Source organism: Nicotiana tabacum, chromosome 17 (assembly GCF_000715075.1).
Source record: "Nicotiana tabacum cultivar K326 chromosome 17, ASM71507v2, whole genome shotgun sequence".
NCBI classification, from domain to species: Eukaryota; Viridiplantae; Streptophyta; class Magnoliopsida; order Solanales; family Solanaceae; genus Nicotiana; species Nicotiana tabacum.
This window is the reverse complement of record NC_134096.1, coordinates 86,401,179-86,473,267: the sequence shown is the minus strand read 5'-3', so window position 1 is coordinate 86,473,267 and position 72,089 is coordinate 86,401,179. Positions and strand designations below refer to the sequence as shown.

General features: G+C 36.6%; 1 protein-coding gene and 1 long non-coding RNA gene across 2 annotated transcripts; both read right to left on the bottom strand.

The window, feature by feature from the left end:
• Positions 1-37,112: 37,112 nt before the first annotated feature.
• On the bottom strand, positions 37,113-39,673 carry LOC142171578 (uncharacterized). Its single transcript, XR_012701300.1, has 2 exons — positions 39,375-39,673; positions 37,113-37,297 (listed from the first exon to the last, which is right to left on the bottom strand). It is a non-coding gene; the product is annotated as an uncharacterized LOC142171578 (long non-coding RNA).
• A 2,721-nt stretch (positions 39,674-42,394) lies between these two features.
• On the bottom strand, positions 42,395-45,505 carry LOC107817700 (uncharacterized). Its single transcript, XM_016643579.2, has 3 exons — positions 45,347-45,505; positions 45,082-45,207; positions 42,395-42,724 (listed from the first exon to the last, which is right to left on the bottom strand). The coding sequence occupies exons 1-3, from the start codon at positions 45,408-45,410 to the stop codon at positions 42,564-42,566; spliced, it is 351 nt and encodes a 116-aa protein (XP_016499065.1). The 5' UTR covers positions 45,411-45,505; the 3' UTR covers positions 42,395-42,563.
• Between the last annotated feature and the right edge of the window lie 26,584 nt (positions 45,506-72,089).

Here is a 72,089-nt window from a genome sequence, read left to right as displayed (position 1 = left end):
TCCGCATTTGCACCCCAGGTTTCGCACTTGCGGGCTCGTAGATGCGACCTCCAACTTGCACCTGAGCAATCTGCCTAGCCTAGCATTGCCCGCACCTGCGCACTCCCCACGCTCACCACGGCCTCGCACCTGCGACCCTTTCTTCCGCAGGTGAGGAAATAGCAGAAGAAACAGCTCTAGCTGCAAAATCTAACTTCGACGAATCCGTTAACCACCCGGAATCACCCCGAGGCCCTCGTGCCCTCAACCAAAAATACCAACAAGTAATATATCAACATACAAACTTAGTCAAACCTTCGAATCACTCAAAACAACATCCAAACATCAAATTACACTCGGATTCAAGTCCTAAACCACGTCCGAATGACCTCAAATATTTCACAAATGACACTACGGCCCTACTCCAACTTTCGGAATTCTATTCCGACCCCGATATCAAATTTTCCACTGCCGACTGAAATCTCCAAATTTCCAATTTCGCCTATTCAAGCCTAATTCTACCATGGACCTCCAAATCACATTCCGGATGCATTCCTAAGTTCAAAATCACCTAACAGAGCTAAGAAAACCATCAGAATTCAAATCCGAGATCGTTTACATATAGGTCAACATCCGATTGACTTTTCCAACTTAAGTTTCTACTTAAGAGACTAAGTGTCTAAATTCACTCTGAAACCACTCCGGTCCCGAACCAACTAACCCGATATAACATACTATAGCTGAATAACATAAAAAGAAGTAGAAATGAGGGAAATTGGGCTATAACTCTCGAAACGACCGGCCGGGTCGTTACACTGTCTCACTTGCATCATACATTATTTCAAATGGCTAGCTCCAATCGGGAGAAACAACAATTGGAGCATTAGTTAATTGTTCTTTGAGAAACTCAAATGCATTTCTGCAATTATCTGAAAATTCAAACTTCACATCTTTCATCAGTAGGTTAGTCAGTGGTTTTGAAATTTTTGAAAAGCCTTTTTTAAACCTTCAGTAAAAACCTGCATACCCTAAGAAACTTCTAATACCTTTAACAGTGGTACGAGGGGGGTAATCCTGTTATAAGATCAATTTTAGCCTTACGAACTTCTATTCCTTTAGCAGTAATTTTATGTCCTAAAACAATTCCCTCGGTCACCATAAAATGATATTTTTCCCAATTAAGAACCAGATTTGTCTCTCGTATCTTTTAAGCACCAAAGTTAGATGATAAAGACAATCTTCAAATGTTTTACCAAAGAGTGTGAACTTATCCATGAAAATTTTAAGAAATGTTTTAGTCATATCTGAAAATATTCCCGACATGCAACGCTGAAATATAGCAGGAGCGTTACATAGTCCACATGGCATCCTTCTGTATGCATACGTACCTTGGGGGCATGTGAATGTGGTTTTCTCCTGATCTTCTGGAGCAATTGGTATCTGATTATACCTAGAATATCCGTCAAGAAAACAATAAAAACCATGGCCTGCAACTCTTTCAAGCATTTGGTCAATAAAAGGCAAAGAAAAATGATCTTTACTTGTGGCATCATTAAGTCGTCTGTAATCAATACAAACTCTCCATTCTGTGATAGTTCTAGTAGGCATGAGTTCATTATTTTCAATTTTTAATACTGTCATACCTCCTTTCTTTGGTACTACTTGCAAAGGACTTACCCAAGGGCAGTTATATATCGGATAGATAATACCTGCTACTAAATGCTTTACCACTTCTTTCTTGACAACTTCCTTCATTGTTGGATTAAGTCTTCTTTGGGGTTTAACTATTTGTTTGTAATTTTCTTCCATGAGGATCCTATGCATACAAATAGCTGGATTGATTCCTTTGATGTCAACTATAGTCCACCCTAAAGCTCTTTTATGTTTCCTCAAGATTTTTATCAGTTTGTATTCCTGTTCCATAGTCAAAGAAGATGAAATGATTACTGAAAATAATTCAGGTTCAAGAAAAACATATTTCAAATGAGAAGGAAAATTTTTGAGTTCAATTTTTTATTGAACTTCTTCTTATGAGATTTTCTCATTTTCTGATTCTTTTTCCAGTGTTTCAGCTTCTTCTCTGATTGTGTGATTTTTATCACTTGTGGTCCTGACCTGACCAAGCATTTTTCCAATGAATCACTAATCAATTGATTATCCTTGAATTCATCTACAAGGTCATCTAGTAAGTCAATTTGAAAACAAGAGGATGATGACTCATTCCTAGGATATTTCATCATTTTCTGCATGTCAAATATTACTCTCTCCTCATCAACTCGATATATTAATTGTCCTTGATGAACATCAATGATCGCTCTTCTTGTTGCAAGAAATGGTCTACCTAAAATTAATTGTACCTCAGTGTTTTCTTCCATTTCAAGTACTATAAAATCTACCGGGAATACGAATTTATCTACTCTATCGAGGACATTTTCAATTATTCCTTTGGGCCTTTTAGTATTTTGATCAGCTAATTAAAGAGACACACCAGTATCTTTCAATTCACCAAGTTCTAATTTCCTAAAAATTGAAAAAGGCATTAGATTTATTGAAGCACCCGAATCACATAATGAATTTTCAAACTAAGCAAGCCTGTTAGATTCTTTCTATCCAATTCACACATAATCAAGAAAAGACATGATTTCATAAATTATATAGCAAGAAGTTCATAAATATGATGCTAAGTCATGTGATTAGCCCTTGCCCCATTAAGTCTCAAAATACATATTTCTTATAGTTCGAATAGAACAAGTGATCAAACACAAAATAACTTGTTTAACATTCCCAACACCCATATACAACCCACGTAGTGTCGACAGAGCCTCTAAAGATAAAAAAGAGTGTAAAGATAGTGCCGGCAACAAGGCCCCGGCTATACCTCAAACGTGACCACAATATAAACAAAATGTACAATACATGACCCCGAAATAAAATGGGGCTCACCGAGTCTGCTGAGAAGATGATGATGTACCACTAACTGCGATCGACATTGTGTGCTATGTAACTACCTGAATCCATTTAAAGATGCAGCGCCCCTGGAAAAAGGGACGTTAGTACCGTCAAATAGTACTAGTATGTAAAGCTAAAACACCATCTCAATGAATGGATAATAATACAAGGGGGAAACAGTCATGAGTTCAATAAGAGCTTCAAATCAATACTAAAACATCAAGTAAGGATCACATAAGTTCTCAAGTTAATTTCCATTTTATTAGGTTGGGTAATCTTTAGTGCCATATGCCACAATCCACAATACCACCGTGTTCTTATACGGAGTCCGATCCCGACCCGATCGGTTAGGTCATATCATTTGAGACATCACCCATATCCACAATTTCAATTATCATTTCCAGCACAGTTACCACCATGTGTGTGGCATGGCGTTCGATCACGGCCATATCGGCTAGGCCATCTCACTTGAGACATCAACCATAACCACAATTTCAATTATCTCACATCATAGTTCTTTCATATTCTTTCGATTCATTGGCACTAGTAATCACGGTTGCAAAATCATTCTTGGCACTTGGTCGTATTTCATAATTTCAGTCCCCTTTCCCACATTCAAATATCATTATCATAATCATTATCAACAACAATAAGGCTTCCCGTTCAAGAAGTAAGTTCACATAACACAACAATTTGGGAATCTTAGGCACATAGAGGCTTTTCATATAATTTGGCATAACAACCTTTATTTCGATCTTGACATGAAGTCATAACATTTCTAACATATATTCCACATTTTTAACATATCCTCAAATGGCAAGATTACATGATAAAAACATTTAGAATAATTATTGAACATATATCTTTCGACACAAGCACATTAGGAATAGACAATTCAATAATGATCAAGGACTTACCTTAATTACATGAACACCGTGGAATTCGATTCTAAGAAGAAGGGAGTTTAGCCATACATACCTCAATTGAGCTTCCTTAATCTCTAAAATATTCCGGAATTCTTAGCAACTTCGACCTAATTTCGAAATATAACAAGTTGGACCAAGATTATGAAGATGCTCATGGTTCTAGCTCATTTGAGCATTTTATCAAACACTAAGTGTGTATGAGGTTTCAAGGTCCTTTTATGGAGGATTCCATCATCCCACAACCCAATCTTTACGACGCTTAGTTCAACAATCTTCCTACACCCCCTGATATTACATGCATTTAAAATAAATAACTCTCATGAACTAAAATTATCTTGCTAATTACCCATTTTCAGAAAATTAACTAAGGGTTAGGGTGTAGAATCTTACCTCTAGGATGAAGATCTAGTGAGTTTTCCTTGTTAATCTCCAAAGATTTGAGCAAGAATCGAAGGACAATTTGTTGAAGATCACTCTCCAACTCTAGGGCAATCTCTAACTCTCAAAATATCAAATTTTTAGGCCAAAATGACTTAACCCCTCTTTATTCCCGGCCTTGGGGTTATTTAATGAGTTCTCACGTGCGCGGCCGTAGATTTGGCTGCGCACCTGAGGCTGAAACTGTCAAATATGCGCGGCCGCGCATCTGGCCGCCATATGACACATGTCCAATAAAATGGCCATAACGTTCTGTATACATATCCATATGACAAACGGTTTGATGCGTTAAAAATTAGTTTCAAAGGGATTTAATTTGATAGGTTATACACCATATAAATCTACAGAACTGGAGTGTTATGCTCGTTTGAATTTAGATCTTGTGCATACTCACTTGAAAGTTTATCCCATCATATAATTTTCAACTTGACTTAGCCTTAGGGCTCTTCTTAGACCATAAACCATTCTTAATGCACCTCATACATATATTATCATAATCAATTGATATCACTCAAATTATCAGTATTTTTCATACCCGAATTAATTTAATTAGCACCCGCCAATCTTCTTAATGGTCTTAAAACACTTTGAAATTATTTTTTCCCGGGGTGTTATATTCTCCCCCACTTAAGAATATTCGTCCTCGAATGTTTTACTAGTCATTATTAGGCTCAGTATTATCCTCATTTCACCTTAACCATTATCTTTAATCGTTCTTGACTTTATACAGATCTTAGATATTCTTCCAACATTTCAGTTTCCTTAACGCCCCAAAATTTGGCTAACTCCCAAATTTTTTAGAAATTTCGGCAGAGTATCCTATGCAATTGGGCCTAACCACCTGCCAGAGAATCACCAAAACCAGTCCTTACAACATATACAAGAACCAATGACGCAACATATCATTAAAACAATGCCAACCGTGGCCTCACGAGCATTATACTACCAAAAAGGAACATCTTTAACATATTTTGTACAAATGATAAGTAATTCATAGGGAATAATTTCATAGAATGATTACATAGCTATTCAAACAAATAAGGGTACTTTTTATTCATATCTTCCTCGGCCTCCCAAGTAGTCTCTTCAACCCATTGATTCCTCCACAGCACTTTCACGGAGGCAATTTTCTTATTTCTTAACTTTTGGACTTGCCGATCAATAATAGAAACTGGAATCTCTTCATAAGTCAATTCTTCATTAACCTCAATAGTCTCAACCAGAACAATGAATGTCGGGTCTCCAACTAATTTCTTCAACATAGACAAATGAAACACCGCGTGTACTAATGACATTTCAGGCGATAGCTCAAACTTGTACGCTACCTCACCGATCCTTTGAATAATTTTGTATGGTCCGACATACCTCGGACACAATTTCCCTTTCTTATAAAATCGCATTACACCCTTCATGGGGGAAACTTTCAAGAATACCCAATCATCTTCTTTGAAATCCAAATCCGTAAGACGAACATCCGAATAGGATTTCTGACGACTCTGAGCAGTCTTCAATCGCTCCTTCATGATTTTAACTTTTTCCATAGCCTGATACACGAGGTATGGCTCTATCAACTCTGCTTCCCCAATTTCGAACCACCCAATGGGATATCTAAATCTCCTACCATATAAATCCTCGAACAGTGCCATCTGAATGCTAGCATGATAGCTATTGTTGTATGCAAATTCTATGAGTGGTAAATGATCATCCCAACTACCTTTAAAGTCTAGAGCACAAGCGCACAACATATCCTCAAGCGTCTGAATAGTCCCATTTGCCTGCCCGTCAGTCTGCGGGTGAAAGGTTGTACTAAGATTCACCTGGGTACCCAAACCTTGCCGAAATTTCTTCCAAAATTTAGCAGTGAATTGTGCCCTCCCGATCAAAATGATGGAAACTGGAGAGCCATGCAACCTGACTATTTCTTTGATATATAAATGAGCATACTTCTCTGTTGGTTCGGTAGACTTAACCGGCAAAAAGTGTGCTGACTTCGTGAATCTATCTACAATCACCTAAATCGAGTCCAACTTACGAGGGGTACGAGGTAATCCTACCACAAAGTCCATATTAATCATTTCCCACTTCCACATTGGAATTTCTATGTCCTGTGCCAACCCACCAGGCCTTTGGTGTTCGGCCTTCACTTGCTGACAATTCAGACATCTTGACACAAAGTCCACCACATTCCTCTTCATATCATTCCACCAATAGACTTCCTTAAGATCGTGATACATTTTTATAGATATTGGGTGCACGGAATACCTAGATGTGTGAGCTTCAGTCATAATTCTTTCCTAGAGACCATCCACATTTGGAACACATAGTCGCCCTTGGTATCTTAGTGTACCATCATTCATGCCAAGAGAAAATTACATGGTCTTATGTTTATGATTCCCCTTGTTCAACTGCACCAACAATGGATCATCGTATTGCTTCTCTTTGACTTCTGCAACAAGCGTTGATTCAACCCTATTTTGCACAATTACCCCTCCTTCACTAGAGTCCGCAAGACGAACTCCCAAACTAGCCAATCGGCAAACTTCCTTGGCCAATGGCCTTTGATATGCATCCAAGTGAGCCAAACTACTCATAGATTTCCGGCTAAGAGCATTTTCCACAACAATGGCCTTTCCCGGATAATATAGAATATCAACATCGTAGTCCTTCAGTAACTCAAGCCATCTTCTATACCTCAGATTCAATTCCTTCTATTTGAAAATATATTGAAGGATTTTATGGTCCGTGAATATGTCCACATGGACCCCATATAAAGAATGACGCCAAATTTTCAATGAAAATACCACCGCCGCAAGTTCTAAATCATGTGTTGGATAGTTCTTTTCATGATTCTTTAGTTTCCTAGAAGCATAAGCTATCACCTTCCCATGTTGCATTAATACACACCCAAGCCCTATTCTTGAAGCATCACAATATACCACAAATTCATCTATACCCTCTGGTAGAGTCCACACCGGTGCCGTAGTCAATCTTGCTTTCAACTCCTGGAAACTCTTTACACAAGCATGTGACCATTGGAAAGTCAATATAACTGTGACAACATCTGAAGAAGCCTCTGAATTCTGGCGACCTCTCATAGAATAGAAACAACCGGATCCTCCCGAACTCTGTGCTCCACACCTAGCTGCACCACGCCCTGTTGGTAATGGGGTGCCTCGAGCTGGAGGGGGTGCTGAAGATGTATTAGCTGTAGAACTGGATGGATGTGTTGTGCCCCTACCCACACCTTGGCGTTATGCACGACATTCTCTCTGAATATGACCCCTCAATCCGCACCCGTAACATACTGGCAGGTCTATGTAGCAGATTCCCAAATGCATCCTCCCACACTTAGGGCATGGGGCCCTCCGCTGCTGCTGGAATCTCATTCCTGATCGGCCCTGCTGGTAGGGTCCCATGCTGCCCTGATTGGGCCTGAAATGACTCGCCTGCTGCTGACTAGCCCCTGCTGGTGGTGCACTGCTGAAGACTAAGCAAAAGACTGGGATGGTCCTATTGACCCTCCCCTGAAAGCTGATCTTCCCCCACCAAATGACTCCCTAAATTTGCCTACGGACTGGGCCTTGCTAGTACCCTCTCACAACCTTCTGTTATTTAACTTACGGTCCTCTGTAGCTTGATAAAATGTTACTATTTTTCCATAGTTCATATCTTAATTCAAGGCAGTTGTAGCAGCCTCATTGATAACCAAGGGGCTAAGGCCCTGCACAAACCGGCGCACTCTAGCCTTCATAGTAGGCAACATTAGAATGGCATATTTTGACAGGCGCGCGAACTTCATGTGATACTCCCACACACTCCTACTCCCTTGCTTAAGATTCTCAAACTCTGCGGCACTAGCTGCCCTAGTCTCGGCCGGCAAGAAATGGTCCATGAAAGTGTCAGCAAACTCGTTCCACCTTGCTGGAGGGCTCCCCTCCTCCCGAGAGTCCTCCCACAACTCAAACCAAGAATAGGACACCCCTTTCAGGAGGTAGGCGACCAACTCCACTCCATCCGTCTCAGTAGCGCGCATAACCCGGAGAGTCTTATGCATCTCGTCAATGAAGTCTTGTGGGTCCTCCTCTGGATTAGCACCCATGAACACCGGAGGATCCAACTGAAAAAAGCTTGTTCACCCTGTAACCACTAGAATCCCCTTGCTGGCTAGAAGAAGTGAGTGCAACATTTGATCTCTGGCTTGAGAAGCCACTATCTGTGTCAGCATCTGGATAGATCCCGTAAGATCAACATCAGAAACAGCATAATCAGAAGCTGGGATTGGAGGTGGAACTGGTATATCAGTTAGAGGGACCGTTGCACCCTCAGTAGGTGTAGGGATAAGTGTTATCTAAGCAGTTGTAGTAGAGTCAGGAAGTGTAGTAACTGGAGGAATGTTCTCACTCCTCGGGTGCTCACCTACATCATCAATTATAGGATCAACTGTCATGCGTGGGGTGACATTGGCTCTTTGGTCAGTTCTTGTCTTCTTCTTAGGTGCCATGTACTGAAAATTAGAGCAACGTAAGAGTTAAAGGAGGAACAATCTTACAATCATCTTTATCGCACGATCAAGAACATGAAATAAGGGTATTATTCCTATTTTCCCATTTAGCATCCTAATTATAGATGTGGTTGGCAATACACCGATAATAAGGACTCAACTAGACATGACTCCGAGACATCCTAGGACACTTTAAAACTATAGGATTTGATACCAAGTTTGTCACGCCCTAAAATCGAGGAGCGCGACCAGCGCTCAGCCGAGCAAGCCTATTAGATTCCATCTACCCAATTCACCCATAATCAAGGAAAGACATGATTGCATAAATTATACAGCAAGAAGTTCATACATACGATGCTAAATTATTTGATTAGCCATTGCGCCTTTAAGTCTCAAAATACATATTTCCTATAGTTCGAACGGAACAAGTGATCAAACACAACATAACTGGTTTTATATTCCCAACACCCATATACAACCTACATAGTATCTACAGAGCCTCTAAAGATTCATAAGAGAGTAAAGATGGTGCCGGCAACAAGGCCCGGCTATACCTCAAAAGTGACCACAATATAAACAAAAGGTACAATACATGACCCCGGAATGAAATGGGGCTCACCGAGTATGCTGAGAAGATGATGATGTACCACAAACTGTGATCAACACTGTCTGCTATGTAACCACCTGCATCCATTTAAAGATGCAGAGCCCCCGGAAAAAAGGACTTTAGTACCGTCGAATAGTACTAGTATGTAAAGCTAAAACACCATCTCAATAGAATGGACAATAATACAAGGAAAAAATATTCATGAGTTCAATAAGAACTTCAAAACAATACTAAAACATCAAGTAAGGATCACATAAGTTCTCAAGTTAATTTCCGTCTTATTAGGTTGGGTAATCTTTAGTGCCATATGCCACAATCCACAATACCACCGTGTTCTTACACGGAGTTCGATCCCGACCCGATCGGTTAGGTCATATCATTTGAGACATCACCCATATCAACAATTTCAATTATCATTTCCAGCACAGTTACCACCATGTGTGCGGCATGGCATCCGATCACGGCCCGATCGGCTAGGCCATCTCACTTGAGACATCAACCATAACCACAATTTCAATTATCTCACATCATAGTTCTTTCATATTCTTTCGATTCATTGACACTAATAATCACGATTACAAAATCAGTTTGGCACTTGGTCATATTTCATAATTTCAGTCCCTTTTTCCACATTCAAATATCATTATCATTATCATAATCATTATCAACAACAATAAGGCTTCCCATTCAAGACAGTAAGTTTACATAACACAAAAATTTGGGAATCTTAGGCACATAGAGGGTTTTCATACTATTGGGCATAACAACCTTTATTTTGATCTTGACATGAAGTCATAACATTTCAAACATATATTTCACATTTTGAACATATCCTCAATTGGCAAGATGACATGATAAAAATATTAAGAATAATTATTGAACATATATCCTTCGACACAACCACATTAGGAATAGCCAATTCAATAATGATCAAGGTCTTACTTCAATTACATGAACACCGTGGAATTCGATTCTAAGAAGAAGGGGGTTTAGCCATACATACCTCAATTGAGCTTCCTTAATCTCTAAAATATTCCAGAATTCTTAGGAACTTCGACCTAATTTAGAAATATAACAAGTTGGACCAAGATTAGGAAGATGCTCATGGTTCTAGCTCATTTGAGCCTTTTATCAAACACTAAGTGTGCATGAGGTTTCTATGTCCTTTTATGGAGGATTCCATCATTCCACAACTCAATCTTTACAATGCTTAGTTCAAAAATCTTCCTACACCCCTTGATATCACATGCATTTAATGTAAATAGCTCTCATGCCCAAATATTATCTTGCTAATTATCCATTTTCCAAAAAATTCATAATTAAGGGTTAGGGTATAGAATCTTACCTCTAGGATGAAGATCTAGTGAGTTTTCCTTGTTAATTTCCAAATATTTGAGCAAGAATCGAAGGACAATTTGTTGAAGATCACTCTCCCACTCTAGGAAACTCTCTAACTCTCAAAATATCAGATTTTTAGGCCAAAATGACTTAAACCCTCTCTATTCCCGGCCTTTTGGTTATTTAATGAGTTCCCACGTGCGCGGCCGCGGATTTGGTCGCGCACCTGAGGCAGAAACTCTCAAATATGCGTGGCCGCGAATCTGGCGGTGCATATGACACATGTCCAGTAAAATGGCCATAACTTTCTGTATACATATCCAAATCACAAACGGTTGATGCGTTGGAAACTATATTCAAAGGGCTTTAATTAGATAGGTTATAAACCATATAAATTAGATAGGTTATAAACCATATAAATCTGCATAACCTGAGAGTTATGCACGTTTGAAGTTATATCTTGTGTATACTCACTTGAAAGTTTATCCCATCATATAATTTTCAACTTGACTTAGTCTTAGGGATCTTCTTAGACCATAAACCATTCTTAATGAACCTCATATATATATTATCATCATCAATTGATATCACTCAAATTATCAGTCTTGTTCATACCCGAATTAATATAATTAGTACCCGTCATTCTTCTTAATGGTCTTAAAACACTTCGAATTTTGTTTTTCCGGGGTGTTACAATTGTAAAACTTCCTGGATCACCCAGTTTTTATGGAAGCTTATTTTGAAGTATAGCACTATATTTTTCTGTAAGCTTAACCACTGAAACTTTTTTCAATTTTCTTTTACTTGACAAAAGTTCTTTGAGAAATTTAGCATATGAAGGCATTTGTGTCAAAACTTCTGTGAAAGGTATGTTCATGTAAATTTTCATTAAAATATCCAGAAACTTTTAAAACTGTTTGTCAAGCTTTTCTCTTTTCATCTTTTGGGGAAAAGGGAGGGGTACAGAGTTAGGATTTTTCATGAATTTATTTTCTTGTACCTTTTTTTCTTTATATTTTTGTTCTTTAAGAAGTTCAAAATCTCTTTAATTCTTACCTTCATTTACCTGTTCCACTTCTTGTGGCTTTCCTTATTTATCTGCATATGGATTATCAAGAGTTTTACCTGACCGCAGAGAGATGTCTTTGAGGTGTTCCTTTGGATGTTTCTCGGTGTTGCTTGGTAGATCACCTTTTATTTGTCCAGACATGAGGGTTGCTAATTGGCTCATATGTTGCTTTTAATTGAAAAATCTTTGAGGATTTTTAGCACCATTTGGGTTACTCCATTGGAATTCCGGATGTTTTTGTGCCATGGGACTACTGAATGGATAACTGGTTCTATAACCAATAATATTTACTTGTTCTTCATTTTGCATTGAAGCCTGGTACTCATGATTGGGATGATTACCTCCACAAATATCACAATTCTCGTGTTGAGATGATGATTGAGTATTTACCTGAAAGGCCTCAACTTTTTGTGTCATAGTTGCAATTTGTTGCGCTAATGAATTTCAAGCTTCAACCTGATTGACACTTGCTGCTTTCTTAACAATCATTCTATCAGAGGGCCATTGAACAACATTTTCTAAAATTTTATTGAGCAATTTCATGGCTTCTACAGTAGTTTATTATGGATCTTCTTGATGCTGCAGCAATAACATTTCCAGCAGAGGGTTTAAGACCATGATAAAAAATATATAAGATGTGAGGATCTTGGATACCATAGTGTGGGCATTTTCTTAACATTGCTTTTAATCGTTCCCATGCTTGGTATACAGATTAAGAATGTGTATGCATAAAATTATTGATTTCTTGCTTCATTTAAAATATTTTTGCAGGTGAAAAATATTTATTAAGCAATTTCTCAGTCATTTGGTCCCATGTAGTGATTGAACCTCTTGGCAGACTTCGCAACCATATTTTGGCTTCATCTTTTAATGAAAAAGGAAAAAAGGCGCAACCTGATAGCATATGTTATGACTCCAATATACCTTCAAGTTTCAACTAATTCAAGAAAATCAATTAGATGAGTGTGAGGATCTTCACTCGCATCATCAGTAAACTGACATGATTGTTGAATGGTTTGAATCAAGTCTCTAAATATTTTGTCATGTCGTGGAGCTACCTCATCAAAATGTTCTTCTACTTGATGTGGCGGGAGTTGGTTGTTGTTAAGTTCTTCGTTCCCCATTTCTTCTTGTGAAGAAATTTTAGATCGTGATACCTGTTCTTATCGCAATAACCGCAAGGATTTTTCAGTTTCAGGATCGTATTCAACTAGTTCTCTTAAGGAGGAACGGGCCATACACTTCATGATATATTTTTGCACAAAAGTCAAAATAATTAGAAAAAAAAAAAGAATCTCAAATTAGTAGTAAAATAATTAATCTTGTAGTAGATTTTTGCCAATCCCCGGCAATGGCGCCAAAACTTTTGACGAGTGTCTGGCGTATATAAAATTTTGACTCGTACTCTGTCAAATTATAATATAGAAAGATGTCGAACCCACAGAGATTGGTTTATTTATTCTATAGATGTTTCTTGTTTAATTACTATTTGAGAAAACCAGAGAGAGTTGGGTGGTGAATTAACAAACTAAAAATGAATGAATAGAAAAATTGAAAATGTTTTGTTGTTCACAAATATAATAAAAGGTGTTGGGATCCTGACTTCACTTAATATTTTAATTATAAAAAAGATATACGTATTCTTCAATTTCTATTTCTCACAAATGTAATAATGCTTCTCACGATTTCATTTATATATTATTACTTAAGTTGAACAATTAATTGCACTTCTCTCGGTTATACAAATTAATCGACAAAATAGTAATATTACAGAGTCAGAAATATATACTTGAACAAAAGTATACTATTCTTTAGTAAGTCCCTTTCGGTTTCCCTACTTGTTATAACTGATTACTATAATATTCGCCTATTTCGGCTACAAATAAGTATAAAATTAATTTTAACATAAAAGAGCTAGATGTCACTAAGTAGAAGTTAACATCTATCAATACCAAAATTTACTATATTACTTCTTGCCCCTCTTTCGATTACAGAATTAGTAAGAAGTTAATATGTAGTACGAAATAAATAGATGTTACAAATTAAATGACACCTAACTATAAAGCACATAAGATTTAAATAAAAAGCTTCAGTGTGAAATTGAAGAATAATTTACTATTATATAAAAATATTAAGATTTGTCATTCTCCCAACACAAGAAGAGTTACTTCATACTGGAGTTAGTACTAGCAACGGAAATATTATTGCCCATTAAATAGGAAAATAGAAAAAAATATTCAAGGAGAATAATTTTCACTATTTAATTAAAAATGGGAACTAGAGTAATTTCCTACACTGAATAACTCAAGAAGAAATAAAATGACTTCTGAAGATAGAGAAATTATATTTTGCTCCTCCTCCCCCATCTGAGAAGCTCCTAATGATGCTATTTATAGATTCCACGGTTGTGTCTAAACTTAGCAAATCTCAAGTTGCAAGTTGGCAAGTTGCAGTTTTGCTTTGGTTTCAAGATCGGTGCACACGCCAATTATTTGTCCAAGTTGGCAAATGGTTTCAGCCCACTTGTTTGTTGAATTGTGCAGAATGCACATGTGCCTTCTTTGTGCTTGGAATTTTTCTTTTCTTTCTTTCTTTTTCTCCTTTTATTTAAAAATTAATTCTGGCAAAGAACAAATTTGATTGTTACGGAAGTTGTGTCTATGTTGCTCCAGGATTCTCCAAGTGATAGAGTTATTGATATTTTTATAATTTTGTTATTCCCTGCAAAGAAAGTGTACAATTAGTACTATTTTCTAAAGATAATTTATTAAATTTATATATGATATTTTCTTACTATCAGCAATTCAAAAGAGTAAGGTAGAGCATATACGAACAGTGTAAAGAATATATAACTCTGATATCTCTACTTTTCAATGCACATGTTGTATGTGATGCACCATGTTGTCAGTCTCATGTGCTCACACTCTCAAATACTCAACTACTCGTTATTGTATATGGCTCATACGGCCCAGGGAAGATTCATCCCGGAATATATAGATCACTGACCATCAGTCACTCAGTACCGAGGAAGGCCAATCCAACCCTATGGAGAAGATCCATCTCTAAGTATCAAATGCTTCGGATAAGATCCATGTCCAGGGAAGATCGATCCCTCAATAATATCAACTGCGCTCACTGGGGTGTGATTAGACTCCAGAGGGGCTTCTACAACCCAAGCGCCATCACAAATCAGTATAACTGTTGCGGTGTGCAGTCCGATCCCATAACTGTCACTCATAATCGGGCTCTCGGCCTCACTCAGTCATCAATATCTCCAGTCTCACCCACGGGCTCACAATGTCATGAAAACTAACCCGAAACAATGATATGATGTATCAATAAATAACAACTGAGACTGAGATATGATATAAAAATGCAAGAATATGACTGAGTGAAATGCAGAATATCAATGAAATCAGTGAGATGACAGCAAGAAACGACCACTAGAGTTCCCAACAGTATCGGCATAAAGCCTAAACACAATATCTAGCATGATTTACAGCTCAATTACTTCATCACATGATGAAAACATGAATATCAACAAGATAGAGTCACTATACGGTGCCATGGAATCAACCAAGTCACAATTATCACGGTGCACGCCCGCACGCCCATCACTTGGTAAGTGAGTCACCTCAATACCAATCACATAACACAAAATTCAGGGTTTCGAACCCTCAGAACGAAGTTTGAAAGCGTTACTTACTTCAAACCGACCAAATCTCTATTCGGAAATGCCTTTGCCTCTCAAAATCGGTCTCTAAACGTCCCGAATCTAGCCACAAGTAGTACAACACAATCAATAAAGGCTAAAGGGATCAATTCCACAAGAAAAGTACTAAATCATAGTCAAAATACGAAATCGGCTCAAACTCGGCCCCCAAGCCCACATCTCGAAATCCGATAAAACTCATAAAACCCGAAAGCCCATTCACTCACGAGTCTAACCATACCAAATTTATCAAAATCTGACATCAAATGGCCATTCAAATCCCCAAACCTCACTCTCGAAATCCCTAGCCTCAAACCCCCAAATTTCACCTCAACACCACACAATCTAGGTGGGAAAAACAATGGGTAAAGAAGATTTATGATAAAAACGAGTACAAGAAACTTACCTCGAAAATCCTCTCTAAAATCGCCTAAGTCCGAGTCCAGAATGTTGAAATAAGTCTAAAATCGCGAACACTTATTTTTAAATATTATGTCCACGCTTTTCGCACATGCGGCCCATTATCCTCACCTGCGGAACCGCTTCTGCAGAAGTCACTAATCCGGCTGCCTCAGCTTTTGTGATCAAAGGACCACTTCTGCACATATCGCAACTGCGGAAAATCCATCCCACCTGCGGACCAAACTCGCATCTGCATCCAAATGCCCTCTTTTGCGACCATCGCAGGTGCGGGAAAGTCATTGCACCTGCGACCTCTGCCCAACTCTTCCTAGATCGCTTATGCGATCCAATCCATGCTTCTGCGGACTCGCACCTGTGGTACCCACTCCGCAGGTTCAATTACATCAGTAGCAGCAGCACTTCAGTTGCTTCATCAACTCAACATCAAGTTCGTTAACCACACGAAATCAACCCGAGGCCCCCGGGACCTCAACCAAACATACCAACAAGTACTAAATCCTTATACGAACTTAGTCGAAGCCTCAAACCACCTCAAACAACATCAAAAACATGAATTACACACGGATTCAAGCCTAATGAACTTTAAAATTTTCAAATTCAACAAACGATGTCGAAACTTATCAAATTACGTCCGATTGACTTCAAATTTTGTACACAAGACATAAATGACACCACGAACCTAGTCCAACTTCCGGAAATCCAATTTGACCCCGATATCAAAAAGTCTACTCCCCGTCAAACTTTCCAAAATTCAAACTTTCAGCAATTCAAGCCTAATTCTACTACGGACCTCCATAATACAATACAGACAAGCTCCTTAGTCCAAAATTACCTAACAGAGCTGACAAAACATTCAACATTCAAATCTGAGGTTGTTTACTTATAAGTTAACATCCGGTCAACTATTCCAACTTAAACTTTCAAATAAGAGATTAAATGTCTCAATTTATTCTAAAATCACTTCGGACCCGAACCAACTAACACAATAAGTTATAATATAGCTGTAAAATACAAAAGAAGCAGCAAAATGGGGGAACGGGGCTACAACTCTCGAAACGACCGGTTGGGTCGTTACAAAGGATCATAGCTTTATTTGTTGTAAATTGTTTCTCTTGCATTCTTTGATGTTATTAAGTTATTTTTGGTTAGATTTGAGCCGTATGGAGGCAAATTTTAAGGGATAAGCTATTTTCAAGTGTTGAATTGGCCTAGTTGAGATAGGTATCTTGCCTAACTTTGTGTGGGAAAACTACCCCTTATGATTGGTATTGATTTATTCATATGTGCTGTGTGAAATCCGTGTACGCAAGGTGACGAGTGGGTACACGGGTTGTACATGGTATTTGGCCGGTTTAGGCTACTATTTTTCATGCTTTAATTGAAATGTCAAATCATGTTCTAAATTCTCTTAGTTAATCTATTCTTGTTTGGGTAATTAGTCTATCCGCACATGCCTTAATTGACTCTTTTAAAACTTTTTCTACACCCTACTTGATAAATTTCTCTCATGCCTTAGTTGAATTTGATGCCTCTTTTATTGGTACATGCTTTCTCTTAATTGTTTAAAGTTATTGTTCGTGTTATCCCCTTCATTCTTGATTATCATTACTTGAAATTATTGTTCATGTTATCTCTTTCCTTGTTAATTACAACTATTTGAAGTCATTGTTATGCGTTATCTCTTCCATTGTGAGTCATTCGTATTTAAGATCGCGGTTATACATTATCTCATTGTTCAGTTGTTGGTGTTGAGGTTGTAAAAGTCGTTATCATGTTGAGGCAAAATTGTTATTGTTGAAACATCTTCCTTGTTGGGAATTTTACATTCATTGTTGTTGATATTCTTGTACCCATTGTGGTGGAGCCATGAGCTATTATTGTGAAAATATTGATATTGTTGATTGTTGGCAATTGCAATATATGAGCACTTGTGGTGCGAGTTATTATTGTGATGTGATATCGACGTGCATGTGGTAGTATAAAGTTTGGGGTTAATGTGCATGCAGAGGTATAAGGTGGGACTTATGTGTGTTTTTCTTGTAGGGGAACTACGTAAAATCACGCAGTGTCATAAGGTGGGAAAAAGTGCGTGTAGCTCTTTTTGGGAAAACTATTTTCAAAACATATTTCAATTGTAAGGTTCACGGGGCAGTATAAGGAAACATTGTGATTGAAGTTGTGAATTGTGAATACAAGGCGGTACCTCGTTGTGATTTTTATTGTACATTCCATGTTGGAACAACTTGTTGATTTGAACGGTCATTGATCTTCCTTCAATCATTCATCTGCATTTTGATTTTGTTTGGTTATTCGTTGCTATCTTGGTGTTGGAACAGATTGTGGTTTCTTATGTGAGTCATGCATTCTACGTGATTTGTTGTGTTGCTTTAACATGCCAATGTGCGCCTCTTTTATAACTTGGTGAATTGATTGTCAATGTGAATTTAATTGTGTGGAGTCACTATATATTCTGTTGAGTTGTTGGTAACATAATGGTTTAAATAAAAGAATTATTAACATGCTTTATTCTATGTTCCTCTTAAGATAGAACTCATTATCTCACTCGGTGCCTTATTATTCTAAATGGTTATCGCACTTTAACTATAATTGGGTTCCTTAATTGTACTCATCACCCTATTAGATATTTACCTTACTTATAATTGTTATCATATTTTTCTTTAACAAATTATGTATTTAATTCGTTAATTTAACTTATATTTTATTTCTGAACTAAACCCATCTAATGCTCTATTTCATATAAATGGTATATTATTTTACTTTACTTGATTTCTAAAATAAACTCATTATTTTATTTGCACCTTGCTTTATTCAAGACTCTTATTATGTTTTATGTTGTTAAAATGTATCTCTCGTTCATCTAAATTGATATTTGTTACGGTTGCAAAGTACATGGTAGCACATGGGGTTTGCCGTGTGAAGGTGATTGTTATTGTGGGCTAGAGGTGAGTTGTGTAAGGTTTGAAAATTATGGTTCATGACTTGTGGTTTAAGAGGTATGGTGCTTCGGGGTAATTCTTGTTATAAGTCCATGCGTTGGGAGTGATTTGATTATTTGCGTTGTCATTTATTTTTGTTTTTTCCTTATTTGAGTACATATCATTTGTGTTCTGATTATATTATTTCGTTATTACTCGTTTACTATTTGTTGCCATTTATGTTTCTATTACTTCATTGTTGGTTGTAAATTAATAATTTTTCCATCGTTTGTCTTACATTGATGTTCTTTCCATTGTTAACTTATGTATATCTTGAACATGTATCAATGTATAGTAGGTGTCAACCTAGCCTCATCACTACACTATCGAGGTTAGGCTTGATACTTACTGGGTAATGTTGTGGTGTACTCATGCTATGCTTTTGCTCATATTTGTGCAGATCCAGTGTCACGTCCCAAACATGAAGAGGCGTGGCCGTCACCCGGTGCCATACTCAGCCCGAGCATACCACTCTGTAACTGTAAACTCTGAAGGGATAACCCTCAACTTCGGCCGATGAGGAGACATTTTGAATCATATAAAAATAACGTCTACAACTAGAAATACCAAACTAAATATCTGCATAGGGCTGGTAAAGCCTCTAGGGATAACTGAATTATATCATAGTCAGGACAGGTCCTAGACCTACCCATCAAATTTGTATATATAAAATGGACTCCAAGGTATAGACCTGGTATCTCCGAGGAAGTGGAGCTTACCAACCAAGTTGATGTTTGACTTTGTCTACTAGAAAGGTCTATCCAAATGTCTATCAGGACCCGCTGGCATGAAATGTAGTGTCCCCACCAAAAGGGATCTCTATACGAAATAATGTACCCAGTATGTTAACTGAAAGTACCTGGGAGTCAAATATAATTTGAAAATATGCTTACCTGATAATGCTGACTCATCTCTCTCAATATAGTAAGTAAAATAGTTGATCGGCCCTATAAGGCTCGGTATGTGTAACTTCCTTGACGTAGTAGGCTCACTCATAGGTGCTCGGCCACAGTAGGCTCGGTATATAACTTACCATCTGATAGGTTGCCCAATAGGGGCCTACCTATCGATTATAGCTCGATGGTAATGAAAATACTGTAATACTGTATATATATATATATATATAGACTCTCTGCTTTCTTGGCTGAAAGAAGACAAAACTAAACTGAATATGAAGTCCTGATAAGAGAGTAGGTTATAAGACTAGGATAATGTACATAAATTCAGGAACAAGAACTACTCCTTATGACTCGTTATCAAACACATATAGTTATGAGATCATATCAAAATGAAGGATAGATTTAGCCTTAACATACCTTAACCTTGTTGAGTCCTTAATAACTTCCAACAAACTCTTCAAATAACTCAACTCAGTCTACCATAGCATAAGGAGATTCAGAATCAGTGTTGAGTAAAGGCTATGTCCGTAATTTAAGCTAGTCGCTCGTTTATATAAATTTGGGCAGCATCTCCCCTGTAACAAGGGCTTCCTAAAATACCTTATACCAACAACAACAACCAGAGTAATACAATAAAAACATCAACAATAGGGTAAAAAATATTTCATTAACAAGTCATCAACATATCACGACGAGTGACAAGCTCGGATTGAATCCCTTTAGCACCCTTCAACCACATTATCATTCATTCTAGAACATAATAATATATTCAGTATAATAATAAATACCTTTTAAAGGATTTTCTACCTTGTACTCAATTTAAAAGTTACCCGAAATAGCCCAACACAAGATAATATCACTGTCGACAACTTTCAAGTGCTTTATAGCCATTTATTTTTCTAGTTACTAATTTCCTCTACAAGATTGACATGTAAACCAACATAATAATACTAACTATATCATAGTCAACTTACATTACATAATTTTCAGCCAGTCAAAGTTCATAAGAGCAACTTTCAAATCAATCCATCAAGAAAAACAACATCTCAAGCTATTCCAAGTATTATCTTGTAGTTTATCATCCAAACAACTTAACCAACATACAAGAAAGCTTAAGAACAATTAGTAGGATATTATACACACCTTATACAGTAGCAACAACATTAAATTTCAGCCAAACACAACCCAATATTATCCTTATTGACACCACAACACTATACGTGTTGTATTCTCTTCTTGAATCAATGTTTGGTGTTCAAGTTGGAGTGTAAATACATGTAGTTCTCCTTGAAAGTATAATATAAATGTAGGAGGTACTGATTATTACCTTAATAAACTAGAACCACACGAGATCTGAGGTTACTGCACTTTGAAGAACTCTCCAAAACAACCACAAGATGAAGAACTACGATCCATCAAGCATCACAGGGTTTCTAGCGTTGGATTCATGTTTTTATCTTAGGTTTTCACCCTAGAATCATGGAGAAACCATTATAGAGCATTTAGGAGGGTTTAGAATATATTTTTGACGCGAAAACATTAGTGAAAATGATTTACAATTGACTTAAATACAAGCTGGAGTTTACACCGACTTTGTGGGTCCCATGTGAGCTGCTATGCGCAGTCGCGCAAAAATGCGAATATCTGTCCACTCTAATATCGTATTGACAAACGGTTAAATGCATTAGAAACTATACTCATAGATATTCAATTTTGTAGGTAGATCATCCCCTAATTCAAAGTATATTGGGAGAAAAGATCAGCTACATTTGACCTAATGTTCAACAAATTTATGAATGTAACTTGTGATGACCTTTTCCAACTTTCGTTCCACAACTCGCTCGACTTCAAAACATAATACACGACTACCATATGAATAAAATAACTCATAACATAATCTCCTTATAATGTTAAGAACCCTAGTCTCACCCCAACTTGTCGACTTTCGACGAAACTTATTTTCTTCAATTCATTTAGCTTATAAACCTTCAAACCCTCTTGGTACTTGGTATTCATGATCATAAATATTTGTAACCTCCACGATAACATTACTAGCTAACTTTGTAATATTTTCAAAGATTATTTCATTTATGATCTTACATCAATTGACTTACGACGTACTCTTACGTACGAATACATGGGTTGTAACATTATTCCCCCCTTTGGAACATTCGTCCTCGAATGTTGACTAATGCGCTTATCAGTCTCATAACCTATAGCTCTTAAAAATACGTTACTGCTGTCCTTTCCATCTAGGAAACTGTTATGTGAATAAATCCAAATGCCAAGGCATTTCCCCCTTTAGGCCTCTTTCTCCCACCGCGACATGTGTTCGGAATCCTTCCAATCTCGCAACTGTTAGTATCTTCTATCATGCATCATGTACGACTTTGTCCTTATCTATGCACCTATGTGACTCCTCTCCCTTTTTTTTCTCCCACTTTTAGCTAATATCTAGGCCTCACCTTGTGAACATATACAAATCTATGACACGATGTACCTCCGAGCATCTATAGGTGTACTTAAGTTCTTCGCTCGATTTTTTGTCGAAGTTACGACTATTGCTATATCTTGTTTTATAGCCTCGGCTAGCTATGCTTATGGCTTTACTATATATAGGTAGCTTATATTATACCACAACACTTGCTTTGATTTATTATGGCCAAGGTTGGATACCCAACTCCAGATTACTCTCTCGCTGCTTACCCTATATATATAAATATAAGTCCTTTAATGCTTCCTTATTACTATTCATATTAAGAATGATAGCCTAATCCCATCTCACACTTTGGGACATTCATCCATCTATTGTTGATTCACCTTAATGTTGATATATAATCTACTACTGATCACTTGAAACCTCTTATGTAATATATTGTCATCGGGCTCAAGTCCCATCGGGGAACATCTGGAGTTATTTGCCTGGTCCACTTAGGGACAATATTATACTTCAATAACAGTATTTCATAGCATCCCATCGTGATTCACCTTATGAAATCCTGTACAATTCATGAAATACCTTTTCATTGAATCATTACACAATCAAAGGCCTAAACGCCATCCTCTTATATATCACAATTACACCCTTATTCTAACACTAGGGCAGCATTTCATATCTTCTAAATTATCCTAGTCTTAAACTCCTTTGAGTTCACTCATGCTATACTGAGCTTTTTATAATTTATGAAAACCATTATCTCTCTTGTTGTAATGGGTTTAATTACGAGGACTTACCTATTCTCTTCACCTTCTCACTTACCTTTTCTTATCCTTACTCCCGTCTACCTCAAGCCTTGTCTCTCTACCATACTTTAGCTTGTGACCTACACATATCTATTTATACTACTCGCAACCTTCCTTTAACTTGATAGCACCACAAATTTCCTTATGTTATTCTGGAACCTCAAGTTAGACATCATATTGTATCTAACTCTTCTTTACTCTCTTAACTAGACCTCTCTGTACCTAGAAACCATAGGCTGGAAGATATGCCACTAACAACACCACTATCATTTCTTGATACAGAATCACAACACTTCCAGCCCTCTATATGATATATGGATTATTCGTAACCTTCTGTACTTGGGCATCTCGCACCTTCTTCATATGTACCTTACTTACCATTAAATCTTGCATCATATCTTCTATCTCTTTCATAACCTCCCTTCCACATATGTGTAATTCACTTCCATACCTTAAAGCTCTAATATAATACTTGCACCTCATGTGCATACACAATCCAGCGGAAGCTTCATACTGATTTCTTATGAGGTTGGCACTCTTCTAACTAGATTTATCGTAGAGACATTATAGAAAATGGCCGTTGTACTATCGCTTTTGTACCTCTGATATTTGGAGTGATTCTACAATATTCTAAATCACGATTGATATACTCATCGGGGTCTAATAATCAGACTCTTAATTCACTTAGCTGATATAACTCTTTAGTTTACTCTTCTATATCATCCTTTAAGTAGGCTTACGCTATCTTCTGATCTGCGGCTTAGGGTATTAGTTATTATATTTATCCCCTCGTGGACGCTATGGATCATCCATGATATTGCCTTCTAGCAATTCAATCTTTTGTTTGTGATGTGGACTCAATTCTTTCTTTTAACTTATACTGGAGTCTCCTATAGTTGTATCATTGTCAATATATATGCTGTATGGATAACCCTCAGAAATCTTAAGTGTGTTCATAACGTAACTAACTCTGGGTCATAGATCGAATAATTCTTTTTGTGCCTTCTCAGCTTTCGTTAAAAGTAAGCAATTACTTTTTTTGGTCGTTCTGCCACTTGTTACATGAATACTTGGCTTATCCTAGTTCCCACATATATTGAAATTTTATGCAACTCATATGATCTCACATTTTACTTTGGATTTTACTTCCCTTTCCTTAGTCACGATAGGTGCCACTTTCTTATAGAGTGCGTACGATGCTGTAGTGAGACTGTTGTTATAAGACCATTATTTATTTAGGTCACTATGGTTAGTTTGTAGCCTTCTTCCTTATTTTTTCAGCTAGTCTTTCATTGTAGTATTTAGAGAAGACTCTCTAACTCTTGTAAAGTTGTGAGCTTATCACATGATATACCTGACAGAATTTTTGATGTTCTTACTCACCTATAAATATCCTTATTTACATACCTCTGTGCCCTTGTTCTCGTAGGTTTACTTCTGAACTCAAATATTTTTTTTGTCTATCCCGTGGCACTCTCTTTTATTTCTGTAACACTTTTACGGCAAATATAACTACCTCAACTCCTATTTGAATATTTCTCAAGGATTACGATGTCGTATCTGTGAGGCTGAATTCCCTATGCTAGGGTTCACTAGGTTTATCTTGCATGATCTGCTGATTTAGCTGTATCCTCTTGTTTAGCCATAACTAGACTCTTCCTGAATCAACTACTATTTACTCGATTTTCCATTCTCATATCTACATTCCGCATAATCTCTCTTGGGTTATTTCCTTTGTTTGAACTTACCTCTCGCACTGGCTCCTTATGTATAAAGTGTTCATTCATACTTATTTACTAATAACATCCTGGGAGGGAACCCTTACTGCATCTCCATGCCATCGTGCTTGTATAATGTTCTCGAGTCATAACATATATGTAGGATCTGAATAAATGCAATCTCACACCTTTCGCCTTTTTGCCGCATTCTTCCTTTACTTGTCCATAGTTACCTCTTCATCTTTGCCATTTTTTCACATCTTCACCGACTCTTACTCGCCTTGCGGTAGCCCTTCTATACCAGGGATAACTGAATTTTCTATGAGCGAGGGTGACACCTAGTGTAACTGACACACTTAGCCCCTTAAACATAACTCTGCTCACATTGTTTTCTTTAGGGAAGCATCTTCCTGAATGACTTTTAAAGGTCATTCTTCCGTTGTCCATTCCATCATTTCTGAAACACGATCTCCAAAATTCTCACAATGCTAACTATTATCAAATTCTTCGGTCCCTAAATCATGTTCGAATTTATTTTCTTGTTTATTAGTCCTTACTAATTTCTATTACTTCAGGGGTCCAACTTAGCCTTCTAGTAATCATGTTGGATTCACCAACTCATTTGTTGAAATAAGGATATGACTTTATGGCATATACTCTTTTATAGTCTCAAGGCATGTCACCTCTTGTCTTTTCCTTTACTTTAATATAGACTCTCTCATCCTGTCATATTATGATTTACCATTATCACCCTTTCATCACATCTTACTCGTAATGCTAATACGATTTACCGCTATCACTCTTTTATCACATCTTACTAGTAATGCTTCATTTACTCTCTTCTTATTCTCCTACTAATATATTTGTCTATTACCTTATTCTAAAACCTTCAATAACACATTCTTTCGCATTTATCTCCCCTTTCTCCATCTCACCGACTCTTCGGGTCGCCTAATATTCTCTTTTTACTAGGGGCGGGAGTCATACTACAGTAAATATTTATCCTTCCTAGGATGCCACTACATGTCTTCTGATATTTTTGAATATTCTAGTATTCATATCTGACTGTACTCTTCTATAGTGCACCATTTGGTATACACGATCTAATAGGGCCTCAAACAGGGCCAGATCGTCAAGAATTCTTTCTACTAATGCCCTTATATGCTGTTGTGTTAGCCCTCTGGCTAGCTGTAATCTTTCTAATTGCAAGCATCTTTATAATTAGCAAACATAAGTCTTGGCTCGAACTCTTATGACTCAACTCTATAGCACGATGTGTATTTGAAAGAAGGGTAATAGACTCTTAAATGCCTTGAAGCTTCCTAATTATATAATGTGGTGTACAAAACATCTATAAACAAGGTTCTACAAGACACAACTTGTAGACTCCCTAGGATAGAACTGCTTTAATATCAAGTTTGTCACTCCCCAAACCTAAAGAGGCGTGGCTAGCACCCGGTGTCATACTCGGCTCGAGCATACCATTCTGTAATCGTGAACTCTGGAGGGGTAACCCTCAACTTAGGCCGATGACGTAATATTCTGAATCATCTGAAAATAACGTCTATAACTAGCAATACCAAACTAAACACCTACATAGGGCTGATAAAGCCACAATACTGATATAAAGAATGTACTTGACTCGTCTACAAGCCTCTAGGGATAACTTAACTGTATCATGGTTGGGACAAGGCCTCGACCTACCCATCAAACCGGTATATATAAAATGGTCTCCAAGGTATATAACTAGTAACTCCGATGCAGTGGAGCTTACCAACCAAACTGATGTTTGACTTTGTATACTAGGAAGGTCTATCCATCTGTCTATCAGGACTTGCAGGCATGAAATGCAGCGTCCCCAGCAAAAGGGACGTCAATAAATAATGTACCAAGTATGTAAGGCAACATAATAACTGAAAGCTAAAACTGAAATGATAATATAATAACTGAAAGTACCTGGGAGTCAAATATAATTTGAAAATATGCTTACCTACTGATACGGACTCTCTTAATATAGTAAGTAAAATAGTTGACCGGCCCTATAAGGCTCAGTATGTGTAACTTCCTTGCCGTAGTAGGCTTGCTCATAGGCGCTCGACCATACTAGGCTTTCTGTCTCGTCCATTATGGGCTCGCTCATAGGCGCTCGGCCACAGTAGGCTCGGTATATAACTTACCATATGATCTAAGGTTGCCCAATAGGGGCCCGCCCATCGATTATAGCTCGATGGTGGTGAAAATTTTGTAATACTGTATATATATAGACTCTCAGCTCTCTTGGCTGAAAGAAGACAGAACTAAACTGAATATGAAGTCCCGATAAGAGAGTAGGTTATGAGACTAGGATAATGTATATAAATTCAGGAATAAGAACTTCTCTTCATGCCTCGTTATCAAACACATGTAATTATGAGATCATATCAAAATGAAGGAAAGATTTAGTCTAAACATACATTAAACTCGTTGAGTCCTTAATATCATCCAAGAAACTCTTCAAACAACTCAACTTAGTTTACCATAGCGTAAGGAGATTCAAAATCAATGTTGAGTAAAGGCTATGTCCGTAATTTAAGCAAGTCGCTCGTTTATGTAAATTTGGGCAGCATCTCCCCCGTAACAAGGGCCTCCTCCAATACCTTATAACAACAACAACAACCAGAGCAATACAATAAAAACAACATCAACAATAGGGTAAAATATATTTCATTAACAAATGATCAACATATCACGACGAGCGGCAAGCTCGGATTGAATCCATTTAGCACCATTCAACCCCATTATCATTCATTCTTGAGCGTAGTAATATATTCAGTATAACACTCAATACATTTTAAGGGATTTCCTACCTTGTACTCAATTTAAAAGGTACCCGAAATAGCCCAACACAAGATAATATCACTGTCGACAACTTCCAAGTGCTTTATAGCCATTTATTTTTCTAGTTTCTAATTTTCTCAACAAGATTGACATGTAAACCAACATAATTATACTAACAATATCATAGCCAACTTACATTATATAATTTTCATCCAGTTAAAGTTCATAAGAGCAACGTTAAAATCAATCCATCAAAAACAACATCTCAAGCTAATCCAAGTATTATCTTGTAGTTTATCATCCAAACAACTTAACCAACATACAAGAAAGCTTAAGCACAATTATTATACTCAACTTAGACAGTAGCAAAAACATGAAATTTCATCCAAATACATCCCAATATTATCCTCAATGACACCAATACACTATACGTGTTGTAGTCTCTTCTTGAATCAACGTTTGGTGTTCAAGTTGGAGTGTAAACACTTGTAGTTATCCTTGAAACTATAATATAAATGTAGTAGGGACTGATTATTACCTTAATCAACAAGAACCACATGAGAGCTGAGGTTACTGCACTTTGAAGAACTCTCCAAAACCGCCACAAGATGAAGAACTATGATCTAGCAAGCACCACGGGGTTTCTAGCATTGGATTCATATTTTTATCTTATGTTTTCACCCTAGAATCATGGAGGAACCATTAGAGAGCATTTATGAGGGTTTAGTAACTGTGTTGGATGAGAAAATGAGTGAAAATGATTTATAATTGACTTAAATACAAGTTGGAGTTTACACCGTCTTTGTGGGTCCCATGGGAGCTACTTTTGCGCAGTCTCGCAAAAGTATGAATATCTCTCAATTCCGATGTTGTATCAAGAAATTGTTCAATGAGTTAGAACCTAGACTTGTATATATTCAATTTGGTAGGTAGATCATCGCCTAATTCCATGTATATTTGGAGAAAAGCTCAGCTACATTTGACCTAAGTTTCAACAAATTTATGAATGTAACCTGTGATGACCTTTTCCAACTTTCGTTCCACAACTCGCTTGACTTCAAAACATAATACATGACTACCATACGACTAAACTAACTCATAACATAATCTCCTTATAATGTTAGGTACCCTAGTCACACCCCAAAAGTACATGTTATAACATTTCTGACTTGTTGACTTTCGACGAAACTTATTTTCTTCATTTCGTTTAGATTCTAAACCTTAAAACCCTCTATGGCCTGGCCCTCTCATTGACCATTCCCAGTATTACAAACCGTCGTAGCATAGCTGATACCGAGAGCGCAATATCATATACGAGTGGATGTAAAGAGATATAAGATATATGCTTCAAGATGAATCAATGCCGCACGACATGGTGCTACAGAACTATTAGGAACCACTCCTTTCATTCCTTGTCATGCGTCATTGATTCATCTTGAAGAATATATCTTATATCCCTTTACATCCACTCATATATGATGTTGCACTTTCGGTATCAGTTATGCTCCGACGGTTTGTAATATTGTGAATGGGCAATGAGGGGGCCATAGATGCTCGACTATTGTCTCGAGGTATTTTCCATACTAAGGATGTGAACTTATTCATGGATCTTTAGTTGTTCAAGTGTGGGATGCAAGTGGTTCGTGTATCTGATTGGTTTTGTAAGCTTATGAAGGTTGGTAATGTGGATCATCGGATGGTATTCCATATGACTCCGCACCAAGTGGGGGAGTCTACTATCGATAACCTGATTGCATGGGCAAGTATCATATCATTCTTGGGTCTGAGGTATATATGCAGTGTTGAGGGGGTTCCCAAAATTGTACATGACTAAGTTTTGAGATTTTCATAGGATAGTGGTGGAACTTGCATTATACCTGTATCATTTCTAAATCAACATTCCAGTAGCAGATAGGTTAAAGAAATATCTTTAGATTCACTGAAGGTCTCTTTAGAGTGGGTATCTCGGTTGCAGCATTATTGGGTGCCCTAGAAGAAATACAGTAGTTTATGGGCTTTCGGATGACATGGTTTGTGTTAGGGTCTTCTGGAACGAGCTTTGATTAGGATCATTGTGTACCGACAAGGGAAAGTGTTGACTTGAAGAAATGTCGATGAGGATTAGAGGAAATAGGTCGGCCCGGTGGTGTTGGGTCAGCTCGGTGGTGTTAGGTCAGCTTGGTGGTGTTGGGTCCGAATAGCAACAAAGGTAACTGATCTTTTGGTGTGGTAATGCTTCACCAGCATTCTGTGGAAATACACATGGGTTTGATGGATGGCATGACTTGGTTGAGTTGGGGAAGTTCAGTTCTGATGGCCTAGTGATGTACGGACATGCCTCGAAGATTTCTTTATAGTGTCGACCACAACTTGAGCTAGATGTCAGCTACCGGCATAAGGAACGTGTTGTGTGTTATGACTTTTTCCTGGATGGGGTCAAGAGTTCTAGACAACATGGATGATTTTAGATGTTTAGAAGAATGCCAGCATTATTTGATACCACCTATAAAGGGTGCGCACTCCAGAAGGCGCACTATATTTCGACTTGCAAATGCCTGACAGGTATTACGGTAATTGCCTGGTTGATTGAATGTTGATGTCCAAATTTTTCTTTGTGGCACGAAAGAATTATAAAAGTACTTTTCGTGAGCTGACCTTATGTGAGGACTGTGTCAGTTATTTGAGTAGTGTAGTTGTGATCAAATATGGAGATTGTAGTATTCTAGGGATTTGAAGACTAAGATAGTTCTCGAGGCAGCTTGTTCTATGGTTGTGAACGGTGAAGGTATGTTAAGAGGTTGGAAACTAATGGTATGTACTATAGATATTTTATTGTAGGCTTTTCGGAGGCTATGTGCCTACTTTGGAAGGATCGGAGTTTATTTGGAGTCTACTAGTAGGTCTAATAAAGATGTGTGCTCTAAATCAGGTCAGTTTTATCTACTCAGCTCAGTTATTGTGGAGGGGTACATTATCGATTAGGGTGGATCACATTTGTATTCTGATATGCCTCACGTGTTACTCTCTTATGATGTGATGGGTTGTGATATGTTGGTTACCTACACACAGATACGGTTATATTTGGGCTTTGTAGAAAAATTCGAGCGAGATTGCTCTTGGGGTGTTGAATGGTTGATTGTGCCTTGGTTATAGTCTTCTTATTTTTGGTATACAGTGATATCCATATCTCCATATTTATGGTCACACGCTTCATTTGTTTGATGTTGATATACTTATGGTCGTTGATTGTAAGTATCATTACTTGACGTATTCTAGGTAGACCAGTGTCAGATTGGATCATGCATCGCAGCGGCCTTATGCTAGGATATGATCCTTTGTTCTTATTTTGTGTGTTATTCCCCTTGTGTGTGGATTGATAGCATTGCGCTTCACGGTGGTATCTGTTGAGTTGGCGGGATGGTTTCTTCATTTCCATTCTCTTTCCATCATTGTGTATATTTGAGTTATTGTTCGTTGGTGCAGAGATTGCATGGTATGTGTCTCCTAAGTAGGATTTGTGTGACAGGTCAGTCGAGCAGCTTGTACTAGATGAGGTGAGGTTTTTCGGCCTCATGAGTGCCATCGGATTTGATTAAGGTATGTTCGCAAGAATTGTGTCACTAGTCAGCTTAGATTTTGTCTATGGTTCTTATCGGGAAAGAGAGCTCCACAACTTGTTAATTTGATGGGTGGTTATGAGTTTCTCTAAGTTTCTTTCATCAATGGCAATATACGATGGTTCAGAACAAGGTTTTAGTTGATATGAGGTTTGTTACTGGTGTCGGGTTAGTTGTCGAGCAGCTATTGCAGTCGGAAGTTATTGCTATGAGTATTTGAGTTATGTGCTATATCATTTTATGATTTCTTGAGATATGATTATGGATTGATACAGCTTATTCAGAGTTAACGGTGCATAGATGCAAGAATTGAGTCATACAACGAGTTCCGGATGTTTGGGATTTGGGTTTTAAGGTTTATGGACTAAGGTTGAAGTAAGGATCCCTTGTTAGGTGGTGTTTTCGGGCTTATATGGATTTGGGTGACATGTGATATCCCATGGTTATATGTATGGTGAGGTTATAATGCAATTTGATGGCTTTGGAACGACTCTTGTCACGTTCGAGGACGAATGTATGTTTAAGTGTTGGAGAATGTAACGACCCGACCGGTCGTTTTGAGCTTTAGCATTATATTTGGTGGTTTGAGAATTTGAGTAGCTTCATATTATATATTATCACTTGCGTGTATGTTTGGTTTCGGTTTTTGAGCGGTTCGAGATTGATTTGGAAGAATGATTCTCGTTTTAGAAGATTTAAGTTGGAAGAGTTTACCAAGGTTTGACTTTTGGGTAAACGAACTCGGAATCGGATTTTAATTATTCCAATAAGATTTTATGATAATTTTTGACATGTCCACAAAGTCTGGTTAAATTCCGATGAGTTTTAAATAAGTTTGGGTTGTATGGTGATTGATTTCGGTTTCAACGTCGATTTGAGCATAAAGGTTACCATATTGAGCAAACGGCCTTTGATTCGTATTTCTACAAAACCATTATATACATATCGTAATTTTGAAACCATAGAAACTAAAATCGTCAAGTTTTGATATCGTATAAGGAATTTATGGTCATTTTATTAAGAATTGGGTTGCTTGATTTTTCAGATTAACTATGAAATTACCACTGAATTGGTATTTAAAAATCTGCACTATTTTCAAATATTGAAACCAATGTATCTCCTTCATTATGAGGTCAAATGGAGTGATTCAAATACGTAACTTGAATAGACTATCATCTGGAATCCATTGGAGGAATCAAAAGAGAGTTTCAAGATCGTTTGTCACAAGAAAGAGGCAGAACAGCAGGGCGTTTTTGGCTATTAATGTTGTTGAAGTTTTTCTCATCTTGAAAGTTTGTAATTGGGAGAGTTCAAGGATGTTATTCAAGTTTCTTCTATGGAGTAAGCTCTAAATCATAACCTAAGAATTTTTCTTTGATTCATTCACTTGGCTTAAGCTTTAATCCATGATTTTAATTGAAACCCCATTTAATTCTTTAAATCAAGACCTAGGGTTATGTCCTAAATTTTAAAAATTGAAAATGAGTTATAGGCATTTATTTCTTGATTCTTTTTGGGGTTTTGTTCTCCTATATTAGGCGAACAACATACTCAAATACGGCAAGTTTTGGAGGAATAGTTAGGGAGATATGGGACCCAACTAGTGTGGGTTGGACGCTTGGGTTATGAACACCCAAGAGCGATGTTTTGGTGAATTGGTTAAGCTATCATACTCCGATTGAGTCAGTTTTTGTTCGTGTGAGATTGTATTGGTTCGGGCTTCGCTTGGGTAAGCTTTGATTCGGAGTCCAAGGCGGGCCCGATATATGCTTTTGTTGAATTTTTTGGAAAAATATAAAGATCATAGATTTATTTATTGTAATTGAATTCTCTTGCATTGTTTGATGCTATTAAGTCATTTTTGATTAGATTTAAGCTGTGTGGAGGTAAATTTTAAGGGAAAAGCTATTTTCGAGTATTGAATTATCCTAGTTAAAGTAAGTATCTTTCCTAACTTGGTGTGGAGGAATCTACACCTTAGGATTGGTATTTATTGATTCATTTGTGCTATCTGAAATCCGTATATGAAAGATGACGAATGGGTACACGGGTTGTCCGTGGTATTTGGATGGTTTAGACTACTTAGACTATTTTTCATGCTTTAGTTGAAATGCCAAATCATGTTCTAAATTCTATTAGTTAATCTATTCTTGTTCGTGTAATTAGTCTATTTGCACGTGCCTTAATTGACTTGTTTAAAACTTATTCTACATCATACTTGATAAACTACTCTCATGCCTAAGTTGAATTTGATGCCTCTTTTATTGTTATATGCTGTCTCTTCATTGTTAATTATCATCGTTTGAAGTTATTGTTCGTCTTATCCCCTTCATTCTTGATTATCATTACTTAAAGTTATTGTTCATGTTATCTCAATCCTTGTTGATTTCCACTATTTGAAGTCATTGTTATACGTTATCTCTTCTGTTGTGAGCCATTCTTATTTAATATTGTTGTTATACATTATCTCATTGTTGAGTTGTTGGTGTTGAGGTTATGCAGGCCGTTATCTTGTTGAGGTGAAATTGTTATTGTTGAATCATCTTCCTTGTTGGGAATTTTACATTCATTGTTGTTGTTGATATTCTTGTACCCCTTGTGGTGGAGCGATGGGCTATTATTTTGGAAATATTGATATTGTTGATTGTTGGCAAATTGTGATATATGGGCGCTTGTGGTGCGAGCTATTATTGTGATGTGATATTAACGCGCATGCGGAGGTATAAAGCTTGGGGTTAATGTGCATGAAGTAGTATAAGGTAGGACTTATATACATATTGCTTGTAGGGGAATTATGTAAAGCCAAGCGGCGTCATAAGGTGGGAAAAGTGTGTGTAGCTATTTTCGGAAAAAACTATTTTTAAAACCTATTTCAAATGTAAGGCTCACGCGGTGGTATAAGGAAAGATTTTAATTGAAGTTGTAAAATGTGAATACGAGGCGGTACCTCATTGTGATTTTCATTGTACATTCCATGTTGGAACAACTTGTTGATTTGAACGGTCATTGTTCTTCTTTCAATCATTCCTCCGCATTTTTATTGTGTTTGGTTTTTCGTTGCTATCTTGGTGTTAGGACGATTGTTGTTTCTTGTGTGAGGCATGCATTCTACGTGATTTGTTGTATTGCGTTTACATTCCAATATGTGCCTCCGTTATAACTTGGTGAATTGATTGTCAATATGAATTTAATTGCATGGAGTCATTATATCATATTCTGTTGGGTTGTTAGTAACATAATGATTTAAATAAAAGAATTCTTGACATGCTTTATTTTATGTGCCTCTTAAGATAGAACTCGTTATCTCACTCGGTGCCTTATTATTATTCTAAATGGTTATAGCACTTTCACTATAAATGGGTTCTCAAATTATACTCATCACCCTGTTAGATGTTTTCCTTACTTACAATTGTTATCATATTTTTCTTTAACAAATTCTATATTTAATTCGTTAATTTATCTTATATTTTTCTTTATTTAAAAATGATACCTTTACTCAATTTATTTGATTTCTAAACTAAACCCATCCGATACTCTATTTCGTATAAGTGGTATATTATTTTACTTTAATTGATTTCTAAAATAAATTTATTATTTAATTTGACAGCTTACTTTAATTTACGATTGTTATTATATTTTATGGTGTTAAAATGAAGCTCTCGTTCATCGAAATTGATATTTTGAACGGTTGCAAAGTACATGGTAGCACGTGGGGTTTGCCGTACGAAAGTGATTGTTATTGTGGGCACGAGGTTCTATATGTTTAAGATTTAGAAATTGTAGTTCATGACTTGTGATTTATGAGGTGTGGTGCCTTAGGGTAATTATTGTTATAAGTCCATGCATTGGAAGTGATTTGATTATTTGAGTTGTCATCATTTTCTTTCCTTATTTGAGTTCATTTACATATCATTGGTGTTCTAATTATGTTGATTCTTTATTACTCGTTTACTACTTGCTGCCATATATGTTTCTATTACTTCATTATTAGTTGTAATTCAATAATTTTTCCGCCATTGGTCTTGCATTGGTATTCTTTTTATTGTTAGCTTATATATATCTTGAACATGTTTCTATATCTAGTAGGTGTCCTGACATGGCCTCGCCACTACTCTACCGAGGTTAGGCTTTGATACTTACTAGGTACCATTATAATGTACTCATGCTATGCTTCTGTACATTTTTGTCCAGATCCAGGTATTCTGATTGTGTTGTTGAGAGTTGCGTCTGTGCAGCACGAGATTTCAAGGGGTATACCTGCTTGACGTTCGCAGGCCTCAGAGTCACTATCTTACTTCATTATGCTTCTGTTAAATTGTAATTCAAAGCAATATTATGTTTAGAAATTCTAGTGTGTTTTAGTAGTGCTTATGATTTCGTACTAACAGTTTTGGGAAATATATAATTACTTGACATTTGCGGCTATGTATGTCATTTAATGGTTTCTGATAAATGATTAAATAGTTCAATTATGTTATTCAATCAGCATGTGTTAGACTTACCTAGTTTTAGAGACTAGGTGTCATCGCGACATCATACGGTGGGAAACTGGGGTCGTGACAAATATGGGTTAACAGAAATCGACTCAATATCATCAGACAATACTAGAGAATTCAATTGCAATAGATAAAGTTAACATGTTTACATTTTTTTCTAAAAGACAACAAATGTCAACCCGGGGTTCGCCCGGTCAAACCCCGGGTCCAATGGTAGATTCCGTCCACCCATAACCTCACGATTTCATATATGTGATTAGTTTCAAAATGCGAGTCTAAATCGACTCTCAAAACTCAATTTCTTATTTTTCAAAAACTTAGCAAAGTTTCACCAATTTTTACTTTCATTCAAATGGTTTTGATGTTAAAATATAAGATATGTTGATGGAATATGATTAGAAATAGATTAGAATCACTTGCCCATGGTTTGTAGGTGAAAATTCCTTCTCCAAATCGCCTCCTACTGAGTCTAGAGTTGAAAAATGTGAGAATGAGTTAAAAAATCCTGTCTGCCAACTCTTTAACCAGCTGCAGATGTCATATTTGCGATACATGGTTTGCATTTGTGAACCCTCGCAATTGTGGACTGGGGATCGCATTTGCGAACCCTGACAGGCTCAACATGCATCGCAATTGCAATAAAGCCTTAGCAATTGCGAACTGGGAACATCGCAAAGGCAGGCAAATTGTTCGCAATTGTGAACATGACCAAATTCTGCTAGCTTCGCAAATGCGAAGGTGAGATCGCATTTGCGACAACTTCCCATCACCTATCGCCTTCGCAAATGCGAACCTGGTGTTTGCATTTGCGACACCAAAGCACCAGACATCAGTTTCTGCAAATTTTCAGTCCAAAATACTTTTGGAACGTGTTTGAAATTTATCGGAGCTATTGGGGCTCCAAACTAAACATACACACAAGTCTAACAATATCATACGAACTCGCTCGCGCGATCAAAACAGAAAAATAATATCTAAAACTATGAATCGAACACTAAAACGCATGATTTTCAAAGAAATTTTCAAGAACTTCTAGAATTAGAACTAAGCGTCTGAAACCTATCAAATCAGCTCCAAACAACACCAAATTGTGCAGACAAGTTCTAAATGCCATAACGTACCTATTCCAAATCCCAAAATCAAATTCTGAGCTCGATAGCTAAAAGTCAACCTACGGTCAAACTTTTCAACTTGAAATTGCCAAATTTCGGCAAGTCAACACAAATCAACCTAAGGACTTCCAAAATCAATTTCGGGCGTACGCCTAAGTCCGAAATCACGATACGAAACTATCGGAGCCATAAAAATACAGTTCCTGGGTCGTTTTCACAAAAGTCAAAGTTTGGTCAATAATTTTGAATTTAAACTTCTAAGTCAAAGGGTCCAATTTAACCTGAACCTCAATAAAAAAATATTTTAATAATCCATGGGGGCTGAAAACGGAACACTCAAAGGCACCAGGGTAACACTTGGGGCCACAAGTTGCACCAATACAGTCGCTGTCAGTCTTACAACACCTAGTGTATATGCAAAATCCAAGTTTTCTAGGACGACTAAAATAGAAGGGTCCTGCATACAAAAAACAAGTCTCATAATACTCATACATTTATCAAAGCTATCACTAATTTGAAAAAAAATGAAGATTAATGTCTAACTCACTTATATTTGTGTGAATTCTATTGTAGTTAATTATTGGAACTTTACGAAATATAGTTTGAAAAGCTGCTAAAGCTTTTTCTTTTTAGGAGATAGATTTACTTTATGAGCACCACACAAACACATATATTTTCAATTTTCTTGAAAAAACTTTGTATTAAGACAATAGCTGTTGTCAGACAAAAATGATCAATACTATGATTTAAAATTATAGATTCCTTTTACCTTGACTTATTCAAGATACACATCGTATAATACATTTAGAAAACTTCATTTAAAAATAGAACATGATACTAACTTAAGAAGCGAAAAGTTTAAATTCTTTGCACACACTAAACTTTGAGGGCTTAAAACTGAAAGTTTGTCCTAATATACTTCATATATACGGATACATTTGTGCCAATTATCAATTTCTATACGCCCTATCATTAAATGATATTTATGTTTTTTGACACCTTAAATAATTACCACAAATTGATGCTTGGACTAAAAACTGATCAATTAGAACTTAAAATAGAGTCACATACCATAATAACTTTATATGATCGATCAACATATGTATTAATCTTTTGAATGTAGAAAGTAGATCTTTCATGATCATGCTATTAGTATTAGGGGTGGGCATAAAATCCGAAAAATCGAATTCCGAACCGAATCGAATTAATTTGGTATTTCGGTTTCAATCTTTTCGATATTTCGGATTATTTCGGTACTGAAATTTCGGTATTTCGTTAATTCGGTATGGTATACGGTATCGAGTTTTTAATATTTCGGTATTTCGACATACCGAAATACTAAAATAGTTTATTCCAAGCCCAACTTTATTTTTGTTGCTGCATAGTTGGAAACGTTGTAGATCACAACTTTTACTGTTGTCAGGTGACTTGTTTATCACCCAATATGGGTTGGGTTAATCCATGGGGAGCCCTGATATTTTCAATCAGTTTTACCTTCTTTGGATATGCCATTAATGATTTTATAGCAAAGTGATGCCTAGTCTTATAGCAAAACTTGATTTTACCTTCTTTGTACAACCTTTTTCCCCGTTCTATTCTAAAAATATAGAAATAGAGAGTAAGTTGTGTACTGATGTCTTATTCAATACTAAGGTGTTAAATAATTATATTCTTGACTATCATGCAATAGGATATTTGGTATACATGGTGTACTGGTGTTAATGTAAATAATTTGTGACTGAATAAGCATAATTCGGATGTAACAACATAATATTCTTAAATATAGCATCTCTACTCTTTGAATTTTAAAATATTGAAATTTAATTAAACATTAAGAATATAAAATATGTAGAGAGAACATAGCTTTATTTACAAAATAGATGCATAGAAACTACTCTTGTTCTGAATTTCCTAAACTTTCAATAATATTCTATAAACATGTTTTATATATCATGACCTTTGCAAAAGATTCTTACTTTATTTCAGTTTTTGTATAAAAAGAATCGCAAATTAAAGTGTTTTTGTTATCAAGCTGATTGAACTGTAGTATTACGGATTACCAGCCTCATTTAACCTTGTGCATTTTAAAACAATCTCAACCCATTTAGCCTTGATAAGAACCTGCTGAGTTCAGGTTGTGCTACGTATTACGTCGTATTTCCCCACAGTCGGTGCCTTCGTCGAAATACTCTTGTCTAAAAACATGGATTCAATTAGTTAAGGAGTGGGGGAGACACTCAAGATTTGGTTTAACCGAAACCGTACCGAACCAAAATAAGAAATATCGAATCGTACCGAAATATTTTGGTACGGTATTTGGTATACATAATTGATAAATCGAATATCGAAATTCTTAAATACCGAACCGAAGTACCGAAGATCACCTAATTAGTATTATGGCAGCTATTATATTAATGTCTAATTGATTAAAGAACAATTTGCTTGTTGTGTCCTATAAACGAGAAATGTATACTTAAAAGAATGTAATTAATGTAATATAGTACGGGAAAAAATAAGTTGACCAACAGGCATACCATAACGAGTCGCAACCAGTTGAATAAATTCATCAACTTTTTCGGCGTCAAGGTCTTTTGATACCGGAAGTTGTAAAACATTCAACTCAGTTGACTTGACCTCCTCATTTGCCATAAGTTGTAAAACATACTAACCAGATGCATAAAGTAAGAAGGCTAGAACCAAACAAAACATCGTTGGAGAACTCTTTCCACCCATTATGATCAATGAAGAAAAACTACGATTATGAAAAAGAAGTTGCAACAATTGTATTGCCTTCGTGATAAATTTATAGGGAGAGTAACAAGCTTTTCTTTCCTTGTTGTAAAAGAGGGAGTAGTTAATTGAGTCGGCTAAAAATGACATTAGTATTATTAAATACAAATTATTGATTTTGATTGAGCAAGATAAAAGTGACATTTCAACTAACATATACAAATTATTGGTTTTTCAAAAATGACATTCTTGTACCAAATATAAATAATAGGCATCTTATCTCGTCAACAACTTTTTACATGTTGCTTTTTTAAATTTATTATATCATTATAATATATAATTTCTCCTTTAATATATATGTCATTGCTTTTAAAATTTGCAAGAAGATTTTATTAATACAAGACGATAGTTATTGAAAGTAAGAAAGAGCATTATACCTAAAAGATCCTCTTACTAATGCAAAGCAGTACTTAAAAATAAATATTTTTAATATACACTAAAAGTCTAGAAAGTAAGAACAAATGTTACAATGAAAAGGCCAACATACCTCTCACGAACCAAAATCTCATCTAATCGTGATGATACCTAGTGTGTTTTAGTAGTGCCTATGACTTCGTACTAACGGTTTTGGGAAATGTATAGTTACTGGACATTTGCGGCTATGTATATCATTTAATGATTTATGATAAATGATTAAATAGTTCAATTATGTTATTCAATCACCATGTGTTAGGCTTACCTAGTCTTAGAGACTAGGTGTCATCACGACATCATACGGGGGGAAACTGGGGTCGTGACAAATATGGATTAGCCGATATCGACTTAATATCATCAAACAATACTAGAGAATTCAATTGCAATAGATAAAGTTAAGATCTTTACACTTTTTTCAAAAAGACAACAAACGTCAAACCGGGGTTCGCCCGGTCAAACCCCGGGTCCAATGGTAGATTCCGTCCATCCATAACCTCACGATTTCATATATGTGATTAGTTTCAAAATGCGAGTCCAAATCGACTCTCAAAACTCAATTTCTTATTTTTCAAAAACTAAGCAAAGTTTCGCCAATTTCTACTTTGATTCAAATGGTTTTGATGTTAAAATCTAAGATATGTTGATGGAATATGATTAGAAATAGATTAGAATCACTTGCTCAAGGTTTGTAGGTGAAAATCCCTTCTCCAAATCGCCTCCTACTAAGTTTAGGGTTAAAAAATATGAGAATGAGTTCAAAAATCCCGTCTGCCAACTCTTTAACCAGCTGCAAATGTCACATTTGCGACACATGGTTTGCATTTGCGAACCCTCACAATTGTGGACTAGGGCTCGCATTTGCGAACACTGACAGGCTCAACATGCATTGCAATTGCAATAAAGCCTTCGCAATTGCGAACTGGGGAACATCGCAAAGGCGGGCAAATTGTTCGCAACTGCGAACATGACCAAATTCTGCTAGCTTCGCAAATGCGAAGGTGAGATCGCATTTGCAACAACTGCCCATCACCTATCGCCTTCGCAAATGCGAGCCTGGTGTTCGCATTTGCGACACCAGAGCAACATACATCAGTTTCTGCAAATATTCAGTCCAAAATATTTCTGGAACATGTCCGAAACTTATCTGAGCCATTGGGGCTCCAAACTAAACATACACACAAGTCTAACAATATCATACGAACTCGCTCGCGCGATCAAAACACAAAAATAGCATCTAAAACTATGAATCGAACACTAAAACGCATGATTTTCCAAGAAATTTTCAAGAACTTCTAGAATTAGAACTAAGCGTCTGAAACCTATCAAATCAGCTCCAAACAACACCAAATTTTGCAGACAAATTCTAAATGCCATAACGTACCTATTTTAAATCCCAAAATCAAATTACGAGCTCGATAGCTAAAAGTCAACCTACGGTCAAACTTTTCAACTTTAAATTGCCAAATTTCGGCAAGTCAACACAAATCAACATACGGACTGCCAAAATCAATTCCGGACATACGCCAGAGTCCGAAACCACGATACGAAACTATCAGAGTCATAAAAACACAGTTCCTGGGTCGTTTTCACAAAATTCAATGTTTGGTCAATAATTTCAAATTTAAACTTCTAAGTCAAGAATCAAGGGTCCAATTCAACTCGAAAGCTTTCCAGAACGAAACTAATCAGCCCCGCAAGTCATAAAAGCATAAATACACATGTGTGAAGCAATAAAAATGGGTAATGGGGCGCAATTACACAAAACGACAAATCGGGTCGTTTCACATCATTATACATGTGTTATCTTTATATTAGACTCTGACTGTCTTCTTCTGCGCTTGTCACTGCTTTCAGCCCAAGGTTAGCTCTGTTACTTATTGAGTACATGGTTGGTTGTACTCATACTACACTCTGCGATTCGTGTGCAGATCCAGGTACATCTGGACGTGGTGATTGCTAGATCTATGCTAGTACCTGTTTGGAGATTTCAAGGTAGCAGCTATGACGTCCGCGGATCTCGACTCTCTTTTCCTTATTTTCTTCAGTACTGTTCTATTAATCAGACAGTTGTACTAGGGAGCTTGTTTATGTTTTGATACTCAGTAGTGCTCTTGTACTCGTTGACACCGTATTTTGGGGTGGTTGTAGTAGTATTTATGTTATTTGTAGCAGATATTTATGACATTTCCATTGTTTAGTTTATTAAACAATGTTTATTCAAACGTCTAACTGCTATGCGGTTGTTTTGTCTAGCAAGTGTGTTAAGCGCCATCACGACAGATTGAGATTTTTGGTCGTGACGATTTTATATAAATCTCAAACACACCCAACGGAATATACAACAATCCAATAAAAAACAACTCAAAATTAGGAGAAATATTTAAAAATACATTACCACATCATAGGTTCTAGAAGTTGATATATCTACATAATCATAATGATTGTTTACGACCTCAACTTCAGTACAAATCTTATTTTAGTATTTTGTACGAACCTCAATAAAAATATTATTTTAATAATTATGGACCACAGCTGCCATGGGGGCTGAAAACGGAACACTCAAAGGCACCAGGGTAACACTTGGGGCCACAAGTTGCACCAATACAGTCGCTGTCAGTCTTACAACACCTAGTGTATATGCAAAATCCAAGTTTTCTAGGACGACTAAAATAGAAGGGTCCTGCATACAAAAAACAAGTCTCATAATACTCATACATTTATCAAAGCCATCACTAATTTGAAAAAAAATGAAGATTAATGTCTAACTCACTTATATTTGTGTGAATTCTATTGTAGTTAATTATTGGAACTTTACGAAATATAGTTTGAAAAGCTGCTAAAGCTTTTTCTTTTTAGGAGATAAATTTACTTTATGAGCACCACACAAACACATATATATTTTCAGTTTTCTTGAAAAAACTTTGTATTAAGACAATAGCTGTTGTCAGACAAAAATGATCAATACTATGATTTAAAATTATAGATTCCTTTTACCTTGACTTATTCAAGATACACATCGTATAATACATTTAGAAAACTTCATTTAAAAATAGAACACGATACTAACTTAAGAAGCGAAAAGTTTAAATTCTTTGCACACACTAAACTTTGAGGGCTTAAAACTGAAAGTTTGTCCTAATATACTTCATATATACGGATACATTTGTGCCAATTATCAATTTCTATACGCCCGTATCATTAAATGATATTTATGTTTTTTGACACCTTAAATAATTACCACAAATTGATGCTTGGACTAAAAACTGATCAATTAGAACTAAAAATAGAGTCACATACCATAATAACTTTATATGATCGATCAACATATGTATTAATCTTTTGAATGTAGAAAGCAGATTTTTCATGATCATGCTATTAGAATTAGGGGTGGGTATAAAATCCGAAAAACCGAATTCCGAACCGAATCGAATTAATTTGGTATTTCGGTTTCAGTCTTTTCGATATTTCGGTTTATTTCGGTACAGAAATTTCGGTATTTCGTTAATTTGGTATGGTATACGGTATCGGGTTTTTGATATTTCGGTATTTCGGTATAGTACCGAAATACCAAAATAGTTTAGTTTATTTTTGTTGCTGCATAGTTGGAAACGTTGTAGATCACAACTTTTACTGTTGTCAGGTGACTTGTTTATCACCCAATATGGGTTGGGTTAATCCATGGGGAGCCCTGATATTTTCAATCAGTTTTAGTTTATTAACGGTCCATTTAGATAAAATCCGAATGATTTCTTAAAACAGTTGCCTATCTTACTAAAATGAAATCTGCAATGGTATATCCAAAATGGTAATTTTTTCTCTGTGAAATGTCTCAAAGTGATGCCTAGTCTTATAGCAAAACTTGATTTTACCTTCTTTGTACAACCTTTCCCCCGTTCTATTCTAAAATTATAGAAATAGAGAGTAAATTGTGTACTGATCTCTTATTCAATACTAAGGTGTTAAATAATTATATTCTTGACTATCATGCAATAGGATATTTGGTATACATAGTGTACTGGTGTTAATGTAAATAATTTGTGACTGAATAAGAATAATTCGGATGTAACAACATAATATTCTTAAATATAGCATCTCTACTCTTTGAATTTTAAAATATTGAAATTAATTAAACATTAAGAATATAAAATATGTAGAGAGAACATAGCTTTATTTACAAAATAGATGCATAGAAACTACTCTTGTTCTGAAATTCCTAAACTTTCAATAATATTCTATAAACATGTTTTATATATCATGACCTTTGCAAAAGATTCTTACTTTATTTCAGTTTTTGTATAAAAAGAATCGCAAATTATAGTGTTTTCGTTATCAAGCTGATTGAACTGTACTATTACGGATTACTAGCCCCATTTAACCTTGAGCATGTTAAAACAATCTCAACCCATTTAGCCTTGATAAGAACTTGCTGAGTTCAGGTTGTGCTACGTATTACGTCGTATGTCCCCACAGTCGATGCCTTCGTGGAAATACTCTTGTCTAAAAACCTAATATGCAATTCTACCAAGATCACACTTTTTGTGCCTCAGGTGAAGCATTTTGACCTTTTGTTTGGGATGTCAAGTCATCCAAAGGTTTTTTTCTACATATACACCAATTTATGTACCATTTTTTTTAATTAAGAAACAAACAAAATTTTTGATTCTATATCAGATTGATCTTTGGTGGAATCTCAAACAACATGGATTAAATTAGTTAAGGAGTGGGGGAGACACTCTAGATTTGATTTAAACCGAAACCGTACCGAACTAAAATAAAAAATACTGAACCGTACCGAAATATTTTGGTACGGTATTTGGTATACATAATTGATAAACCGAATACCGAATCGAAATTCTTAAATACCGAACCGAAGTACCGAATGACCACCTAATTAGTATTATGTTAGCTATTATATTGATGTCTAATTGATTAAAGAACAATTTGCTTGTTGTGTCCTATAAATGAGAAATGTATACTTAAAAGAATGTAATTAATGTAATATAGTACGGGAAAAAATAAGTTGACCAACAGGCATACCATAACGAGTCGCAACCACTTGAACAAATTCATCAACTTTTTCGGCGTCAAGGTCTTTTGATACCGGAAGTTGTAAAACATTCAACTCAGTTGACTTGACCTCCTCATTTGCCATAAGTTGTAGAGCTGCCATATTTGTAATAAAGTTTGTGTTAATTATTTTGATATCTAAAAATAATCTCTTTTGATAGTCGAGGTTGAAGTAGGGGGGAGAAAGTAGTGAGAGTAAAATCCGAACATTTATATATAATAAAATTATACTAACCAGATGCATAAAGTAAGAAGGCTAGAACCAAACAAAACATCGTTGGAGAACTCTTTCCACCCATTATGATCAATGAAGAAAAACTACGATTATGAAAAAGAAGTTGCAACAATTGTATTGCCTTCGTGATAAATTTATAGGGAGAGTAACAAGCTTTTCCTTCCTTGTTGTAAAAGAGGGAGTAGTTAATTGAGTCGGCTAAAAATGACATTAGTATTATTAAATACAAATTATTGGTTTTGATTGACCAAGATAAAAGTGACATTTCAACTAACAAATACAAATTATTGGTTTTGAAAACTTTTCATGAAAAATGACATTCTTGTACCAAATATAAATAATAGGCATCTTATCTCGTCTACAACTTTTTACTTGTTGCTTTTTTAAATTTATTATATCATTATAATGTGTATAATTTCTCCATTAATATATATGTCATTGCTTTTAAAATTTGCAAGAAAATTTTATTAATACAAGACGATAGTTATTGAAAGTAAGAAAGAGCATTATACCTAAAAGATCCTCTTACTAATGCAAAGCAGTACTTAAAAATAAATATTTTTAATATACACTAAAAGTCTAGACAGTAAGAACAAATGTTACAATGAAAAGAACAACATATCTGTGACGAACCAAAATCTCATCTAATCGTGATGACACCTAATTGTGACATGCTAGGTAAGCCAAACAGCAAATAACACAACTCGAATGAAAGATTATCAATAAATAGTAAATAATATTGAGAAAATTCATAGAATTATCCCAAGGACCGGTAGTACAAGTCATGAGCGACTAAGAACAAGATTACGAGTGCAACTCTAATATGAACAGAGATTACATCATCTATTTAAAATTTACATAAACAGAATATAAAACCTAAACGACCATGAACAAGTGACAACTTGTATCTAGAACGTTGGTACCTCTTCAATGCTGACCTTCATCATCACAGCAGCTCAATTCTGCAATCTGCACGCAAGGTGCAAAAGAATAGTATGAGTATAACTAACTCCATGTACTTAGTAAATCTCTTGACTAACCTCAGTGAAGTAGTGACGAGACTTTAAGTCAAAAGGTACTAATTTTATGAAACCTGAAATGTTCATGAATGTACATGTGCACAAGAACAATAACGAAAGCTAAGCATGAAGTACAAGTAAGGCCATCGATATATATAGACAAGACATGCACAAGCATTGTAAACAAACTAACAGTTCAACGTATAGTGAAGATATGTATTTGATATCAAATAACCAGTCAACAGTTGCATATAGAAAAGATATGCATGGATAAACAAGTCAATTTACACGGATTAATATATAGAGAAGATATGTACCGTGAATTATTTCATCATGTAAAGCAACATATAGAGAAGATATGAATAAAAGACATGTATACATTACGGTGATAACATTTAGAAAAGATATGTGTCACAACCTAAAATCTCAACCAGTCGTGATGACGCCTAACACATTTGCTAGACAAGCCGGACATAACAATAAATAACCAAAATAACAGAATTTACAAAAATAACATTTGTCTAAAATCTCAATATAGCAAAATACCGCTAATACATGATATAACCCCTAGAAACTGGTAAATACAGAGTCATAAGCTCTAATATAGAAATACAAGTCTGAAATGACCAAGTACAATACTGTCTGAAATAAAGACAACAGTAATTAAGAAAAGAGACGCCAAGACTGCGGTCAAGAATGCAGTTCTACCTTGTCTCTCATCAATCAACTCTATTGCTAGCCTTGGCTACTAATGACTGGGTCTGGCACCTGGATTTGCACAATTAAGTGTAGAGTGTAGCATGAGTACAACCGACCCAATGTACTCAGCAAGTATCATAACTAACCTCGGCGAGGTAAATGAGGCAACAAATATAAGTAAAACTTGCTATAACCTATATAGTTTCATCAATTCAACAAGTACAAAAACAAATAGTGTGACCAACTCAAAAATGTAATGACTCGAGTGGTGATTTTGAGTAGTTGCGCTTCATTAGGTGGTTTGAAGGCTTGAGTACCTTCATATGGTTTATTATGACCTACGAGTATCGTCGGTTTTAGTTTTCAAGCGGTTCGGAATTGATTCGAGAGAATGATTCTTAGATAGAAAGTTTTAAGTCGGAAGAGTCGACCAAGTTTGACTTTTATGTATTTGACCTCGGATCGGAGTTTTGATGGTTCTGGTAGGTCCGTATAGAAATTTTGGACTTGGGAGTATGCCCAGATTTGTATTTGAATGTTTCTAGAAGGTTTTGGCTATAGTTGGCAAAAGTCGGCAATTTGAAGGTTTGGAAAGTTCATAGGTTTGATCGGGAGTTGACTTCGATGTTATCAAGTTCGGATTATTATTCTAGGAGATAAAATAGGTTCGTTATATCATTTGCAACTCGTGCGCGAAATTTGAGGTGATTCCAAGTTGTTTAGACGTGTTCGGGAAATAGTTCACTAAGCTTGATGTGAGGTGCGATTCATAGTTTTGATGTTGTTATGTTGGATCTAATACCTCAATCAATTCCGTATTATGTTTTGGAACTTATTGGTATGTTCGGATGGGTCCAAGTGGCTTGAGTGATTTTGGATAGGTTTGGGTTATGTTGCACTCATTGTTTTATGTTTCGACACCGTATCTTCAAGCATAAAGGGTACTATATTAACAAATGAGATCCAAATTCTGTTTTGATTAAAGCATTACACCTGTATCGTAATTACAGAGCCATAGAAAAAAGAATCGTTGAATTTAGACATTGTATGAGGGAGTTATTCTGATTTTAGTGTTAGAGAAGAAAGTTGGTGCTGGTGCTTCGCATATGCAAAGTTGGGCCCGTTCTGCGACCCCATAGGTGCGAACAATGGTCCGCAAAAGTAGGAATGACTGCTGGAAAACTGTAGGTGCGGCTTTTTTGGCGCAAAAGCGGAAATCCCTATGTATAAACAAATCATATTGCGTTCTTTTGGTAGTTTGAGCATATCTTGAGTTCTAGAGCTCCAATTGAGGTGATATTTGCGGCATTCTTCTCGTCTTCATGTGATTCAGTAAATATTCTTATTTTTTGTATTTTAACACATTTACAGTAGTTCATTTGTTAATTAATCCATGTTTTGATTGGAGAACTGGGGGTTTTATAAAAAAATATTTCTAAAGTGAATTCGAGTCACCCCAAGAGCAAGGTTGGGGAGTTCTTGGAGGGAGGGATTAGGTTTGCGTACACACTACCTCCTCAGACTCCATTAGTGGGATTATACTGGGTTGTTGTTGTTGTTGTTGTTGTTGTTGTTTGTTATTTCTAAAGTGAATAATTAAGTCTTGGACATCGATTCAGAGTCGGAATTGAATAAAATTAGTATGGTTGGACTCATATTCAAATGTATTGTCGGAATTTGTGAGTTTTGTTGGGTTATAAGGTGCGGGTCTGGGTTAACCTTTTGGTTGACTTTGAGTATTTGATAAAATATTCGACCTTTATCGCTTGGGTTTGTTTTCCATGGCAATTCTAGAGTATTGTTTGGCTTACTCGGTATTTGATTTGTCTTGTTCGAGGTAAGTAACATATCTAAAATTAGATTTGAGGGTAATTACCGCTGGGAATGATGTTATATGTGATGTGTTGGGGTGACAGGCATGCGTGCGTGCACGGGGATGTCATGATTTGAGTGAACTTTAGACTATTACCGGACTTGTGTTACTATAATGCTTTCTTATATAAGTGTTTTCTTTATTCACTTGATTATTTGAACTATGATTCATGTTAGAAATAATGTTTAGGATATGTGCTTATTTGGTTGAGACATAATGGGGCTATTCTTGATGTTTTGAGCTGTACGTTGTAACTGTGGTGATGTACTTAGTCATGACTCTTCATTTGCATGTCATGTCGCAGTTTCTATACATTAATTATTTGCTACATCATACATGTTGTTGTATTCCATATGTGATACTGTTTTGGCTGAATTCTATGAGATTGTGAGCCCTTGAGACTCGAGAGGTTGTTGACTGATGTGGGCTGTAGAGCCATAGAGCCGTATTGTGAGTGTTATATGGATTGGGTTGCACGCCTCAACATGCCTTATTATCTATTGAGTGATATATGGATCATGTTGCACGCATGTCACGATACAAAATCCTAACCTGTCATGATGGTACCTAACAAAATCCTAACCTGTCGGATCCTACCCAACCGCTAATATAAAGCCAATATGGCCTACCGAGGCTTGCAACCCGATCCCATAATAATAAATAAGCCAATAAGTCTTGTTGCGGCGTGCAGCCCGATCCCATAATATCACTCAAAATCCGGCTCTCAAGCCCCAACTCAGTCATCAATATCTCTAGTCTCACGGGCTCACAAATCTTATGCCACTTAGCCCAACCAATTATAACATGATATAACAGTAAATGAGAACAGAGACTGAGATATGATATGCAAATGAATAAATATGATTGAGTACATAATTGCAACCTAAGCAAATAACTCAACAGCAAAAATGCCGTCAATGGGTCCCAACAAAATAAGCACATTGTCTAAACATAATTTCTAACATGCATCACAACTCAATTACTCTAACACGTACAAATTACAATAATAAAAACAAGACTATATAACTACACAATATCACATAATCAACCAAGTTATAATTACCACGGTGCACGCCCACACCCTATCACCTAGCATGTGCTTCACCCCAACACTAACCATATAACACGTATTCTAGGGATTTATACCCTCGGTACCATATTTATAAGTGTTACTTACCTTAAAGTGCACAACTAAATGCTCCAATAAACCCTTGCCTTGCGAATCGACCTCCGAACGACTCGAATCTAGTCACAAACAACTTAATATAATCAATACAAGCTATAGGAATCGATCCCATACGATAAAAATAAGTTCTTTAACCAAGTTCAAAACGTCAACCCAAAAAGTTAACCCCGAGCCCACGCCTTGGAACCCAACAAAATTCAAAAAATCCGAATACCCATTTAATAACGAGTCCACCCATACAAAAGACATCCAATTCCGACCACAAATCAACCCTTAAATCCCCAAATCTTACTCTCCAATCCCTAGTCCAAAATCTTCCAAATTTCACCTTAAAAATACATAATCTAGGTGTAGAAATCAATGGATATTCAATATTATTGGACAAAAGTGATCAAAAGTTGCTTACCTCTTGATTTGTAGTGAAACGCCTCACAAATATCGCCCCTAGCCGAGCTTCACAAACCAAAATATGAAATAATACTTTAACCCTCCTTTAGAAATTTTAAATAGTCTGCCTAGTTGCTCTACTTCGCGAAAACGGAAATTGCTTCGCGTTCGCGAAGCACAAATATTCTCAGCTACCAAATCCTCTTACGCGAATGCGACAACCCAGTCGCGGACACGATGACTAAGACCAGATATCTTCACGATCGTGGTCCTGACCATGCGATCGCATTGAACAAATCACCTGCCTCCCTGGGCCTGACCTCCCTTCTTCGCGAACGCGAACTTCTACACGCGTTTGCGATGCACAACTCCCAGAACCTTTGCTGTAACGACCCAACTGATCGTTTTAATTTTTAGATCCCCATTCCCTTAAATAAAACTTCCCGTATGTGCTTTAATGATTTATGACTTGTGGGGATGGTTGGTTCGGGATTTGGAAGTGTTTGGGTTGAAATCAGAGCAGTTGATTCCTTAAGTTGGCTTTAAAAGGCCAAGTTTGACTTTGGTCAACATTTTGTGCAAACGTACCCAGATTAGTGTTTGACCGTTTCAGTAGGTCCGCATCGTAATTTAGGACTTGGGCATATGCCCGAAAGCAAATTCCGAGGTCCCTAGCCGGAGATATGGAATTTTGATGAAACAATTAAAAATATTTAAGTTCAAATAGTAACCGAATGTCAAATTATGTGCAAACGACCCCGAAATAAAATTTTGATGATTCCAACACCTCCGTATGGTGATTTTGGACTTAGGATCGTGATCGAAATTTTATTTGGAAGTCCGTAGTGAAATTAGGCTTGAAATGGCTAAAACAAGAATTTAAGTTTGGAAGTTTGACTAGGGAGTTGACTTGTGTGTAAAATTTGATAGCTCCGTTATGTCATTTATGACTTGTGTGTAAAATTTGAGGTCAATCGGAGTTGATTTGATAGGTTTCGACATCAAATATAGAAGTTAAAAATTTTAAGTTTCATGAAGCTTGAATGGGAGCATAATTCGTGGTTTTAGCGACGTTTTATGTGATTTGAGTTTTCAAATAAGTTCATATGATATTTTAGGAATTGTAGGTATATTTGGTTGAGGTCCCGAGGGCCTCGGGTGAGTTTCGGATGGTTAACGGATCAAAAGTTGGACCTAAAACAGCTGGTGTAATTTTTCCTTTCTGTTGGAAATTCTGGCCCAAAATCGAGGCCGAGGATTAAGGGCTGCCTGGGCAGAATTAACAAAGAGGACATTCGTCCCATTCGCCATTTTTAACAAATTGGAGCTTGAGCAAAGGCGAGTTTTGATAGATTTTCAAGGAAAAGACATTAGGCTAAGTGATTCTAACTTGGATTTTGTCTATAAACATAAATATATCATTGTTCTCATCATTTAATTAGTGTTTTGAGCTTGAAATTTGGGAAATTTTTAGAAATCTTATAGAAACGAATTTTTGAGATTTCGGTATCGATTCAGAGCCGGATTTGAGTGAAACTGGTATGGTTGCACTCGTAATTTAATGGGTTATCGAATTTCATAACTTTCACCGGATTCTGAGTCATGGGCCCCACAGACGAATTTTTAATTAATTTTAAATTTTTTATTAAAAATGTAGTATTTTCTTATAGAATTGATTCCTATAAATTTTAATGATTGTATCGAATTATTTTGGCTAGATTCTAGCCAGACAGACTTGGATAACGTGGAAAAGGCCTTCTAGTGGATTAAACTAGAGCAAGACGAGGTAAGTCTCTTGTCTAATCTTGTGAGGGGGAAATTACCTCATAGGTGATTAAAATTAAATAATTGTTGCTAATTGTGGGGACTACGTACGCACGAGGTGACGAGAGTCCGTGCGTAGTTACTATTAATGCTAAAGTCCGGGTAGTTTAGGACGCAAAGCATAAATTACTTGTGTAAATTGTATTCTTTGTTTAATTAATATTATTTGATATATATATATATATATATATATATATTGTGAATTGTTAGCTAAAAATATTAAAGGATGGAAATCTCATATACTTGATTTTCTGTTTAAATTAATTAATTGTTAAGAGAAATTGTTCTTCCTCGTGAATTTTATCTTATAATAAATATACTCTCATTCCGGAGGTACATAAAAAAATGTCCTCCTTTTGTTGTGGGGTGGACCAAATGCCTCGGCAGGATAGATGCATCTATGGATTGTGCCGCACGTCCCACGGCAGTGTACATGAAACCCTGGATCGGGCCGTACGACCTCGGCAAAAATCGTGCTTAATAATAATAATAATTACACGATACTTGGACAGTTCATTACAGCTTGTAAAGCTATTTGATAAATTGAAAATTTATTGAAATTGAATTGCACCTTGTAAAGCTATTTGATAAATTAAAATTTTATTGAAATTGAAGGATTTAATTAATAGATTAAAAATTATTTAAATTGAAGGAATTTAATTAATATATTGAGAATTTTTGGAATTTAAGGAATTTAATTACTTCTTCTTGTTCAATAAAATTGTTGTTTACTCTGTGAATCATGTTGATATAAATATTTCTATTTTCATGATTATTTAATAGTATTGACCCATAGTCAGTGTCATAGTTGGCCATCTCGTCCCTACCTCTTCGAGATTAGGCTTGATACTTACTGGGTACACGTTATTTTCGTACTCATATTGCACTTGCTGTACATTTTATTGTGCAGACATATATGTATAGCGGCCTTGTGGGCGCAGAGGTGTGGTTAATAATTGTAAGGACATAGGTGAGCTGCATTCTATATTACGATCCGCAGCTAACAGAATATCCTTCAGAGTTATTATATTTTCTTGTCTAATTTATATTCTGGACAGATGTTGTATGTTATTTCAATTCCCTAGTAAATGCTCATGCACTTATGACATCGGATTTTGGGAATGGTTGTGAATTGTTTAGAAATTTAGTTGCTAAAAATATATATCATTTACTCTATGAGTTTTATCTTTACTATTTCATTGAAGAAATTTTTATTTAAAAAAAAAAATACTAAAACGGGTAATTTAGTTAATTGATTATGGTTGGCTTGCCTGAGAGTGGTGTCCGGCGCCATCACAACCTTTTTGGATTTTGGGTCGTGACATTCGCGAATGCGTCCCAATTCTTGCGAACGCATAGAACAATTTTTACTAGTCTCCCAAATTCTCTTGGCGATCGCGAGCCCTCCCTCGCGAACGCGTATAAGGAAACAAAATACAACAATTACAACAGTCCAACAAGTCCAAAATGAGACGAACATAATCCAAATCACACCTGAGGCCCCCGGGCCACCATCCAAACATACCAACAGGTCCTAAAATACGACACAGACTTCGTCAAAGTCTCAAACAACATAAAACAATATTGAAAACATGAATTTCACTAAGCCTAATGAACTATTTAACTTTCAACTTCTAAAATCAATGCCAAAACATACCAAACCAACTCCGATTGACCTCAAATTTTGCACACAAGTCATAAATGACACAACAACCTATTCCAACTCCCGAAATCAAAATCCGAGCCCGGTATCAACAAAGTCAACTCTCGATCAAACTTCTCAACTTTTCACCATTCGCCTAATCAAGCCAAAACGACCTACATACCTCCAAATCAATATTCGGACATACACCTAAGTCTAAAACCACCATACAAAGCTATCAAAAACATCGAAACTCTATTCTGGAGTCGTTTACTCATAAGTTAATATCCAGTCAACTCTTTTAACTAAAGCTTCCAACCTTGAGACTATGTGTCCCAATTTATTCTAAAATATTCCTGGAACCAAACTAACCACCCCGGAAAGTCACATAACTATAAATGAATATACTCAGAATGACTGGTCGGGCCGTTATAATGCCGCAACATGCTTATTGGCTATTGAGTGATTTATGGATCGGGTTGCACGCTGCAACATGACTTATTGGCTACTGATTATTAGTTGGATCGAGTTTCACGCCACAACATGCCATATTGGGTTTTGATTAGCACTTGGACAGGATCCTCCCCTCCGAATTCTGACATAGCAGAAGTGAGCGCGGGCACAGTGATATATACATGTGCTTTGGTTAGGGGATTTTGACCCAGGCACCCATACAATACAGAGTGATTGTGTGTGTGTGATGGAGTGGAGGCAATTGAGACAGGCATCTTGAGTGTGATGAGAGTGGGGGTACTTGAAGATATCACTGTGAAATTATTTACATGACATGTATATTTGACATATAGGCATAGAGATGTAAATTTTCTCATGCTAGATGGTATATGAAATTTGATGACTTGACATGTATATTGACATGTTAGTATAGGGATGTACTTTTCTCATACTATTTGGTAAACGAAAAGTTTTATCTACTATTGTGAATTGGAAAATACAGTTCCTTTGATAAACACATATATAATTGATTTCAGTTCTAAGATTTGACCTTTGATTGTTATAGTTGAAAAGCATGTCTACTTTTCCGTAGTTGTGAACAAGCTGAGCATAATTCCTTTTATGCCATTCTCTTTTACTATCTTTATTATATTATCACGAGTTGTTATTGGCTATTGGTGTTGGACTCTGACCTTCTTCCAAGCTCGTCATTTCTTTTAATCTAAGGTTAAGTTTATTACTTATTTAGTACATGGGGTTAGTTTTATTCATACTATACTTCTGCATCTTGCGTGCAGATATTGGAGTCGATGCTGCTGTGTATGGGGGAAAGCTGGCATTGAAGATATACCTGCTTTATGGATATAGCTACCACTTGACCTTGGTAGTTTTAGATTTTAATTTCTGTTTATGTATATTCCAAACAGATGTTGTATTTATTTTCATACCAACTTTATAAATCTAAGTCTTAGTGGCTCATGACTTGTACTACTAATCTGTGGGAGTTTGTATAGATGTTCAGTTATTTTAATCATTTACTCTTATTATTCTCATTTGGATTGTATTGAATGTTATTTGTCTTATCTAGTAGGTCGGGTTAGGTACCATTACGGCTAGTTGGATTTTTGGTCGTGATAAGTTGGTATCAGAGCTCTAGGTTCATAGGTTCTACAAGTCATGAGCAAGCGTCTAGTAGAGTCTTGCGGATCGGTATGATGATGTCCATACCTATCTCGAGGGACTACAGGGTATCTAGGAAAAACTTCCCATTTTTAATTCCTTATCGTGCGATATATATTCAGCTTGAAGAGAATCTCTTTGAATTCTTTCCACTCACTTGTATGTTATGTGGGAGCTCGATATCAGTTGTGCATCGACGACTTGGGATTCCATGGATGAGGTGCGAGATGTATTTTTTTTTGTGATGGGCCAATCTGGAGGAATTGAGGATAGTTTTGGAGGCTCGGTAGTATCAATTGTTGTAAGCCTGTGATTTTGGACTTATATGTCCGGTAGTGTCCCTAGGAGTGAGATTTATGGCTCGGTGAGTGGTTGGATGGCTATATGAGGATTATGATGTGACTGCGGAATGTGTTCAAATGGCTTGTATGTGATGAGAAGAGTTTGCTTGGGATGTGAAAAGGACTATTGGGTGATTGAATTCTTTTTTGATATGTTGTGTACAGTCTCGAGTTATGAGCGTGTTGAGGGATCTCTCATGTTGTTCATTTGTGGGATGAAGTAGATTCTTATGTCTTATTGACGAATTCAAACTCGGGAAGATTTAGTGATTTCATAGTAGTTATGGCCATGGAATGGCATAGAGAAAGGCCAGTTTGAGACTAAGCTGGTGGGTTATCTCCTGGGGGAAGTTCTGATGTTGTGTGATTCTTATGATGATTCTATGGAGAGTTTTACCTTACCAGCGGGTTATATATGTTGCAACTGAGTTTGGATCACTTAAGAAGTAATGTGAGCTTATAATATAATTTGAGGCATATCTACGATTAGTGCTACATGGGCTTATAAACGATTTTGTTGAATAACGGTGCATGATTATGGCAGTTATGGAATAAGGGCATTGTAGGTTATCAGATGTTATGTCATATGGCTTCGAGCCAAGTGTGGGAGTCTGCTATTGACAATTTGATTGCATATTTATGTGTTATATTAGTTTTTTTTCTGAGGCATACTTGTGGATCGGTTATGACATGAAGAGTTTGATTTTGCGGATGACTCTAGCAAGAGAATTACTGGATGCATGATGTGCTATTTTTATGGGAATTTTCATGACCCAGAATCCTAACCTGTCGTGATGGAGTCTATCTCAATACTAGGCAAGACGAAAATATCAATAAACCGCAATTTCTGTTAATTTGAAAATATAATATTTTAATAAAATCCACAAATCTTACAATTACCGATACAACCACTCCCAAAACCTGGTGTCACTCAGTACATGAGCATCTAATATGAGTACCAGTCTGGAAAATACGGTCTATAATAGTCTGAGACCAAATACAGTAAACAAGGAGATAGAGAAGGAGAGACAATGTCTGCGGAATACGGTAGCTACCTCAAAATCTCCTGAAAATCAACTGCACGAAATGATCAACGCTGCTATGTTCAAGAATACCTGGAACTGCACACGAAGTGTAGGGTGTAGTATGAGTACAACCAACTCAGCAAGTAACAATAATAACTAAGGAACTAAAGATAATGATGCGCTACGCAGTCATAGTTCACTTTCATTAGTTCTAGCAAAGAATAGACATGCTTTCAAATCCGGCAGTTTAAGTCAAATCAATTTTTTACAATTCAATTTCAAGTAATCTGAATATAAATTCTTTCAGAGGTTTCACAACAATGACATATAGAAACCAAGTGCAATAACAAATGCAAAGCAAGTACAACCTCTCAGGCAACAGTCACTTAGCTCATCACAACAGCTCAACTACTCAGCTCTCATCCCTCAGCACTCACACTCAATGGGTACCCGCGCTCACTTGGGGTGTGTACAGACTCCGGAGGGGCTCCTACAGCCCAAGTGCCATAATCTGTACGGACAACTCACGTGATGCACGGACAACTCACGTGCTAATAATATCCTGCATGGACAACTCACGTTTCATAGTATCCTTACCTCACCGACAGGCCCTCGGCCTTACTCAGTCCTCAATCTTCCAAGTCTCTTGGGCTCTTAGGAATCACAAAGATCAGCCCAAAAAAAGATAACATAGTATATCAACAAATATCCAGAAAGACTGAGGTATAATACGCAAGAAAAATCATGACTGAGTACAAGACATCAATTATCAAATAATTCAACAAGTACGCAACCTCTACGGGTCTCAATAGTACTATAACATATCCTAAGCATGATTTCTAACATGATTTATAGTCAAAATTATTCATCACATAGAGATCATATAGCTAACAATAAATTATTCAACTTTACAGTTTCCCGGGATGGACCAAGTCACAATCCCCTCGGTGCACGTCCGTCACCTAGCATATGCGCCACTCCCAAAATAATCATATGATACCAAAATCCGGGGTTTCATACCCTCAGGACTAGATTTATAATTGTTACTTACCTCAAACCGTGTAATGCTTTATTCCGCTATGCCCTTTCCATGAGAATTGGTCTCTGAAAGCCTCGTATCTAGCCACAATTAATTCGATTAAGTCAATACCAATTATTGTAATTAATTCCATAAGGAGATACTAATTGTTCCAAGAAAATCCTAAATTAACTCAAAAATCGCCTGTGGGGCTCACGTATCGGAACCCGACAAAAGTTACAGAATATGAACGCTCGTCCAACCATACAGATTTTACCAAAATCCGACACAAACTCGACCCTCAAATCTTCAATTAAAGCCTTATGAAGATTTCTACCATTTTCAACCCAATCCTTACCCATTTGAACTTAACAATCTTTCCACAACCTTATTGGTATGTACATATAATACTCTTACACCCAAGAATCATACTATATATCACCCATTTTTACTCCAAACCCGAAATTGAAGAATTGAGGAAAGAAATTCTTACCTCTTTGAAGCCCTTGCAAGATCCTTGTGAAATCTTCAAACCTTGAACAAGAATTGATGGATAAATGATTAAGTCTTCACTTTCTCTCTCTAAAATGCTCTCACATCTCTCTAAAATATTAGATTTTGGCTAAAAAAAAATAGGCTTCAAGGGCTATAAATCGAAGTTTGGTCGGGTAAAAAATTAGAAAGAATAGAAGCTCTGACGCAGTTATGCGGTCGCATAACAGGTATGCGGTCCGCATACCGGCCGTATAATTTGCCCTCCAAAGCTAGGCATTACTGACCTGGTCTACGGTCATTATGCAGGCATACTTGTTCTGCGGTCTAATAATGCACCGCAAAATAGGTATGCGTTCGCATAGTGCACCGCAGATTTTCCTCAAATCTTGACCCTCTCCTGGTCCACTTTGCGACCATTATGCGGTCCGCGGAGTGATTCTGCGACCGCATAGTGGTCGCAGAAATTACCCTTTTCCGACAAAATTTTCCTTTACACATCGATGCATTGTTCAACCCAAAAAGTCCGAGTCGCGGCGAGCAAGCTCGCTGCGAGAAATTCCTATAATCTTTGTACTAATTGATCTACCTCGGCACCACCAAACCTTAATTTCATTAGCAAAATTTCTTTGGGTCACTACACATACGTCAACCTCTAGCCAACCTTTTCAACTAAATTTCGAAACCTTGGAACTAGGTGTTCCAAATCATTCAAAAGCCTCACCGGACCCGAACTAATTACCCCCGGCAAGTCACATAACAAATGTAAAGAATAATTTGAGCAGTAAAGGGGGAAATAAGGTTGTGATACACAAAACGACCGGTCGGGTCGTTACAGGAATATTGGAAATCTTGGAATGGTTTGGGTTTGCTATTCTTAGTGGAAGTAGTGTGCACGGAGTATGGATTTACTCGATTCCATAGAGATGTGGGTTACTTCCTGAGATGTTTGTGTGCTAATGGAACACAGATCGTTTGACTCGTTTTGGCAGTGCATTTGAGATTAAAAGTTGGTAGATGATTTTTGAGAAGGTTCTATTGGGTTCAAGATTCATATGTGGTATTTGAGGATTTTCCCGGATTGTTGTATATGGCTAAGATCTGTCTCTTGTGTTGGGTGATGTCGAGGCTTGTGGTATTTCTATATCATTATGAATTCTATGTATTAGTACTAGAGAGGTTAAGGAAACAACATCAGATTCACATAAGGTCTCTTCAGTGTGGATACCGATGCGATAGTGTTTGGCACCTAAGAGGGTATATAATGGCTTATGGGCTTTAGGACGTCGAGGTTTCATACTAGGATCTCTTGTATCGTACTTTGGATTAAGGATCATAGTGTACTGCTGAAGAGAAGTATTAACTTGAAGGCAATCCGGAAGGAACTCAGAGAAATAGGACATCTTGGTGGTAGATTGGATCAATATTCTAATAGATATGATCGGCTCTTTCGGTTCTTATGATGAGGTGAAACTTTACCGGGTTTTTGTGGAACTACTCTTGGGTATGGCGACCTGCATGACTTGGTTGAGTTAGAGGGATTCAGTTCTGGTTGCTTGGTGTTGTGCTAATGGGTTTTGACGAGTTCTCGATGATTTGGACCATAGCATGGGGTAGATGCTCTCTACAGGCATGAGGAGTGTGTTGTGATCTTCTCCTAGATGGGGTCACGTCGAAGGTTCCTAGCTGATGGAATACATATTCTGCTGGTGATTCAAAAATGATAATAGGATTCTCGTATTTTTATATGATGGCATGATAGACGTGGGTACAACGTGTGGGATTGAGATTTACATGTACAGGGTTGCAGTTCAATTTAGAAGGGAAGGTCTTGTGTTTTCCACAACACAAACAGTTTCAGATGCTTATAAAATGTTGGTACTATTTGGTATCACCTGAGATGGGTGTGCATTTCAGAAAGGCGCCATTGTGTTTTTACTTGCTGATGCTTGACTTGTATTATGGTAATCACATGGTTGATCGACTGTTGATGATCAGATTTTGCTATGTAGCAAAGAACAATTATAGAAGTATTCCTCTCATGAGATAATTATGCATGAGAGACGTGCCAGTCATTTGGGTGTTCAAGTCGGGATCAGATAGGGAGAGTCTCAGAGGTGGGCTATTCCTTGGTTGTGGAATGTGAAGATATGGATAGAGTTATACAACTGATGGTATGTGGTATGGATAGGTTTCAATAGATATTTGGGAAGATTATCTACTCATTTCGGCAGGATCAGGATCGATTTGAAGGCTACTTGAAAGCCTAATGGGAATGTGTATTCAACATTGGGTTGGATTTGTTTGCTCATCACAACTAACGTTGAAAGGTATGTCATATATTAGAGTTGATCTTATTCATATCTGATTTATTTCATAAGTTACTCTACTATGCTACGATGGGTTGTGAGACTGTTAGCTATTTACACATGATACGATTTTGTTTGGACCTTTTAGCGGAACTCAAGCGAGATGGCTTTTGGGTTGTTGAATGGTTGACTGCGCCTTGGTCATGGTCTTCATGTTTGTGGTATATTGTGATATCCTTTTCTTCATGGTTTATGTCATGTACTTCGCATTCTTGCTGTTGTATTACACGTGTTGGATGAGTATGAGATTTGGGCAATAGGTGATCCATGTGAACCGATGTTTGGATTGGGTCACGCATTGCAACAAAGTTATGTTGGGGTACGATCCTTGTATTTATTTCGTGTGTTTTGTTTCTCCAATATGAGATGGGTTCATAGCATTACGCTTTGTGGTGATGTCTGTTGCGATTGCGGGGCGATTCTCTCATTTGATTCTTCTTTCATCATTGGTTACATAGAGTTGTTGTCTATCTGGTGCATGGATTGCATGATATATAGCTCTTTATGCTATTGGTGCGGCATGTCGGTCAAGCAGCTTGTGCTGGATGAGATGAGATTAATGGGCCCGGTGGCATGTTGGTAAAGCATCTTATGCTAGACGAGATGAGATTATTAGACCCGGAATGAGTGCTATCAAATTTGATTAAGGTATGTTTGGAAGAATAATATCAGAAGTTAGTTTATAATTTGGCCAATGGTTCTTGGGGGGCGAGAGAGATCCACGATTTATTGATCTGATGGGTGGTTATGAGTTTCTGTGTGTTTCATTTCTCATCGGCAATGTACAAATGTCTAGAACAAGGTTTTATTTGATATGAGTTTGTTACTAGTACCGGGTTTGTTATTGAGCAACTATTATGGTTGAAAGTTCTTGCTTTGAGTATCTGAGTTATGTGGAGTATCATGTGATTATATCATGGGTTATGGTTATGGCTCAATACAGCTTGCTCAGACTTGCTTAGTGTATAGATATGAGAATCAAGTCTTGTAATGGATTACAGATATTGTAATTGGGACGCAAAAGAAACTTGGGCATTTGTTACTTGGATCGTATTTGTAATTTATTTACATACTCGAACAAATAGAAATTTGCAGGATGCAAATTCTGCAATTGTAGCGTCTATAAGCTTTCTTATAATTTGGATATGCTATTTGGGGGTCAATCTTTTAGGAATAGGGTTACATAGTTATGGTTCTTTTTCATTAACATTTAATTGAATTCAAGACAAGTTATTACAAATACAAGAGCGGGCGGCGCATTGTATGAACAATCGTGCGGACCGTGTGAATCATCAATACAATATTTGATTCACACTATTTTCTACCATATGTAGTTCAATTTCATTGTGTTTACTTAACTTAAGAGTTAAGAAAAGAAAAAAAGTCTTCTTTTTTTTCATTGTCCAAGAATGTTTTTCAAAAATAACATAGGTTTTTTTATTTCAGTCATCCAAGTTATCTATAAAAAATATTAGATAGAATAACTTCGACCTTGTCAACTGCTAATGAAAGAATGAAATCCGGGTATATACCAATACCTATTACGGGTAAAAATATGGAGATCGAAAGAAATAACTCTCGCGCTCCAGAATTAAAAAAAGAATCATTCGGGGCATTAAATAGCTTGTATCCATAGAACATGTGGCGTGACATAGATAATGAATAACTAGGAGTTAATATCCTTCCAATTGCCATTACAAAAGTAATTAGTATTTTTGGAATTAAAAGATATTTTTGGCCGGTAATTATTCCAAAAACAACTATCAATTCGGAAACAAAACCACTCATACCTCGTAATGCAAGGGAAGCCATCGAAAAGCTACTGAACATCGTGAACATTTTTGGCATTGGAATAGCTATTCCGCCCATTTCGGCAAGATAAACAAGGCAGATTCTATCATAAGTTGTTCCCGCCAAGAAAAAAAGTGCAGAACCAATAAATCCATGAGATATTATTTGTAAAAGGGGTCCATTAAGTCCCGTATCGGTTAGAGAACTAATTCCTATAATTATGAAACCCATATTAGAGATAGAGGAATAGGCTATTCTCTTTTTTAAAATTTCGTTAGCCAAGAGATGTTGAAGCTGCATAGATTATTTATATTGTACCTATTATCATCAACCAAGGAGAAAATATAGAATGGGCATGAGGTAATAATTCCATATTGATTCGAATTAATCCATACGCTCCCATTTTTAATAAAATTCCGGCTAGAAGCATACAAGTACTGTAATGAGCTTCTCAATGGGTATCTGGTAACCATGTGTGTAGGGGGATAATGGGCGGTTTGACAGCAAAAGCAATAAAAAATCCAATATAGAATATTATTTCTAAAACCACAGGATATGACTGATTAACTGATGTTTAAAAATTTAATATTGGTTCATTAGAACCATATAAAGCATCACCCAAAACTCCCATTAAGAGAAAAACAAAACCCCCCGCCGTGTACAAAATAAATTTTGTAGCTGAGTACAGGCGTTTCTTTCCTCCCCGCATGCATAGAAGTAGATAAACAAGAATTAATTCCAATTTCCACATGATGAAAAAAAGTAAAAGGCCCCGAGATAAAAATGATCCAATTTGACCACTGTACATTGCTAACATGAGAAAATGGAATAATCGAGAATCTTGAGTAACTGGCCAAGCCACTAAAGTAGCTAAAGTAGTGATAAATCCTGTTAATAAAATGGGTCCTATAGGTAGTCCATCTATTCCTAATCTCCAATGAAAATCAAAACAATTGATCCATTTATAATCCTCCACTAGTTGGATTAATAGATCATCCGATTGGAAATGATAACAAAATGCATAAGTCATTAGAAGGAGTTCTAAAATACATATACATATGGTATACTACCTAATTACCCTATTTCCTTTATGGGGAAGAAAGAAAATTAAGGAACCCGCAAAGATTGGAAAAACTACAATTATTGTTAACCAAGGAAAATAATTCGTAGTAAAGACAAGATACACTTGGACCATAAACACCCGTGCTCAAAATGTTTTGATTTTAGAGCACAGGTTTGTCGGTAAAAAACATTAAATGGATTCAAGTAGAGTTTTCTCAAATGTATCAATAAGCTAGATCCATATTGCGAGTTGTTTCATGCCATAAATAAACTTGGACACTCAAGAAATCTGTTGGACAAGCGGATTCACATCTCTTACAACCAACACAGTCCTTTATTCGTGGAACAGAAGTAATTTGTTTAGCCTTACAACAGTTTCAGGGTATCATTTCTAATACATCGTATAATATTAAATGATTCACAGAGCTATAAGATATACATGTTGAGTCTTTTACTCCATGTTTCTCTTGTGATTATTTCTTACTGATTTTCATTCCTTACATACTCGGTACATTATTTGTAATGATGTCCCTTTTTCCTGGGGACACTGCATTTCATGCCCGCAGGTCCCGATAGACAGGTCGAGAGTCTTCCAAGTAGGCTATCAGCTCAGCCGAAGATGTTGGTGCACTCCATTTGCTCCGAAGTTGCTATTGGTTAGTATGATTAGGACATGTGTTGATTGGAATGGCGGGGATTTGTCCAGACCTTTATGACATTTATGTGTCCTTATAGGATTGTAGACATATGTCACGTACGTAAATGATTGTATGGCCTTGTCGGCTTATGTTCAGGGTACGAGTGGTTATTTTGGTCTTATAGATCCATATGTCTTATGTATAAGTTTATTCCCTCATGCTTTACTCCGGTTCATTTACCTATGATAGAATGATACGAAAGATACGTTATGATGGTACTCGGTTGAGTAAGGTACCGGGTGCCCGTCACGGCCTATCAGTTTGGGTCGTGACAAGAAACTTGTTCACCTTGGAACCACTAGAATTCCCTTGTTGGCTAGACGAAGTGGGTGCAATATTTGATCTCGAGGCTTGAGAAGCCACTATCTGTGTTAGCATCTGAATAGCTCCCCTATGATCCCCATCAGAAATACCAAAGCAGAAGCTGGGATTGGAGGTGGAATCGGAATATCGGTTAGAGGAACCGTTGCACCCTCAGTAGGTGCAGGAACTGGTATGGCCTGAACAGGTGTAGTGAAATCAGGTAGTGTAGCAGTCGGGGGATTATCCTCACCCCTCGGGTATTCACCCTCCTCTCCAAGTAAAGGGTCAACTGCCACTCCCAAGGCAGCATTGGCTCCTTGGCCAGTTCTTGCTCTCTTCTTAGGTGACATATATTGAAAGTTAAAGGAATGTATGAGGTAGAAGAGGAACAGTTGCACAATTAGTTTCATCGCACGATCCAGAATATCAAAGAAGGGTATTATTCCTAAATGTCCAAGTATCCTCCAACTTATAGATGTGGTCGACAACACACCGATAAGAAGGACTCTACTAGACACAACTCCGAGACATCCTAGGACCCTTTAAAACCTTAGGCTCTGATACCAAGTTTGTCACGCCCCAACCTCGGGAGGCGTGACCGGCGCTTAATCGTGTGAACCCGACCGAGCAAGCCTATTAGATACTTTCTACCCAACTCACCCATGATAAGAGAAGGCATGTTTTTATTAGCTAACTAGTAGAAGGACCATATGCATATACATTACCAAACAATTTCATTTTTCTACTTCCTGTTAAGTTTCAAAAAGGCATATATTTTGTGATTTAGTGGAACAAAAATCCAAAATACAACATAATCCGTTTGACCTTTCTAGTACCCATATACAACCCACATAGCATCTACGTAGCCTCTAAAGATACAAAAGAGAGTCAAGATGGTGCTGGCCACAAGGTCCCGGCTATACCGCAAAAGTGACCACAATATAAACAAAAGGTACAATACATGATCCCGGAATGAAATGGGGCTCATCGAGTCCGCTGAGAAGAGGATACAACACTATCTGTGATCAACACTGTCTGCTATGTAACCACCTGCATCCATTTAAAGATGTAGTTCCCCCGACAAAAGGGACGTTAGTACCGTCAAATAGCACTAGTATGTAAAGCTAAACACCAACTCAATAGAATGAATAATAATACAAGAGGAACAATCAATAATTCAATAAGGGCTTCAAATAATATTAAAACAACAAGTTAAGGATCATATACGTTTTCAAGTCAATTTTCATATAATTAGGTTGGGTGATCTTTAGTACTGATATTCCACAATTCACAATACTTCTGTATTCTTACACGGAGTCCGATCTCAACCCGATCGGCTAGGTCCTCTCATTTGAGACATTACCACAATTTTATTATGATTTCAAGCAAAGTACCACCATGTGTGCGGCATGGCGTCCGATCACGGCCCGATCGGCTAGGCCATCTCATTTGAGACATTACCACAATTTCATCCACAATACCACTGTATTCTTACATGGAGTCCGATCTCGGTTTGATCGGCTAGGCCATCTCATTTGAGACATTACCTTCTTCAATCAATCATCTCACATCATACTTCTTAACAATTACAATGTCATTCTTGGCACTTGGCCGTATTTCATAGTTCTAGTTCCCTTTTCCATGTTCAAATATCATTATCATTATCAACATCAATAGGGCTTCCCATTCAAGACATTAATTCACATATGAGCAATTTAGGAAATCTTAGGCACATAGAGGCCTTTCATACAATTTGGCATAACAACCTTTATTTCGGTCTTGACATGAAATTTTAACATTCCTAACACATATTCCACATTTTTTTACACATTCTCAAATGGAAAGATGACATGATGAAGAATTTAGAATAAACATTGAATAAACATCCTTCAACACAACCACATTAGGAAAAGCCAATTAAATAATGATCAAGGGCTTACTCCAATTACATGAACATCGTGGGATTCGATTCTAAGAAGAAGGGTGTTTAACCAACATACCTCAATTGATATTCTCAACTCTAAAATGATCCGGAATTCTTAGCAACTTCAATCTATTTTTGAAATATAACAAGTTCAACCAAAAATTAGGAAGATGATCATGGTATTAGCTCATTTGAGCATTTACCAAACACTAGGTGTACATTAAGATTCTAAGGCTCTTTTGTGGAAGATTCCATCATTTCCCAACCCACTCTCTACTATTTGTAGCTCAAAATCTTCCCACATACTTCAAGGATATATGCATACAAGACAACAACCCCCCACACCTCTAATTACCCCATTTTTACAAGATTTCAAAATTGAGAGCTAGGACATAGATTCTTAACTTTAGGGTGAAGCCTTCCTTTGTTAATCCTCAATGATTGAGCAATAATTGATGGGTAATGGTTAAAGATTGCTCCCCCACTCTAAGAACTCTCCCTCTCACTCTAAACTATCAGAAATGTGCTCAAAATGGTCTATGGGGTGTGTTTTAACGGAATTGGGCCGGGTTTAAAAATCTTAAAAATGAAGCTCTGAAACGGGTTCTGCGGTCGCATATGCTACCGCATAATGGTTATGCGGTCCGCGAAATGACCGCGAAACTGGGTGCCAAAACTGGAAAAAACCTGACCTGGTCTGCGGTCACTTTGCGAAACTTCTGCCCAAAGTTTTCCTTCAATTCTCCAACGCACTGTTCAATCCAAAAAGTCTAAACCGATATAACCTCTACGCCTACTTTAGCATCACGGAAATCGGGTTTTTAGGAAATATTTTATGGGGCCTTACACACTGGTGGCTATTGGAGAATCTGATGAAGAAACTGAGGTAAATGCCCTCCATATTAAAGACAAGATTAATTTTTTGTCTAAAGAAAGATTATCTGAGTTATTACTAGAACTGAATATGAGGATGTGAATAATGAAAAGGATGAGTTGTCAAAAGAATGTGTGATTTTGAAAGCTAAGTACAAAAACCTTGAACTTAGGGATTATAAAACTAAAAGTGAAAATACTGTGTTGAAGAACCAGGTCCATGCACTTGATACAACTGTCCTATAACTTAGATCTGAAAATGTAAAATTGAAATTAGGAATAGGTAAAAAGACAGCTGGTCATACACAACTCACTCTAGAAGAAAATGTAGGCAAAATGAAAGATGAGTTGTATAAAAAGGATGAACTGGTAAGAGTCTTAAAGGAGGATTTGAACAAGGTGAAGTATGATCTAGACATAACTTGTAAATGGAACAGGTCCTCTGATGCACTTTCATGGCTACAAGAACACCATAGTAGCAACAGAAGAGGACTTGATTTTGGGAACTCTGCACCTAAGTGGGATCCCAAGAGCAAGTACCTCACACTCCCTGAAAATAAGATTTGCACACACTGTGGAAATACTAGTCACTACAAGAGTGATTGCACTTGAAAAGAAAAGGCGGATCGAAAGAACAAAAATTTTGTTCTAGGGAAAAATAGGCGGCCAAGTTGGGCTAAAAGAACTTGATTTATCCTTTAGCCTATAGAAAGGGACCCAAACTAGTTTGGGTTCCTAAAACTAAACCCTGATTTCTTTTGCAGTTCCAAGTGAAGGGAAACAACCAAATATGGTACATGGATAGTGGTTGTTTGAAGCATATGACATGAGCAAGAACCAGTTCCTTCCACTTTAGGACCTTAAAGGAGGTAATGTCTCCATTGAAAACAGAAAGAAAGGTGAGATCATTGGGGCTAGAAAGGTAGGTAAGATTGATTCTCACTCTATTGAGAATGATAAGTATATCACAATTATGTGACAGAGGTAACATGGTAGCATTCACCTCTACAAAATGCTTTGTGATTAATCTTACCCCTGACAAGATAATTTTGCAGGGAAAAAGAGTGAAGAACATATATGTGGTGGATTTGTCCACACTTTCAGATAATGAACTCACTTTCTTAAGTGTGTTGGACAATGATCCCCTCCTTTGGCACAAGAGACTTGGGCATGCCAGTCTAAGCCAACTTAACAAACTAGTCTCCAAGGACTTGGGTTTAGGGCTGCCTAACATTAAGTTCAAGGAAGATAAAGTTTGTGAGGCTTGTGTAAGGGGGAAGCAAGTAAGATCCTCTTTTAAAAGCAAAAAAAGGTAAGTACTACCAGGACGATGGAACTGGTCCATATGGATCTTTGTGTACCAATGAGAACATTGAGCAGAGGTAGTAAAAGATATATTATGGTGCTTGTTGATGATTACTCTAGGTTTACTTGGACACTATTTTTAACATCTAAAGATGAAGCATTTGAAATGTTCACTTCATTTGTTAGAAAACTCAGAAACAACTAGGTAATCAACTTGCATCAATTAGGTCTGATCATGGTACTAAATTTGAGAATGCTAAATTTGCAGAATTTTATGATGAGCATGGCATAGATCATAACTTTTCTGCTCCTAGGACTTCACAACAAAATGAAGTAATTGAAAGAAAGAATATGGCATTGGAGGAAATGGCTAGGACTATGCGACTTGCTAGTAAATTGCCCCATAGTTTCTAGGCAGAAGCTGTGACCACGACATGCTACATCATAAATAGGTGCATGACTAGACATCTTATTGAGAAGACTCCCTATGAGTTACTTGAAGGGATAAAATCAAATACATCCCATCTTAAGGCATTTGGATACAAGTGCTTTGTGCACAATAATGGAAAAGACTCCCTAGGTATGTTTGATCCCAGAAGTGATGAGAGAGTATTCTTGGGATATTTTTCACATAGTAAAGCTTATAAGATTTATAACAAAATAACTATGTGTGTAGAAAAAAGTATACATGTGGTTTTTTTATGAAACTAGCATTCTTCATGAGAGGCAAAAACATGATGATGAAGCAATTAGGCTGGTAATAAACTCAAATGAAATCATAGCCCAGACTAAAGATGCACCAGAGGAAGGAACGGGTGATGGAGTAGGTCCTTCCACCCAGGGCAACCTCATAGGGGGAACTGAACAGAGAGGAACTGATCCTCAAACCTCGAGAGAACCTGTTGATGAGCATGTTCCTCAGCATCAAAATATTGAAGGAACATCTAAGGGAAATCAGCTATTTATGAGACCTTACAAGTATTAAAGTTCTCATCCCATTGGGAACATAATCACTTATCCAACCTCTAGAATCAAAATCAGATTTTCTTTATAGAACCTTTGGGCTTTTGATGCTTTTTTATCTCTTATTGAACCTAAAAATGTTACTGAGGCTTTGCAGGATGCAGACTGGGTGAATGCAATGCAAGATGAACTCAACCAATTTGAGAGAAGTCAAGTTTGGAATCTGGTACCAAGACCCAAGGACAGATCAGTAATTGGCACAAAATGGGTCTTTAGAAACAAACTTGATGAAGATGGAACAGTTACAAGGAACAAGGCAAGATTGGTGGTTCAAGAATATAGTCAAAAGGAGGGAATATACTATGATGAGACTTTTGCTCTAGTTGCAAGAATGGAAGCAATTAGACTCCTTATAGCATTTGCTACTTACATGGAATTCACTCTCCATCAGATAGATGTCAAGAGTGCATTCCTCAATGGCTATCTAAAGGAAGAAGTGTTTATCAAGCAACCTCCTAGCTTTGAAAGTAAGGAATGTCCTGATCATGTGTACAAGCTTGACAAAGCACTTTATGGGCTCAAGTAGGCTCCAAGAGCATGGTGTGAAAGATTGTCTAAATTCTTGCTTGAGCATGGATACAAAAGAGGTAAAATCAACAATATTTTTTTCTTGAAAGAAAAGGGTAAAGATCTCTTGGTAGTTCAGATATATGTTTATGATATAATCTTTGGAGCAGCTACAAATAGGTTAAGTAAAGAATTTGCTAAGCTAATGGTTAGTGAACTTGAAATGAGTATGATGGGTGAGCTTAATTTCTTTTTAGGCTTACAAATTAAACAAAATTCAAATAAAACTATGATCTATCAGCAGAAGTATGTGAAAGAGTTGCTTAAAAGGTTTAAAAATGGAAGACTCCAAAGAAATTGACTCTCTTATAATAACAACGACAAAATTAGATATGGATGAACCTAGTTCATCTGTTGATAAAAAGATGTATAGGGGAATGATTGACTCTTTGTTATATCTCATTGCTAGTAGACCCGACATTGTTTTCAATGTAGGCATTTATACTAGATTTCAGGCAAATCCTAATGAGTCTCACTTGACTGTTGTTAAGAGAATTGTGAGATACCTAAAAGGCACCACTGATATTTGCTTATGGTATCCAAAAGGTTTCAACTTAGTGGGATATGTTGATGCTTATTATGCAGGTTTTCTTGTAGATAGAAAGCGCACTTCAGGTATGCCACACTTTCTTGGCTCATGTCTTGTGTCTTGGGCCACCAAAAAGCAAAATTTTGTGGCCTTGTCTACTGGTGAAGCTGAGTATGTGGTTGCTGCCTCATATTGTTCTCAATTGTTGTGGATCAAACAATAATTAATGGATTTGGGAATTGATGTAGGTTGTATCCTCATCTTTTTTGATAACACCAGTGCAATTAGTATGACCAAGAACCCGGTTCATCAAAAACGAACTAAGCATATAGATGTTATGCATCACTCTTTAAGGGATAACTATGAGAAAGGTTTGATTACAGTGGAAGTTTGTGCTACTGACAAGAAAATAGCTGACATTTTCACAAAAGCTCTAAGTAGAGATCACTTTGAAAGGAACATGTTAGAATTAGGGATGATTAAAATCAACTAAAAGGAACCAGTTCTAACTCAAAAATTGGTTAGATAATTTGTGAATTTTGTAAATAATTAGATTAGATTTTGCCTAGTCTCACACTTTCACTAGTATACTCTTGTGCCATGTGCTAAAATGTCTCATTAATATTTAATGATATTATCTTTATTTTATTGAAAATTCAGAGTACAAAAGAGAATTCTTAGTGAAGAACCCAGTTCATCATGAATACATGGTATGTACTCTCCACTCCGCATATTTTGATAATAATTGTATTTGGATCATGATCAAAAGAGAGTCCCATTTAATCCCAATATCCCTAAAGTTTATATGTTACAAACAAACCAGTTTCACCCAAAAAGGAGTCCCACGCGCCATAATTGCCTAGATTCTAGGGAAAAGTCCAACATCTTTTCAAACTGACTTTCCTAGTATGATTAGACTTCTGATCTTCAAAAAGCAATCGTTACTAACTCAAACTCTTTCTCTTTAAATTGATTAGGCCTTAACTATTTCATCACTTCTAATTTTCCAGCCGCCAAATATTCTCTCTATCTTCTCTCATCTCTTCTACACACACATCTCCTCTACACACATCAATGGCAAACCCATCTGAAAACCCTTATTCACCACCCAAAGAATCATCATCTACACCTTCAACCACACCTATCGCTAAGAAAGGAAGG

Bases quoted from the DNA above. Each gene is read 5' to 3' on its own strand.
- LOC107817700 (XM_016643579.2), bottom strand. From the start codon at position 45,410: ATGGGTGGAAAGAGTTCTCCAACGATGTTTTGTTTGGTTCTAGCCTTC. The intron at 45,208-45,346 runs GTTAGTATAATT...CAAATATGGCAG, and splicing joins CTTCTTACTTTATGCATCTG to CTCTACAACTTATGGCAAAT. The intron at 42,725-45,081 runs GTATGCCTGTTG...TTTTGTATGCAG, and splicing joins AGTGGTTGCGACTCGTTATG to GACCCTTCTATTTTAGTCGT.